The sequence below is a fragment of the Carassius auratus genome, chromosome 43 (genome assembly GCF_003368295.1).
Source record: "Carassius auratus strain Wakin chromosome 43, ASM336829v1, whole genome shotgun sequence".
NCBI classification, from domain to species: domain Eukaryota; kingdom Metazoa; phylum Chordata; class Actinopteri; order Cypriniformes; family Cyprinidae; genus Carassius; species Carassius auratus.
The window spans coordinates 974,999-1,047,087 of NC_039285.1; the positions used below are offsets into that span (position 1 = coordinate 974,999).

A 72,089-nucleotide genomic window follows, 5' to 3' on the forward strand; every position below is an offset into this window, starting at 1 on the left:
TTACAAGCGGTTAGCAGAGAATATTAAGCCCCGAAGTGCATTCTGGGATACACTACAACATTCACACGCATAATGATGTTATGAAATTCATCTTGCTCTCTTTTAACTACTGAGGACGGTTGTTTTGCATGAATCTTGATTTATATTTGATGTATATTTTGTTCTGTTTTTAATCAATGTGACTGCAATACTTTTTATGTCTTGAAATGTTAAATCAACTAAATAAATACAGGCGTCACGTGACCTGGACGTTGACTGCATTCCTGGATCAAGTTATTCCTAAAAAAAAAAAAAAAAGACACATAGTTTTTTCTTTATACCCAAAAACTAATCATATAGGGATGAAGAAATCAAATGTTAAAAACCTGTACAGAAGGACCACTGGGCTGTGTGAAAGCTTATTTCCACCAAAATAATCTCGCAAAGGTGACTTTTATTTTGTCGGAAGTCTGATATTTCGCTTTTTTTTTTTTGCCACTGAGATAAATAGACAAAGTTAATGTAAATTTGCCACTGAGATAAATAGACAAAGTTAATGTAAAAAAATAAAATAAAATAATAAAAATAATAAAATAATGTAAAAAAATTCAAATTCAACATAAAAAAAAAAAAAAAAAAAAAAAAAAAAATCACAATTACCTTTCTAATTGTATTATTCCATTAGTTCCATTACTGGGAACGTATCACATTGTTCCTGGATTCTGGAAAACGTTTTTAAAGCATTAGACACAGTCACAAAAACAAAAACAAGAAATATAAAACTGGGACCAAGAATCTGCACAAGGCTTTTAATCCAGTTCAAACAGAAGAAGAGCTGCAGCAAACATAAAAGATCAGAGCTGGAACAGAGAAGAATCAAAGTCCTGAGAACAGACAGAAAGCACATCGATATGGCCTTCAAACCTCATCTGGACCGGACAGAGATGAGAGTACATCACAATCACACAGACCCGTTAAATCAAGCGTTCCTAAAACAGCATCGCGGTGACCTTTGACCTGTGAGGCTGAGGTCATCCGGTCTTTGGTTTCTAGCTGAGCAGCAGCTGAAGGCAGTTTGATTCGGTTAAGGTGAGCAGGTTTGGCCACCTGATTGTACAAACGCAACAGTTCACGTTTGGTTTTGCCAAAGACACAAAGAGAACGCAAAGTCCAGCTCGAGGGATTCACGTCCAGCATTCCGGATTCTGCGCAGGAACGGGAACGTCGTCATGGCAGCTTGAGGTATGTAGTGTAAATCTCACAGCAGAGTCTGAGGTACTTCACCACTGAGTATGCATTTATATCATCTTAACAATAACGAGAGTTCACTTAAAAACATCACAGTACTTCCTGAGAGAGACGCCTTCCTGCTGCGGAAGGCAAACATGAGACACACACATCAGGCCCGGAGCGTCAGTGTGGATGGAGGAGGATGTGCTTCTGGAATGATTTGATGCTTACGCTGAGAACTTCATCACACCTTTCATGGGTGAATCTCACGAAACCTCGAAAATAACCCAAAGTCAGAAATCTTATTTTGCATTCAGAAAATGATTCTGATTTAGGCCTATCAAGATGTTTTGACTATTTTTTTATATTATATGCATATATATATATGTATATATATATATATATATATATATATATGCATATATATATATATATATATATATATATATATATATATATATATATATATATATATATATATATATATGAAAAGAGATATGTATAAAAATTGCATTTATAGATTATAAAATTTATGTGCATTAAATTTGGTTGCATATATTAAAATAGAAAAAAATTTAATGTAAAATATGTATGCAAATATGTGCGCACATATATATATATATATATATATATATATATATATATATATATATATATATATGTATGTATATAATAAAAAATTGTAATTAAAAAAAATTATATATGGGCATTGAAAATTGATTAATCATAACCAAAATAATAATAATAAAAAATTATATATGTATATATATATATATATATATATATATATATAATAATGTGTGTGTGTGTGTGTGTGTGTGTGTGTTTATGCATGTATGTACATATTTCTTATATATACACATATGTAAACACAAACTTTTATTTTGGATGTGATTAATCATTTGACAGCCCTAATATATATATATATATAATGCTAAATTTCTTATTTCCTATAAATTCTTTTGATTTTCATGCGATCATGAGATTAACTTTGATATTCAATAATTCAAATACAAAAAAAAAGAAATAAAACATGTATGCAAATATGTGCATATACATTTATATATTAAGAAATAATAATAATATATATATTTTTTTCATGAGATTCACCCACGTTTAAAGCCTGCACTGAGATCCAGCTGAAATAATTAGTCTGAGCAGATCCCAGAGAAGAGACTTCCAGCTGATTTCTGAGGTATATGACATCATCAAACGAACGCGCTTCCGAACAGCAGATTTATTCCCATGAACCTGACAGCGAGGTCCCGTCCTAAAACCCCGCCAGCGTTTCTGACCCTGACGCACTGAAACCAATTCTACAAAACAAATTCAACTCATTCAGAGAAAGCCTAAACTACAGATCCTGAGGTAAAAGACATCCCTGTAACGTTCCCCCACTGAATGTTTGATATATGAATGTAAAACCTTGAGTGAAAAAGATCATTCAGGAAAAATAAAATAGGAAAACAGATCAAAACACACTCTAAATAAAAATATTCAAGTTCTGTAAAACCTGCCCGTCTTTGGCTGAAGGTTCTGATTGTATTTAGCGTTTTCTAAAAGACGCTGGACATCGTTCATGAAACACGAGGATCTTCTGCATGAATCCCATCTTCTGTTACTGTTGCGTTGAATTGATTGTGACTTTTACATAAGACTGTCTCGTGATTCGTGAATGAGGTCCAGCCACGTTACTTTTGCACATGTTTCCATGTGTGTGCATGTGCGAAACTGCAAATACACGACCGGTCAAGAGTTTGAGACTCTTCATGTTTTAAAGAAGTCTCTTCTGCTCATCAAGGCTGCAATTATTTGATCAAAAATACAGAAAAATACAGTAATCTTGCAAAATGTTATTACAATATAAAATAATGGGTTCTATTTGAATATCCTTTAAAATGTAATTTATTTCTGTGATGCTCCGCTGTATTTTCAGCATCATTACTCCAGCCTTCAGTGTCACATGATCTTCAGAAATCAGAATAATATGATGATTTATTATTACAGAAATAAAATATTTACTGACTCCAAACTTTTGAACAGTAGTGAATATTGTTAGAAAATATTTAGATTTTAAATAAATGCTCTTCTTTTTAACTTTTTATTCATCAAAGAATCCTGAGTATCACAGGTTGCAAAAAAATATTAAGCATCAAAACTGTAATAAATCATAATTTTTCATGATTTCTGAAGATCATGTGACACTGAAGACTGGAGGAATGATGCTGGAAACACAGATGCACATCACAGAAATACATTTGATTTTAATGTATATTAAAATAGAAACACATTATTTTACATCATACATTTCTCCTGTAGCTTTGATGAGCAGAAACATCAGAAATCGTTCTGATCCCAAACTTTTGACCGGTCGTGTGTGTCTGCAAACATGATGTGGACAGGAGAAAATGAGGTACTGGTTGTGCAACGGTTTGACTTTCAGCAATCAGTGACTGGAGAGCCAACCGGCAGACGGGTTATGGGGAGCCCCGCCCCTTGGAGGAGGAGGAAGAGGCGGGGCTTTGGCTGGGGGCGGAGCTAGAGAAGGTGAAGCTGGGTCCTGCTGGAGGAGCGTGAGACACATTCACACTCGCAGACTTCTGAGCCAACAGAGTTCCTGCGATAAAACACAAATGAGATTAAAACTCCTACAATTCACTCTCAACCCCAGGGATTCCCACACTTCTCATCAACACTTTCAACATAACTTCTTTTCTTATAGCATTTCAATATTTTAGCAACACATTCACGTTTACGATTCAAATAAACATTAACTGAAAAATATGAACTGTTTTATTTCAACCAGATGCCAAAGTAACATTTGACAACTTGATGTACTAAAATAATATAAATTATATATATGTTAGCCCTATATATTTTAATCATTGAGTATATACGTGTATATAAACATACATGTAAATATAACATTAATATTTATAAATTACATGTATATAGAAATATATGTAATTATTATATAAATATTTATTTATGATTATTATTTATATATAATATATATTATATAAATACATACACACACACACACATATATGCAATACTTCTTATTTTCTATACATTTTCTTTAGATTTTCATGTGATCATGAGATTGACTTTTATATTAAATTATTAGAATATAAAATATTTATGCATTACAAATTTATATATACATATGAAACTTGATATACTTTGACTTGATGGACTAAAATAATACAAACTAAAACTGGAATAAAAATTTATAAATACAATGTAGACACATATATATATATATATATATATATATATATATATATATATATATATATATATATATATATATATATAAAAAGACAAAAACACACAACAAAATAACTAAAACATTAACTAAAATTAAAATGAAAAATACAAAAACAAAACCTTATTTAACATAGTAAAAAAACAATGGTCTCTGAATGATACTAAAATAACACTGGTTTTAAGAACCAAATAAAACTGAATAATGATCTTAACAATAATGACAATGAAAAAGAAAGAAATGTACTGTAAAATAATAGCCTTTAAACATTTCAAATGCTTGAGCTTTTATTTTGGCGGAATACTGCTACAGCTCTGCTAACATCTGTCCACAAAAATGTCGAACCCCCATCTGGGAAACCCTGCTCTACGCAATGCATTCTGGGATTTGTTTAGTAAGCGATACCTGAGTAGACGATGCCGTTGACTTCCACCGACACGCTGACACTCGCCGCTCCGCTGGAGGAAATACTCACGGCCAGATCCTGCTTCTCATCTACACACACAAACACTCATTAGAAAACAGAGGGTTCCGGTCCTTGACTCTGATTGGCTGAGACACGTTCAGAGCTGCTGTACATTACAAAGTAACAAAGTAACATACAGCTTTGTTTACATTTGTGTGTTGCTCGGCAACCACTCTGTTACAACCACAACTGTTTCTGAGGAGCTACATTGTTTGGTGGAAGAATACTGTTTTTATTCATATCTTTACACTTTATTGGCTCTGTTTTATTTTGTGAAACCGTACTATGTATATGGAATAACCGTTTTTTTTTAACCCCGTGAAGAAGTGGTTTACAGTGGATTTATAACATCTCGTGCCTAACAATGCCCCATAGCGGTTATAAATTCACTGTAAACCACGGCTTCACAGGGATTACTGCTTTATTAACACACACACACACACACACACACACACACGTCTGTCTGTCGCACTGACCCCTGGCCGGAGCTCCGGGACGCAGGTTGACGGGGATCTGCGAGGCCATGGCGAGCAGGTTGTGCTGGAAGGCCTGCTGCATGAGTCTCTGCTGCTCCTCGGCCAGACGCAGCATCTTTCTCTCCGGTGCCTCCGTCTCCAGCTTCTCTCGGAGCTGCTCCAGTGTCGCGGCCCGCGCCAGACCCGCCATCTGCTGCTGCCCCATCACCATCGCCACGGAGGACGAGCGGCCCGCCAGCAGAGACGAGACCGCATCGTCTGCAGGAGAGAGAAAGAGAGAAAGAGAAAAAGAGAGAACGCATCGGATCAGAAACACACACCTGTGTACGTGCACAACATTAGATTCTGCATCAGTGCAACTAGGTGTAAAAGTGAATTAATGCAATCAACACAACACAAGTGTCAATTTAGTATCATTGACATACTGTTATTTTGTTTTTAGTTCTAGTTTTAGCCATTTTGATGTTCGATTTTTTTAAAATGTTTAAAATAAATTTTGTCTATATATTTATTTCAGCTAGTTGCAAAAGCAACAGTTTACATTAAAATGTATTTAGTTTCACTTGATGAAGATTTATTAAAGAAACTAAAACTGGAATAAAGTTTAATAAGTATAATATAGACATAAAAAAACTAAGATTGTAATAAAAAAAAAATTCTAAATATAAATAAAAACTCAAATAGTATCTCGATGATACTAAGAAACAAAATAAAAAAATACTGGTTTAAGAACCAAATAAAATATAATTTTTAATATTATTAAATAAGTTTTAATTTTCATTAAAATTATTGTTTTAGTATATTTTTTTTGTTTTTATTTTATTTTATTACTTAAAAAATTATATAGTTTTAACTATGTGTATATTTGTATAAATGTTTATTTATTAGTTATAGTTCATTTAGTTTGAGTTATTTTAGTGAAATAAACAAAATTAGAAATTTTGCCACAACAATTATCTTGAACAAAATAAGTTTGTGTTTTTAAAATTTTTCTTCAGTGACGGTTTATTTTACCTTAAGTAACAAAAATGTTTTTGTTGTTTATATGTGCTATTAGTTTTAGTTGGAATTAAAAATAATAAACCTGTTTTTATTTTCTTTAGCATACTGCTGTTTAAAAATGGCAATAAACCACTCGAGGTTGTGATTTTCTACACAATATCCATCAGTTAACACAATATAAAAACTATCTCAACCAAAACAGTGCAGATAATGACTGTGTGTGAGCGAAATTAATAATAAGAACAGTAAAAAAGAGAAGTTATTCTTTCTGAAACAGCCCTTTTGCACATGGCACGTTTAGGTTGAAACGCTGCGATAATCAGCAAGTGGAGAAACACACAAAACTTCTGGTTAATGTGTGTGTGAGACTATAAAAAAAGAGAACTAGTGTAAATGTCTGAAGATGCAGTTCATGTCAGAGTCAACAGGAGGCGCTGCAACACAACAAATACACCACACTGAAAGATTCAGGACATTCTGTTTCTATTATCAAGCACTAAAACAGCATGAACTCCAGCATGTGTCCAGTCTCTGCACGGACCTACACACTCTTTAAAAACAATAACTATAAGTCCTGTAGCTTTAAGCAGGCCTGTCATGATTATTACTTAATAACTGTCTGATCGTGGTTATTTGATCTCACTGCAATTATTCAAGATAGCTGTGCAGTTTAAACTTCAGTTATGTTTTGTTCATGCTTCTGCCAGTTTGTGATGATAACACATTTTTAACTATATATATATTTTTGCATCACTCACCCAGTCCCTTCTTCAGAGATGGCCCTGGGGACACCTGCAGTCCGTTCAGGGCCCCCATGGCTCCCAGTGCTGACAGATGCATCTTGGGCGGGGTCAGGAGGTGAGGGGCGGAGCCGGGGGAGGGGCTAAAGCGGAACAGGCTGTTGCTGTAACTGGGTCGACGGCCTTCACGCCGGTTGCTGTCGATGGCGGCCTGCAGCTCGCTGGGAGAACTCAACGCCTTCCGCTCGCACTCGTACGGATACAGATACTTCATATACCTGAGACAGAGAAACAACACCAAACACATGAGCACAACCTAATAAAATCTAGGGATTTTATTCACATTTTGTTTAGCAAAAACTTGGAGGACAATACATTTAAATTTAGTGCGGTCGCTCCAGGCAATCTTTCATTATTCACAACAAATTAATCACAACAAAGTGCAGTGCTTCTTGGAACATGATGTATGATTTACATAAACACTGTTGTTTATGCATCAAATGAATGTAAACAGTTGGGATAAAGTTAGATGTGCATCAATGTATTGGATTCATTATTTCAGTCTTAAAGTGACAGCAGCCTAATTTCTTCCATCGTGTTGACCCTCTAACTCTAGCACTCTCTATTCTAATTCTATTCTTTAAAAAACACTTATCCCTTTTAGACTTGCACTCTATTCAATTCCTGCTTGTTTTCTTAAGAAAAAAAACTTTCTAACCTTTTATTATTCTATCTGTTTTCTTATCATTTATTATACAATTTACAAAAGCAAAAAAAAAAAACTTTAACACTAGCTTGCTCTATTCTATCGATTTTCTTTTTATTTATTATATTATTTAAAAGCCCTTGCTATCTGTACTGCGTTTAAACTAACTGAGACTAAGTTGTTTGGATAAAAGTGTGTGCTAAATGAGTAAATGTAATGTAATGTAATAATTCTTTTTTAATAATAATAATTTAATAAAAGGCCAAAAATTATGTTAAATACTGCCATGAAATCAGCCATTTTGAAAGCAAAAATGAATAAATAAATAAAAAAATAAAAACAATTGGTAAACAAACAAACAAATAAATAATATCAGAATTTGGTTTAGAATTTATAAAAATAGCAGCTATATATATATATATATATATATATATATATATATATTATGTTAATAACTGCCACAAAATCAGACATATTGCAAAAAAATAAAATAAAATATAATAGTAATGATAAACAAATAAATAAAGTATATAAAATATATAAGCAAAGTATATAAAAGTATATAAAATGCAATGTATACCTACAGTTGCATAATATTGTAAATGTAGTAATCATAATTATATAAAAAATAATTATAAAAAATAAAAATAAAATCACCAAAATTCTGAAAATTACCGGCCCAAATTCATCAATTTTTTACTGGGGAAAAACCCTTGTGGGATTGATGTGTTGTACTGCACACTTATTACCAGCTGAAAGCATCATAAATTTAGTTGCAACTCAATCCAGGCACAGAGAGAGTTCCTGCATCCACCCCCACACTGAAGCCATCCAAATCAAATCAGCAGATCAATAAATCAATAAATCTTTCACCTCAAGCTAATTAGTGGGAGGCAGAATGTGATGTGAAGAGACGAGAAACAGCAAAGAGAGATCTGTTTAGGAGCGCCTCAAAGATATAAACCATCTATATCTAGTGTTTTCTGTTTTTGATGTGGGCCGTGTGTGTCGTACTGTGTGCGGAGTGTGAATGCGGCGCTGGTGATGGACGTGGGCAGGTTGAGACCCTTGGTGATCTCTCTCCAGATCTTCTTGTTGATGACCTCCACCAGTCCGCCCTTCTCCGTCACCAGCTTGTACAGCATGTACAGATCCAGAACCTGCTTCGCCATGATGGGGATCCTGTTCACCGGAGTCCCTGCACACACACCAACACAACCATCAAATACACCAAAACCATTCAGAAGACAATAAATCACTCGTGGCCGTATAATACAGTGATTTTACTGCCTCACATCACGCCTAACACAGCTTAACTGTGGTTAAATCGCTGTAACGCATGACTGCATTCATAAATCAGTGCCAAGAGGAACATAACAAAAGACACCCAACCCATGAAGAATAAATCACAATAATCCTAATAAACACTCCTCTGTGGGGTCACACAGTTCACTGTGGGATGTGTGTGGTGGCCTAGCAACATAACTATCAATGATCAATGAACAGCATGTTAATATAGAACTCAACTAATGTGTGTGTGTGTGTGTGTGTACAGGCTCATCCAATCAGATGACAGAATCTGAAACATCTGATTATAATTATATATTCTATAAAGTAAACAGTAGATTAGAAATTACTTTTTTATTGACATGGAAATATGTTTTGATAGACATTGTTTATTCACTGTTGTTGCATCTAAATTTTTTATTCAAATATAAATGACATATTAAAATTGTATACATGGAAAATGAATGAAAAAAAGTAAAATTTTACTTTGCAAAAAATATGCACTAAATTTAAATGTGAAGTTTCTTTTTTTGTGCTATATATATTTTATTTCAATATTTACCAGTGTTATTTTAGTTTCTTTTTCTTTTCTTTTTTTCATTATGTACCTGTACCCTTTATGAATATTTTGTGATAGTTTTTTTTGTTTTTTATTTAGCTTTAATTTATTCTTCCTTTAGGTTTAATTAAATTTGAGTTTTTATTTATTAACAGTTAATAATATTACTTCATCAGGCTATTTTAGTTAGTTTAAGTTAATGATAACAAGCCTTATATATATATATATATATATATATATATATATATATATATATACATACACACACACATACACATTTTTATACATCAGTTAAAAAAATCTTAAATATTTACTCTTAAACATTGTTTTTCAATGATTTTTCTTAAACAACAAACAATAATAAAGATAAAAGAATATCGACAACATTAAGCAAAAAATAGGAGCTTTTTTCAATTATGTTTAAAAAACAAAACAAAACAAAAAAAAAAACAGTAAAACATCAAAACCCCATGTTTAATTTTTACTCCACAAACGTATTGAAATGCTTTTGCCAGATGTTTTGTTTGTATAGAGGTGAGAGTTCGAGTCGCCCACCGCAGCACTTCAAAAGACACAGGTGGGCTACAGACGGAAAAATACATATTAGCCTGCTTTACGCAAACAAGCTTAACCTGGATAACAGATCCAACCCGCCCCAGACTTTTGATAGCCATGCATTATTCTTGTCAACAGCTTATCTTCAGGTCAGGGGCGGGTGGAGACGTTTGCTGTAGAGTTAAACTCCCACATGTAAAGTACACAGCGGCTCCCTCTGATCGTCCTCTGAAATAAAACCCATTTATGAATCTATAGTAAAACCGCCTGATGTGATGCCTTCAGACACAAAAGCACAGCTGAACAGGGTAAAAATGTTAACTAAAAGATTTCACAATACCTTCCCTAGTTAATTAATCACAGGACATAAGGATAATTGTTTTTTATTACAAGTTTTTTAAAATGTTTTGATTAAATATGCCAATTACGCATTATCTCACATGTATTAATTTTAATCCAAACATTGGATAAATCCAGGTTCAAAACTCTTTGATTGTCTTGACATATTAGACTTAAAGGTTTTTATAGAGGGGATTTTGGATTTCTCTTTTAAACATTGAAGAAATCAGAAAATACTCTCAGCAAACATAAATAAACATATTTTCACTATGTTTTTAGGAATAAAATTAGGAATAAAATCAGTGTGAATGATATATGAACAAACCCCTCAGTAGAAACCTTCTGAATATAGAGAGGAACAAAACTGTAAGTTTTGGTGTTTGTAACTGTTACTAAAGTGGAGAAACAAACTCACAGCCTTTAAATAAATGCATTTTCACCACGTTTTTAGGATTAAAATGTTGTAAAAATAAGTGTGAGTGATATTAAAACAAACCCCTCAGTAAAAACCTTCAGAATATAGAGAGGAATAAATCTCTAAGTTTTGGTGTATGTGAGTGCTGCTGATTTGGAGAAAAAACTCAAAATAGGCTTACAAATAGGCTTTAAAAATACGTATAGTTAATTAAGATGCAATTAGATAAAAGTGCAATAATAAAACCAGGCATGAACAAACCTTCCAGTGCAAACCTTCAAAATATAGAGAGGCACAAAACCCTAAGTTTTGCTTTATGTAAGAAAACATTTAAAGGTATGAATTGCTTTTTTTTTTTTAAATCAACAGACGTGAATAGATAATGTGAAATAGATGCTCTCTTTTCACTAGTCTGAAAAAAACATAAAATAAAACATTATGGAAGCAGAATAGACCAAAATCTCAAAATTAATAAGTGCCTGATTATCACAGAAGGGCAGAAACACAAGTAAGACACACAAACTTTGGTGTGATTCTTATCAACAGGGTCCTGGAGAAACAATTCACATGACGGCTTTACGATCTCTCCCTACAAAGCAAAACATAAAACAGAAATGCAAGAATGTGCAATGAAAAACAGTCAAAGTTTAAAGGTCGTGTGACGCGCCCCGACACGCACACATGACAACAAAAGGCTTCAGATGCCTGTGAATGTTTGAAACTCAGTATTATGGGAGAACATGCGTGTCTTTAGAGCAGCCGGTATATTTCAGAGCACAGTTTATCATCTGGTCCAGAAACATCTCTGCAGTTCACCGATGCCTCTGACCACCAACACAACATCAAACAATTAGTACAATCGCAAGGGTCAAAGGTCAGCCTTAGGTTATTGATGCCTGAATTAAAACGCTGGTCAGCAGGAAGCCAGGCTTTTATAGGTCCACGCGCACACAGAGACTAGAGAATGGACGACAGACAATAGAAACAACCCTGAATGATTAATACTGACTGCAGCTTCATCACACATGATAACCGTACGCTAGTACTAGCTACAACACAACAGCTGAGGAGAATTAGCGGGATGCTAAATATAAACACTGCCATTCGTTTAGGACCTGTGAGATTTTTTTTATGTTTTTTTTTTTTTGAAGAAATCTCTTCTGTTCAGCAATGCTGCATTTATTTGATAAAAAATACTGTACAATTTTAAAATATATTTTTACAATTTAATATAGCTGTTTCTATTGAGAATATCTGTTAAAAATATAATTTATTCCAGTGATAAAAGCTGAATTTTCAGCATCTTATTCCAATCTTCAGTGTCCCATGATCCTTCAGAAATAATTGTAATATGCAGATTTCACAATATTACTGTTTTTATTGTATCTCTCTCTCTCTCTCTCTCTTAAATTATATAATATACTATTGTTCTCTCTCTATGTATATCAGATCATAAGTTAGATTGAGTCTGCTTCTAAACGAAGCTCTCTGTTGCTGGTTAGTTAACCCTCTCAGACAGTAACTAAATAAACAGGGTACATTCACAGTTGCTGAGGCCTGTAGTTCAGTGTGGCGCCACTGTTAGCTGAGAGCCGCGTTCTGATTGGCCCCAGGCTGACCCTCCCATTATGCCTTGCTGGGTTGATTTTCCCAGTGGGACAGGCCCATCAGGAGCGGAGTGATTAATGGCAGGCAGGGTCAGAGGTCACGCTGGTGGGAAGTGCTGCGGTTGAGGCCCCAGAAGGCCCCTCCCACGTCTCGTACTTCTGTTTGCACATGAAGAGCATCAGGAGAACGCCAGAAAACACAAGCTGAAGGACATCACTGAACAATATAACATCTGTCAACACAAGTCTACTGCTTTTCACGAACAACTATCATCAGGGGTGAGATGTTGGACTGTCTGAAAATACATGAGAAAGCAACCTTAAGGTGAATACAGGTATAAATTGGGCCACTTTTCTTTCTTTTATTAACCCTATTTAAATAAATAATGGTAGTGTTCTGACCCACTCTACTACAGTCATTAAGTTGTAGCTTTTTAAGAAGAAATTTGAAAAAAAAAAAAAAAAAAAAAAAAAAATAATATATATATATATATATATATATATATATATATATATATATATATATATATATATATATATTTATAAACTATTTTTTTAGACAAATATATATATATATATATACATTTTTTTTTTTTTTTTTGTTGAAAAGAATTGGAACACACACACACACACACTCAACACACTTACACACACACACAAACAAGCATTTGGCAGATACTTTTATCAAAAGAAACATGCATTTTTTTTTAAATGAATGGAACCAATATATTCTATAAATATGGATCTATAATAAATTCTATATACATACAATATTAAAAAATAATATATACACTTAGCAGATACTTTTATCAAAAGTGACTTACAGTGCATTCAGATTACATTTTTGTTTTACCTAACCTGTGTTCCCTGGGATTCGAACCCAGAACCTTTTGTGTTGCTAACTCAATGCCCTACCACTGAGCCACAGGAACTACACAAGATACACAATTATCTTTAGATATAAAACTCCCTCTTCATTCAGTAACCCAGACAAAAACAGGAAGGTGAAGAGCCCTTGAGCTCCTCCACTCAATCAATACTCTGACATTCAGATATCCACATTAAATATGGCTGATTTCACATGACGGACGTGTGTGAATAATTCAGAGGCAGAGAGTGACAGGCTTGTTTTATTTTTAATGCCAGGTCAGGGACATAACAGGCAACGCTCAATGACTGCAGGGAATCTGCTTTATTTAGTTTGTATCGTGCCACATGACAGATTTATTCAGAGCCAAGACGAGTGTGTGTGTGATCCAGCAGCAGGACAAACCTACAGTACTGTGTGTTTACATCTGACGAGAACAGAGAACACACACATTACTGCAGGAACATGCACGGATATTATAATACGTGTTCGTGCCAGAAACTAACTTGATCTATCCAAATCGAGTTGCAAACACGTTTCATGTTGACCGTGATGAGGAACATCCCGAAACCCTCAAAAAGAAACAAACCTGATCATGCCTCTTCCTCTGTGCAATATAATAACACACTCGATGGAAAACTACGTTGAAACATTTCCATACGCGCACAAAAACATGTCATACATGACAGAGAGAAAAACGAAAATCACAAGCAAATCCTGCCAGAAAAAACATTTCCATTTTCTGCATCAAATGAGTCGCATTTGTTTAGAAGAACTGAAGGAGCCGTCACTTTATTATCAGCCTCGCATCTTACTGTCTGTTAATAACGTCTGGGTCAGAAACGAGCATGAAACATCTGAACTAACCGCTGTAGATGAGAGACCAGAGACTGCCGAGTTATTAAGATTAATGCTGATTCACTATGATTTCACTAGACAGAAACATGATTTGAGGAATCATTCATCATGTCTAGAGCGAAAATGATTCAGAACTAATTATATATAGGGTTATTAGTCAATTAAAACCATTAAAAATGCTACTGTAAATAAAATAACCTGTAAATGAAATATAATTTTAAACTGAACCAGTTACACATGAAACCAAATTTATTAAAAAAATAAAATAAAATAAATAAATAAAAATATATATATATTTGTAACTTTGAATAATATACACTTTAATTGAAATAAAATAAAACAGATTTTTAGACTGTACCAGAGTTATTATTTAATTAAAACCACACATAAATAAATAACTTTAAATAAAATAAACTTTAAATGAAATAAATGTATATTTTAAAATAAATTAATTATAGACAAAACCAGGGTTATTAGTTAATTAAAACAACAAAATTACTATAAATAAATTAATATTGACATACATTTTAATTTAAATGAAATATAATTTAATTAATTAATTTATCTGTAATTATTTAATCTATTTAAAATTTTCATTTTCATATAGTTTAACTTTATAGGCTAAAATAACTAAAACTAATACAGATTTTTTTTAAATAAATAATAATAAAAAAAGATATCAAAATAGGAAAACTCAAACAAAATATAATTTAAAAAAATTATCAAATTCACATATCTCAGTGACACACAAAAGAAGAACGTCTGAAAATCAATAGTGTCTAAACTAGACTGGATGCAACTCTCCACAAACACGTTTTTGAGACATCTTTCAGGATATCTTGGCTTGTGTTCCACAGAAGAATAAAGGCAGTAATGTGACTCCTGAAGACGGGTCACCTGCACAGATAAACCCAAGAGGAGAGCAGGACACTCAAAAGACTCGACGGCGCGAAAAGTGAGACACCGATTTAAGTGTAACTAGAGTCAGTGTGATCCTCCGGGGAAGCAGAAGAGATCGGGATCTGATCAACACCTCACTGAAACACGAGAGGAACGAGAGAAATACAGATTATTCTGGAGCAGAAACACTGATGCTTTCACATCCTGATGAAGAGAGGAGATGCTCAGGGGTCACAGAGGTCACACACACACACTGTCAGAGGTCAAATAAAGAGAGCGACCCCCAGCGTAATCAATGAGTTAGATGAAGCCATCAGCATCAGCTGCTCTTCGCTTCACACACTACAGATCCGAAGCTCAGGCTCGTTTATTTGATCAAAAATACTGTAAAAATCTGAAATATTATTCTAATGTAAAACAACTGTTTTCTGTGTGAATCTGTGTTAAAGTGTAATTTATTTCTGTGATGCTCTGCTGTATTTTCAGCATCAGTCTTCAGTGTCACATGATCTTCAGAAATCATGAAAATATGATGATTTACTGCTCAAGAAACATCTCTGATTATTATCAATGTTGAAAACAGTCGTGCTAAACAATATTTCTGCAGAAACTGTCATGCATTTTATTTTTCAGGATTCACAGATGAACGTTCAGAAGAACAGCATTTATTAGAAATAGAAATCTACTGTAACACACAGTATAAAATGTCTTTAATGTGATCAATTGATCGATTTAATACAGTCTTGATGAATAAACGTATTACACTTTGAACAGAAGTTTATATGCGTTCAATTTCTATTGCGTTTTGTAAAGGATATGAAAATAATCCAGTCTAACTAGTTTGTGAATCATTATTAGTGACTCATGTGTCTATTATACTGGAGTGTAAAATTTGGCAGTTACTCACATATATATAATGCATAATAAAATTATTTCAATATATTAATTATGCACCTTATAATATACTCATGAATAATTGCAGCCACAGTTACAATAGATTATAATACTCAAGTATAATGCATTAAAACATGACAAACAAACCTTCAAATATTATAATGCATTTTAACCTTGTTTGCAATTATTTAAGAAAAGACATAATGCATTACAGTGTACATTATGAATACTTTATGATGCATTATACATAAAGCCTTTAAACTGTTACCTATGTAATGTGTGCTACATATTAACAAACAACAAAGTGCTACATTTTTCCTCTTTCTCTAGGATTTAGATCGGTCAAAACTAACTGGATAAGATTATTTCCAAAACGGTTAAAGCAACTGGAAAATGTGAGATTAATCACAACTAGCAGCGTGAAAGTGTGAAGAAGGAGATTAAACAGGAAGTGCTGAAGGACAAAGACAGGAAGAGGGCATTTATATAGAAATGATAGATGCCTTTCAGCTTCACCATATCATTTAAAACCCATCCCGGAGCGAAAACACATTCACACACAAAACCTCATCTTATAATCAAAGATAAATATATGGATGCTAACAATAAACGCCTTTGGTTCAGGACGGACGGATTAAGAAGCAGATGGGATGTCGGACCCCGCCCTGCTTCGGTCTCGGAGAAATCACTCGTTTCTGCACGACTGCTGTTTTTCTATTTCACTCATCCACAGACGTTTCTTTCTGGTGTTCATCTCTGCCTCGGCTCGATCAGACGTGTAGTTGTGCGTTTCAGAGGTTCATAAATCACGCTATGAGACGCTGGGCCTCTAATCCAGCCTCGCAAACCCACTTTATCAAGTTTCAGAGGCCCCCGAGGCCCCGAATGCAGCTCCAAACACAGGAAGAACCAGCCGATAAATCAAAACAACATCTTATTTCAGCACAGCGTCCTGTGAGGTGCTTCTGGACATCATCTGCTAGAGAGACACTAACATGTTCAGTCCAAGCTGCTTGACTTGCTTTCTTCTCCAGAACACAAAAAAAAAACTAGATAAAAAAGTTTGTCAAGACAAACTTTAAATTGGCTTGAGAAAGCCTAGCGTGAAATTTTTAAGCAGTTGTTGCCTGACTACAGAGTTTAGAACAAGTTTAAAAGTTAAAAAAGTTTTAAGTTCGATGGCAAGTTACAAGCATGTCACTAGCATGTTTTTAGAATGATTAGTGTGTCACTAGCATTTTCCTAGCATGATTAACAAGTGACTATCATTTCGCTAGCATGATTAGCAAGTGACTAGCATGTCGCTAGTGTGTTTTTGGCATGATTAGCATGTTAATAGCATTTATCTCGCATGATAAGTAAATGATTAGCATGTCACTAGCATTATTAACAATACTAGCATGTCATTAGTGTAATTAGAAAGTGACTAGCATGTTCCTAGCATGACTAGCAAGTGACTAGCACGTCACTAACATGATTACCAAGTTAATAACATGTAGCTAGCATGTTTCTAGCATGATTAGCAGGTTACTGGCATGTTACTAACATGTTTGTAGCATAATTGGCAGGTGACTAGCATGTTGCTAGCATTATTACTAATTTGTTAGCATGTCGCTTACATGTTTCTAGCATTATTAGCATGATCAGCAAGTGATTAGCATGTTACTAGCATGATTAGCAAGTGGCTAGCATGTCGCTAAAATGATTACTCAGTTACTAGCATGTAGCTAGCATGTAAAAGAAATGATTAGAAATTAACACTCCCAAAAAAAAAAAAAAAGTCCAAAATTAGGAAAGATTCAAAAGAAATTTAATATTGAAATATATACTGAATCAAAATTTGCGAAATGCTGAGATCAATTCTAAATATCATCAAAATTAGGAAAAAATTGTGGGATAAATACTGAATATCAGCAAACAGGAAAATACAGGAAAATTGTCAACATTTTTAAAATATAAAAATATATACTGAATACCATCAAAATTAGGAAATTTTTGAGAAATACTGAATAGTCCTTTTTAAATTTTTTACAAAATATTAAAATATATACTGAATATCATCTAAATAAGGAAAAATTGTGGGATTAATACTGAATATTGTGGAAAAACATTGAAATATGGAATATATTTAAATATTAGAAAAAAATAGTATAAATAGTTAATATAGTCCAAATTTATGCTAATATTGAATATTGAAATGTATTCTGAACACTCAAAATTGGGAAAATTATTCAAATATATTTGGAGTATTATCAAAATTGCTCTAAAAAAAACATTTCAATTTATGCATTTAGCAGACGCTTTTATCCAAGAGCAAGACTTGGTTCAGTGCATCGGTTATTGATTGGCTGTTGAGATGTGGGCGTGGCTCTCAAGTGTATGCAGATGAGCGTTAACTGTGGGGGCGGAGCTTAAGAGCACTAATCCATCAGAGAAATCCTGCACATGTCACCACAGAGACCCAGTTATGATGTTTTGATTAAACATTACAAAGTCAAAAAAATGATGTTGAACTGTTCATGAGATGATCTATAACATGCATTTAGAAAACAGATAATGGCATGATCTGACGAAGATTATACGAGGATTCCTGCACCTGTGACCCCAGACGTCAAACCACAACTGGTGCTCAACATCTGCATGACCTCCTTAACATCTCACGCTCGGATGCGTTCCACAGAAGCGCTCGTGCTATCAGACTGGACGGCACAGAAAGAGCTGATGGGAAAAACCACTCTGTTAAACGGCTCTGAAAAGCTCCAGCCGCTGCGTGCCATCAAACTGCAGCAGCATGTGGCTTTCCTGAAGCTCCTCGATACGGGGCCTCAAACACGGGCCCCTGACGCTCTGTTAAAAACAGCTGCTGAATCTCACACACACACACACACACACACACACACACACACACACACACACACACACACACACACACACAGAGTTCCCTGTATTTAAGCACGCAACACGGAAGTGAGATTCTGCGGTTTTGCTTCCTTTCCGTCTCACAGAGAGACGCTTGACGAGACGTGATCTTCAGCTCTGGAGACACAGCAGGACTTTCCTCTTCTTTTCTACCTCTTTTATAAACTAGGATCGGCTTAAGAAGCACTAATGCAAAAGTGTCACCAAGGCTGCATTTGTTTGATCAAAAATACAGTAAAAACAGTGAAACATTATTCCAATTCCAAAGTGGATCTCTGTTCAAATATAACTCATTGCTCTGTATTTCCAGCATCAGTCTTCAGTGTCACATGATCTTCAGAAATCAGTATAATATGATGATTTACTGCTCGAGAAACATGAAGATTATTATCAATGTTGAACACAGTTGTGCTGACTAACATTTCTGAGGAAACAGTGGTGCATTTTATTTTTCAGGATTCACAGAAGAACAGCATTCATCTGAAACAGAAATCTTCTGTAACATTCTGTTACTTTTCATCAATTTAATGCGTCCTTGATGAACTAAAGTATGCATTTCTTAAAAATATAAATATTTTCTGGGGTCTGATCCTACTACATGATGATATAAACCACTGCTCTGTGTGTGTGTGTGTGTGTGTGTCTTGAAATATTTTGTGTCCCTCACATGTGTGAACTTGCAGTGGCCCCTGATGGGCCCCTCAACATTGAGCACAAATAAACACACATCCAGATCTTCAGGTTTCAGTCCAGACGTGAAGCATCAATCACACAGGCTTTACACTAACAAAACACACACATACATGCGTGCTCATGCTTGAGAACACACACACACACACACACGCACACACACACACACACACACACTGAATATGACGAGCTCAAATCATGTGGATTCAGAAGAATCTCTCTCACCTCGTTTCTGCATGAAGGTGAAAAGGTCGTCCAGGAACTCCTTCCTTTGCGGGTCGTTATCCAGCTCATATAACTATCAGACACAAACTCAGAATCAACATCTGCATACACACACATCTGAAATTAATCATCCCAGAATCAATTAAAACACACTGGTGTAGGATTTACTTTGATACAATCTTCAATAATCGCTAGTAAATGCCACAAGTAGCGAATTAATTAAATGTGACATTCTTAAGTAGAAAGAATGAAATAGTATTTGCAAAACATGCTCCAACAATATTTTTTTAAGTGTAAAATACAATAAAAAAAATGATATACTACGTACATTAATATAATACTGCACCTAAATGAATGAATGAAATTGGTCCATTTATACACAACAAAACAAACATTTGGTCTAGGATTTACTAACTTTTTTGCAGAAAATGCTAGTACATTTCACAAATAATTGCAAAAAAGTGATAGTAGTAAATTAAATGACTCACCTTGGCGAAATCTCTGGATGCTTCCCCTCTTCCACGAGCAACATCCACATCATCTGACCAGGAAACACCGCCGTTCTGTACACACACACACACACACACACGCAGGAAACTGTAAATAAGGTTGTGTCTTCCTCCCCTTATGTCCTCTGACCTCCAACACACACACACACACACACACACACACACACTTTATCTCAGAGATATGAGATGCTCATAGATCAGTACTGATGTGTGAGGCCTGAAACGCACTTAGTATGTACATGAAAACACATCAAACCTGTTTCTGTCACACACTACAGAAGGCTGCATATGCAACACACAGGGATGCGTCCATCATTAAAGAGAGCAAAGGATTATGGGAGAATCGTGTATGTGTGTCTGATAAAAGCAATTCTAGCTGCACTAAATGAAACTGCGCGAATAATGACTGTTTCCAAACAGGTTTCCAAACACTCTCACTGTCCTGCAGCAGCTTTAAAGGCATTATTGGGTTTAATTAATGTAAAACTAGAATTTTGTCAGCTTTATAGGCTATTTCATAGCTTTGTTATTCAGAAAACAATGTATATGCAATAAATATAAAATGTTTTTGTATATTCATGATAGTAACTATAAAATAACGACTTGAGTAAAGCTGTTTTACAGCTGAAATTGAATTAGTTTCAGAACTGATTAATTTTATAACATTAACAATACTGAAAATAATCTCATGATCCAAACCAAAACTAAAACTGAGACTAAAACATAATAATAATAAAAAAATCCATTTTATTTCTTTATTTTATGTCTAGTTTAAAGTAAAGTAAAATTAACCAGGAAAAAAATAATAAAACTTTAAAAGACATAAAATGGCAAAAACACAACAAAACTAAAATAAAAACAGAAAATACAAAAATAAAGATTAAAAGAAAGAAATAATTCAAAAGAGTATATCAACATTATAAAACAAATATAACATTGGTTGGTGCTCATTGATTTTCTGACAGATGAAGGACAGTTTGATCTCTTCTTCACTATAATTTAAAATGATCAATCATTAAACTAAAAAAATAAATCAGTATGCTGATATCATAAATAAAACCAATGAATGCTCTGAATCTACAACACATGCTCTTGCACTGCGTGTATTTTCTCTGCAGTCTCCTAAAAATGCACGCCGATCCTTGTTTTCTCCCTGATGGCTGTATTGTTTCTCATGTCTGTCTAAGTCTGTTAGCAGGTTTACAGTAAGTGGTGGGTTAATCACGTTACCGCAGGGCGTGAGAGGATCGCTGACAGCTAAATAAGAGTCAAAAATAACTCTGATCTCTGATGCTCGGACTCAGTTCACTGGGTCACAGAGAGACGGGCTCCTCGGAGATCACAAACCAGACACAGGCAACCAAACAAAAGAAACCACACGTCTGCTTCAGACCGGTTCAGTGTCTCAAATATCAGGTGAATCTCTGAAATCCAGACAAACTCGCTCTGCACACATAAATACAGTCTCTGTGTACATATTACGGTCATCATCTGTGACGTGCTGAGCTCACAGATTTACACACATAACCTGACTGAACTATCAAAAATACATGAAAACTAACAGATCTGAAAAATAATAATTATTTATTTGCAATAGCAGGTAAAGTTTGGGACACGTGGACTATCTCTGTATTAAAGTGATATTAGTTTACTCTAATACATTTCATAAGAAGGAGAATTTAAATATGTCTGTATATAAACAGAAGCAGAAACATGTTCAAACATTTCACTGCAAGTGAATATCTGAAAACATTGGAACTGACACAAGATCAACTTCTTGCAATTCAAACGTCATGGGTTCAATTCCCAGGAAATGCATGAACTGATTTTAAAAAATGCCTTGAATGCATGGCAAGTTGCTTTGGATCAAGGCACCTGCCAAATGCTTTAAAGTGAATGTAAATGTAGAAGTTCTGAGTTATAAAGTGAATGCAGGTTTAAAGTAGTTTTGGGAGTTTATCGGAGCATGTGTGGCTCTGGAAAGCCCCGTGTCGGGTGATAATGTCTTGTTCTGCTCTCTCAGCACGACTCTTTAAAGCCGTCAATCTCTAATCCTCATCAAATAATTGGGTCTTTTCATTCCACCCGTGGAGCTGCACAGATGATCCGCAGAGAGCAGGGAAAGGCGGGTTTACACAATAGCGGCTGTACGAGAGCTCAGAGCCACAGTAAATCACTCAGTCGCTCTAATCTTACTCAAAGTGTGTAACCTGAGGAGAGTTTTAAACAAGAGCATCAACAGAACGACTCCAGGAGCCAAAACAAACAGCCTTGATTTAGCCCACAAACACACCTCAACCAGATCAACAAATTACTCAACTAGGGATGTGCCGATCTGATATTCAAATTGGGTATTGGCTCCAATACTGGTAAATGCTTCGTGGTGCACTTTTTTTTTCAATCAGTTGTTGCCTTTTTAAAAAAAGCTATACATTTCAAAGAAATTTATTTTAATTTATAGTATATACTTATATATAAACAGATTCAATAATGTTTTAATGAATGGATTTTATAATAATACCAATTTTACCCCATTTTCTCTAAATGTTTGGATTTCTAAAATTATTATGCAATGATTTCTTTAGAATCACTTTTGCTGCGGAAATTATTCACTAACCTAGTTTATGATAATTTTTTGTCACAGATTAAGAATATGCATAGGCCTATACTTTTCAAAATTTATAGTTTCTTTTATTTTTAATGAAGCAGTATGTATATAGTAAATTGTGAATGAATAATTATCAGTTCCTCACACCGAAATATATCAATTCTACATTTATTTAAACGGGGGGCCAATACTGAACCCTAGCTATCGGAATCGTTATCAGAGGCAAAAAAGGCGGATTGTGGCATCCCTATACTCAACCAGATCAACAAACAACTCAACCAGATCAACAAACTACTCAACCAGATCAACAAACTACTCAACCAGATCAACAAACAACTCAACCAGATCAACAAACAACTCAACCAGATCAACAAACAACTCAACCAGATCAACAAACAACTCAACCAGATCAACAAACAACTCAACCAGATCAACAAACAACTCAACCAGATCAACAAACAACTCAACCAGATCAACAAACTACTCAACCAGATCAGCAAACTACTCAACCAGATCAGCAAACAACTCGACCAGATCAACAAACAACTCAACCAGATCAACAAACAACTCAACCAGATCAACAAACAACTCAACCAGATCAACAAAAAACTCAACCAGATCAACAAACAACTCAACCAGATCAACAAACAACTCAACCAGATCAACAAACAACTCAACCAGATCAACAAACTACTCAACCAGATCAGCAAACTACTCAACCAGATCAGCAAACAACTCAACCAGATCAACAAACAACTAAACCACATCAACAAACTACTCAACCAGATCAACAAACAACTCAACCAGATCAACAAACTAGTCAACCAGATCAACAAACAACTCAACCAGATCAACAAACTACTCAACCAGATCATCAAACAAATAAACCACATCAACAAACAACTCAACCAGATCAGCAAACTACTCAACCAGATCAACAAACTACTCAACCAGATCAACAAACAACTCAACCAGATCAACAAACAACTCAACCAGATCAACAAACAACTCAACCAGATCAGCAAACAACTCAACCAGATCAACAAACAACTAAACCACAAACAACTCAACCAGATCAACAAACAACTAAACCACATCAACAAACAACTCAACGAGATCAGCAAACTACTCAACCAGATCAACAAACAACTCAACCAGATCAACAAACAACTCAACCAGATCAACAAACAACTCAACCAGTTCAACAAACAACTCAACCACATCAGCAAACAACTCAACCAGATCAACAAACAACTAAACCACATCAACAAACAACTCAACCAGATCAGCAAACTACTCAACCAGATCAACAAACTACTCAACCAGATCAACAAACAACTCAACCAGATCAACAAACTACTCAACCACATCAACAAACTACTCAACCAGATCAGCAAACTACTCAACCAGATCAACAAACTACTCAACCAGATCAACAAACAACTAAACCACATCAACAAACAACTCAACCAGATCAGCAAACTACTCAACCAGATCAACAAACAACTAAACCACATAAACAAACTACTCAACCAGATCAACAAAACTACTCAACCAGATCAACAAACAACTCAACCAGATCAGCAAACTACTCAACCAGATCAACAAACAACTCAACCAGATCAGCAAACTACTCAACCAGATCAACAAACTACTCAACCAGATCAACAAACAACTAAACCACATCAACAAACAACTCAACCAGATCAGCAAACTACTCAACCAGATCAGCAAACAACTCAACCAGATCAGCAAACAACTCAACCAGATCAACAAACAACTCAACCAGATCAACAAACAACTCAACCAGATCAACAAACAACTCAACCAGATCATCAAACAAATAAACCACATCAACAAACTACTCAACCAGATCAACAAACAACTCAACCAGATCAACAAAAAACTCAACCAGATCAACAAACAACTCAACCAGATCAACAAATAACTCAACCAGATCAACAAACAACTAAACCACATCAACAAACTACTCAACCAGATCAACAAACAACTCAACCAGATCAACAAACAACTCAACCAGATCATCAAACAAATAAACCACATCAACAAACAACTCAACCAGATCAGCAAACTACTCAACCAGATCAACAAACTACTCAACCAGATCAACAAACAACTCAACCAGATCAACAAACAACTCAACCAGATCAACAAACAACTCAACCAGATCAGCAAACAACTCAACCAGATCAACAAACAACTAAACCACAAACAACTCAACCAGATCAACAAACAACTAAACCACATCAACAAACAACTCAACCAGATCAGCAAACTACTCAACCAGATCAACAAACAACTCAACCAGACCAACAAACAACTCAACCAGATCAACAAACAACTCAACCAGATCAACAAACAACTCAACCAGATCAACAAAAAACTCAACCAGATCAACAAACAACTCAACCAGATCAACAAATAACTCAACCAGATCAACAAACAACTCAACCACATCAACAAACTACTCAACCAGATCAACAAACAACTCAACCAGATCAACAAAAAACTCAACCAGATCAACAAACAACTCAACCAGATCAACAAACTACTCAACCAGATCAACAAACAACTCAACCAGATCAACAAACTACTCAACCAGATCAACAAACAGAACTCAACCAGATCAGCAAACAACTCAACCAGATCAACAAACTACTCAACCAGACCAACAAACAACTCAACCAGATCAACAAACAACTCAACCAGATCAACAAACTACTCAACCACATCAACAAACAACTCAACCAGATCAACAAACAGAACTCAACCAGACCAACAAACAACTCAACCAGACCAACAAACAACTCAACCAGATCAACAAACAACTCAACCAGATCAACAAACAGAACTCAACCAGATCAACAAACAACTAAACCACATCAACAAACAACTCAACCAGATCAACAAACTACTCAACCAGACCAACAAACAACTCAACCAGATCAACAAACTACTCAACCAGATCAACAAACTATGAAACTATGAAAAAACCATGATCAATGTAGCTCTGAAATTAAAATTAACCACAGCCTCCAACAAAAAGTCTACGCAATACCTAACCTTTATTCTTAATCACTGTTATAATGTAAGTTATTGAACTAATCTTCATTTTAATGGTATTCCATGGGCAAAAAAAGTGTCAGCAGAAGAATGTTTAACTTAAAAACATAATTAGGTCAAGTAAAGTTTTAAGTGTGAAAGGTTAATGAGTGTAGGCTACATGACTTTACAAACATTTGACATATTCAATAAATATAATTCAGTGTCTATTTCAATAGTCTAATGCTCTGTTTACATAATTAAAAAATGTTCTCTTATCCAATATACATTTTGTAATTAGTGTAATGAAATAAACATTGGACTTCTATTCAGAAGCCAACGACAAGAAGCCAGAGATTCCAGCACCACTGAGAGATGAAGAGGAGATGGCAAGGGAAAAGAATCACTGTTACTTTGACATATATCTCGCACTAACCTTTTATTCCATTCAGTAAACAGCTCCATTTTCTCAATTTCACTTATTTAGCCCCGGGAAACAAGACTAAATATTGTACATATTTTGTCTTAAATAGAAAATGCATCATGATTTAAGAATTTTGAGATATTTGTACTTGAAATAAGCCAAGAATCTCAGCAATTAAAGCTATTTTTGCAGCGTGAACGAATGAATGAGGTATTTAAACATTGCCTGCACTTTAAAAAGGATGGAGGAGACCGAAAAAAACTGTGGGTTTACTGAAGAAAACCTGCTCACTGAGTTAGTTACGGTTATTTACAGAGAGGTTTAGTTTCATCTTTTACTGGAACCAAAAACCCTGAGTTTCCCATTTCTGGTGTTAACAAACTCTGAGTTTCTAACGAAACCCGCTTTCTGGAATACATCCCAGATCAACAAACTCAACTCAGCAATCACCTTTTGTTCAGCAGATCGTCTTTACCGGCAAAACACATTCCACAAACCCTCCCCTACTGACAGACACACACACACACACACACACACACACACACACACACACACACACACACACACACACACACACACGTACTGTCCGCATTATTATGACTAATACTGATGAATAAACAGCATCTAAGGTATGTGTGTGAGCGCTTCGTACAGTACTGTGCGTCAGTGAAATTAATGTAAAAAAGTGAAAGTGAAATAACGCATCACTCATTCATACATAACCGCAGAAATTCATTTCAAGAGAACCAAAAAAACATATATTTCTCATGTGGTAAAGATGCAGCTGTAGGCGGTGGAACAGGGTCCTGAAGAAGAGTCAAACATGAGAGCTGCTGAAGTGAAACACCCAAGACAACTCACTTTCTCTTAAGATGCTCATTCAGAAGTTTCATCGACATCAGCCGTGATGATTACATGATTACACGTCTCTCTAAACGGCCCTCCGGGGGAACCACAGGTTTGTCTGTGTTCATTGTTCTCCTGAATTTGCATCAGTGCATCTCCCGTCTCTCCTGAGGTCTCGTGGAACGCTCAACATGAGCCCATCATGCAAATAACGCCTGACTCAATGCAACCAGCACATCCCAAAAAGCCTGATCCGATGCGCCGACGCAGAAAAATAACACGGAGTTAAATATTAAAGCTGAATTAAGCAAACCCTTTTTAGTATGGACTAGATTTAAAATAGAACTGTGGAATTGGTGCTTCTGCGAAAAAAGAAGGCATATATATACACTGACTAATATTTAGGCTTCATAACAGGCCTTAAACAGGGTTTGATGAGGGTTAAGCCTATTTTAGGACTCTTTGAAGACCAAGTAAAGAAAGGAAACACAGTTGGTCAGTTTATTCTCACAATGAGTTGTATTTACAACACTTAAAGTTTGGAAATATACAACTTCCGGCAGATCTACAACTGGAAATAACTATATATATATATATATATCAATTTAGGGGAGTTTAGATATTTATATTGGAGAACAAAAATACAGAGGAAGATACTTTGCCATCCATACATTTTTTTTTCAAGAGAATTTAAGATTTTCAACATGATTCCAAATTTTTTTAAGGTCTTAAATGTTGGAAGGGCTTTTTAAGAAACCCTGGAAAAACAAAACCAAACATTAAATCCATTAAGAAACCTACAACAGAACAGAGAAAGAATCCCCGTGCATGTCTTTTAGGTTCAGAGGAAGTGTGCACTTCGGAGGCAGATTGGAACGCAGCCCGTTTTCTGTCCAGCTGCCAAAATCTGACGAATGTGTTTCACAAAAACAGACACGCTTTTGTCCCACTGCCGTGAATGAGCCACTAACCACTGCTTCCTAATCCCATCTAATACTGCTCTTACAGAGTTCAATCAAAGCTGAATACCAATAAGACAACAGTAAAAACGGTTTCCACTAAGCGAGCGAGAGCCGGCCGGATTTGATTTTCTAAATGAATCTAATTTGACAAAGAGATCACACCAACCCAACCCCGAAATCAAATAAGCTAAACACAATTGATAAAGCAAATGAGAGTATAAAGCAAATGAGAGAGCAAATGAGAGACTGGACTCATTTCCATCCAGGGAAACAGGACAAGCCCCATATTTGCATCACTCGTACTGAAACGTGATCTATTTGTGGCCAGCTGTCTGCGGCTGCCACCGAGCCTTCGGTTATTTCTGGTGAGGAGACTGTTGATTTCACGACGCAAACGGGACGCTCCTTCGCTTCAGGTAAATCAACACAAGACCAACGACACCAGAAGAGGTTTTTCCTGATTGTGTCTGTCTGAAATCTGTCAAACTTTCACTTTTGAAGACTGGAGCCAAGAAACACCCAAGGGCTTTATATTCCTGGGAAACTACTGTACAGCAAATTAACTTCATAAAAAGACTTCATATAGAGATTTTGCTATTATAGATCCATTTACATGGCGATTCCAGGAATAAATATACTTTAGATTCACTACAAAAGTTCTCCAATAAAGTAAAAGACTTTCCCCAGACTTTACAGTAAAAGAAAGAGAAAAAAACACTTTGTGAATCATAAAATATTGTAATGTTGTGATTAATACATATGACTTAAAATGCATTTTAATTTCAATATATTTTATTTAATTTTTAATATATGTATACTTTTTAATATTCATCAACGTTAGTGTAATATATATATATATATATATATATATATATATATATACACACACACATACATTTTAATGCTTTTTAAAATATATCATTTAAATATATATATAATTATTTTTGATTTATTAAATTATAATTGAAAATGAATATGCTTTTTTATTTATTCACTAAGTCTTTTTTATTAAAATTAATTTTATTTTTAATATATTTATAATTTTTAATATTCATATATATATATATATATATATATATATATATATATATATATATATATATATATTCATATATATATATATATATATATATATATATATATTAAATTATATATTTTTAAAAACATATTAATATATATATATATTTATATATATATATATATATATATATATATATATATATATATATATATATATATATATATATATAGACACACATATAACAAAATATATTGAAAAAATATTAATAAATAATTATATTTTTCTACATTTATATGATTTTTGTATATAACATTGCAAATAAATGTTCCGTGATTTCTTGGCTTAATGTTCTTCCATCACTACTTTGAACTGAAGAAGAATGAAAATCACTATTTGTGTCAGTTAAGTCGATCTCAAGTGAATTAATTTGATTGAACTCCGAGTCTATTGAGCGACAGCTTTCATGACATCTGCTGCACTGTCCCGACAAAACCTTGAGCAAACATATGCAGAATAAGAGCGATCGCATGATTGGACTTTAAAGCTCTTCTACTGGAGTGCGTCACATATGCATCGCTCTTATTTGCCTGTTAAATTGTTGTTCAAATCTCAACATTCAAACATCAACCCATGCATGTTCAACAATGAGGACAAGAGAGACCACCGACACACGGAGAAACCTGCAGATCCTGATCCAGACCCAGACTGAAACAACACTCGCTAAACCATCAAACACACAGCAGACCACGACAGGTCCTTCTGCTCTCAACTTCACAAGATCTCAGTCTTCCTCTCCATTCAGACTTCAGACAAATACAACTAGCTTTCATGAGAAATGAGATCAGACATCTCACATACAAGCTCACTGAGAAAGTATTACTGAGAAATACTAGCAACATCTTGCAGTTCTGATTGTTATACTGTAAACTTGCAATTCTGAGAAGAAATTGTGAGATAGAAAGTTGCAAATGCAAGAAAATGGAGACAAAAAGTGCCTTTTTTTTAAATCAGTGGCAGAAAAAGTCATATAATATATAAATATAAGATATAAAGTTGTGAAAAATAATCTGAATTATGGATTTATGGCTTGCAATGCTGATTTATTTTATCAGAATATAAGAGAAAAGATAAAAATAATAATAATAATAAAAAAATATCTAGTTTAATGTCTTACAATTCTGACTTTTTTTCTCAGAATCTCAGAACTCAGACTTTGCTTTCTGCTTTCTCTGAAAAAAAAGATAAAAAAAAGAAGATAAGATAAAAAGTTGCAATTACGTTCTTTTTATATAAGCTTGCATAAGAGCTAGGAAACGTTTCTGATGATTCAAACCTCTGTTATTCCAGGGAATAACTCACTGAATTACGAGCACGAGATCTGAAATCGCATCTCAAATCTGACGGACGAACACATGAAGTTTTTTTAGTGCCAGCGCCGGTACAACCAAATCAAGAGCAAATGACGCGCATTAGATATGCAATCAAGGCTTTGTGTGTATTTTATCATTGTCACGCTGGCTTCAGAGTAATCAAGTGAAGCATTTCATGGAAATCTTGGCTGTTGTGCTTCACGTACGATATGCAAAACAACCTAAATCTGATCCTTCAGCAGATCCACGACTCACAAAATCAGAAATCATCCCACATAATCAACTGTGTGTTGTGTAAAGTGCTGGCTGTTTGCTATTAATATGAATTTTAATTGAAAATATCATACGGGAAAACAGCTATTTAAGTGTTTTGGCATAAAAAGTTAACCATTTAGATGTTTTTGGCATGATGAGGATGCACATTCTCATTAAAGATTCTGCTTTGAAACAATGGGTGTTGTTAAAGGAAGTATAAACATTGACTACTTCATATTTGCAATTAACATCAATTTCAATTTAGGGAATCTAATCATTGCAAATATCATACAGGATAACAAGCATAAAAAAGGTATAATGTGATTAAAAAAAGCTGTTTTGAAAATGTATTTCAAGGTTTTTTTAATCACTCGAATCACTGGAAATATCAGTTTTAATGCTTTGGTATTGGCAGAAAAAAATCAAAAGCTGCTTTAATGCAATGTGTATTGTCAAAAGCATTATATAAGTAAATATAAATTGTTTATATAATATTATAATTGATTTAATGAATCAAATTACTGAATATACCATACAGGGAAATATGCATCTAATTTAATGCATTGGAATAAAAAAAAAAAACTGCTTTGAAACCATGTGTAAGGAAGTGTTATATTATAGACTATGTGTTTGAGTTAAAATCATCTTAATGCTGGATTTGTTTCAGATTTTAACTGATGGACTGGAGTGCTGTGGATTATTGGGATGTTTTTATCAGCTCTCATTCTGACGGCACCCATTCACTAGAGACACTGATGCAATGCATCAAAAAGTGTACTGTTCCTTTAAGGCCAGTATCTGTATTGCTCCTAATAGAGAGCTGAATATCAGCCGTTTGTGCAGGTGCTGGTGTGTTTCACACGTGCAAACCACATTTTCTTCAGAAAACTCTAGATTAGAAACAATCTAGTTCATGATCTTCTTCTTCATATTCGAGTCGGCACAAGGCCTTGTGGGAAACAGAAGTCTGCGAGAGGTCAAGCTGAGGTCACAGGCAGGTTTCTGTGTAATTCTGTGTCTCCTCACGCTTTGATCGACAGAAGAACACAATCAAATCAACTCGTTTACATCAGTATGATGTTGTAGCGGCTTCTGAATCTCTGGTTTCTCAGGAGCAGAATGTAATAGAGTTCTGAGAAAAAAGAAAAAAAAGCCACTAAAATCAAGATAAGAGTGCACAATTGAACTAAATCTATTACGGCTGAGGCGATTAAAGAGAACTATCGAAATTAATATTGAAAGTGTTTATAGCAGCTTTACATTTAGATTTCTTTTCACCTATTACAACCAATCACAGTGAGCTTGTGAATGCAGAGCAATCAGAGGCGTCTAGATTAGTCAACACAGGAAATGTATTTTTGAATACATAAACTGTAAAAATATTAATAAATGGTTCTTAGATAGAATAGACTTTCTGTTCCCCGAAGACAGATATTTTAGCAAACCCTAACCTGTCATGAGTTCATTATTTTATAATCTACATACTTACATGATGTATTTGTCGAATAAGCATTAAATATGGAATTCAAAGTAAAAGTCATGTCAGGTGCAGCTTCTGCAGCGTAAAGAGTAAAGCTGAATTAATACAAGTCTACAGTATTCTGCTTGACTGAAGCAACAGTTAAGTAAAATAAAAGACAACATTGTATATGAAGGTCATTATAAATGATGCAGTTGGACATCAGATATTGGCTTTTATTGATTCTCCTGGGAATCCGTCATGTTTGAGGACTTCACTCTGTGATTCCGATCGGAATGTTTCACTTCCAGACCCTCCCCCACATTCAGGAACGCTATTCCTGGACCTGAGGAATCTTCAGCACGGGACTGTGAGAGAGGCGACAGACACACCCTTAACACGCACACACACACACACACACACACACACTCACACACACACACGCACCCACACACACACCCTAAACACGCACACACACACACACACACACACACTCTCTCACACACACACACACACACACACACACACACACACACACACACACGCACACACACACACACACTCTCACACACACACTCACACACACACACTCTCACACACACACACACACACACTCACACACACACACACTCTCTCACACACACACACACACTCTCTCACACACACACACACACCCACACACACACCACGGCTCAGCGCTGTGAGACAGGAGGAGCAGACGGAGCAGAACGTGTCGTGTTGAACAGATTAAAGAGCTTTAACTACAGTTTCTGCTCAGTTCTGCTGTGTTCAGACTTGTAAACATCTCAAACTGTTTCTGCAGTGTGTCACATCTGACCAACTACACACAACGCTCTCATCATCGCTGACCGAACAGAAGCAGCAGAATCCACAATATATTCATGTCCCGTTTTCTATTCTTAACTCATTACTTGATAAGACCGTCAAAATAATAACAATTATTATTTTTTGCATTAAAGATAGCATTTTCTTTATTTGCAAGTTACTCACAAACCACTAAAATTAATTTTCTCTTTTTTACTTATTATTTAAGAAGACTTAAAATTAGAGATCTAAAAGGACAGGATATAAAAGGATATAAAAATAGCCTTTTTGTATTCCTAAATCGCTCTCAGACTATATCCATTTACACCTTTTATTTGTCTTTCTTTGACAAGACTGACAGAAGATTACGGTGTTCCTACATAACTGGATTAGAACCAGCTCTTCGTGTGTGTGAACTGCTATCTGCACGGGGACCAGCTCAAGTGTCAGTAGTGTACTATTGTTGTAATGATCGTGCCCTTTGTTCCACGTGCAGTGCACTAGTGATCAAGTGAACGTCTCCAGTCCTGCACAAACACAGGATTTCATGTAATGATGCAAACCTTAGGCCCTCATTAGATCAACCCACACAAACAACCCACAATCCCTCAGCACTACGCCATTAAACCGAGCAAACACCGTCTGGCGACAGGAAAAGATTGCACGGACACTATTGGACGAGAGCTGACCTGGGTGATGACATCATCACTGAATCATCAGCTCTGTTACGGTCTTTCTGCATCATTGTTCCTGTCAGACTCTGTAAAGCTGCTCTGACACGATCAGTATTAACGTCTTTGACTCGTGTGTATATATATATATAGTTTGAGTGTTGGGTCACTGGGCATCTGCAAGGTATCCGTCCAGAACGCCTGATGGACAGCGACGCTGAATAAATAATAGATCAGCTTTTAACTGCAGTGTGTGTGTGTGTGTGTGTGTGTGAGACACAAATGGAAATGACCCACTGAAAATAATGAGGGGAATATCAGTTCATCTGAACATATCAAACCTTTAAAAACAACAGCAAAGCGTTAAAAACAAAACATTAACTAAAACCATAAAAAAATATATTTCTGTAACTGTAAATAAAATAGTAATAATTTATATTGAATTACATAAATATATTAAAATTATTCAAAAAATTAAATATAATAAACTGAAATAAAATAAAACATAAATTGAAAAAAAAATGCAATAAACTGGAATAAAATAAAATAGTTTTATTGCATTTTTTTTCTCAGTTTCGTTTCATTTTATTTGAAGTACTCAAAAATGCTAAATAAATCAAAAATTAAAAAAATTATACACATATTCAAATTTATACAAATTACAAAAACACACCACAAAATACTAAAACTAACTGAATCTCAAGTGAAATATACTAATAAATTCTAATTAAAAATATTAATGGAAATGAAAATCAATGATGTCTTTTTAATTCTTTAGATATTGTCTAAAAAAATCATGCATCATCTTACCAACATGAAAAACATTTTAGATTTTTTCTGTAGATATTATTTAGTGAAGGTCAGCTTACTAGCAGTCTCATAATTAATATTAACTCTTAAAATGATATTATAATAATGATATAATGTTGGTAATGGTAAATAAGATTTATGATGTTTTGAAGAATGTTGGGAACCACTGACGTTCATAGTTTGGACTAAAAACATTGAGACATTTCCTTAAAATATCTACTTATTTATTCATCTGCTTTAGTCATACAGGTTTTTAATAAGTTAAAAAGAAGAGCTTTCCAATGAATCCCATCTATGATGATATTTGATTCTAGAGATTATTAGAAAAATGAACAGTATTTTACATAAAAATAAAGAAATAAACAGAGTGCATTCCCTATTCAAGTTTGCAAACCCGTAAAAGATCTAAAATACAGTATATGTATATCTTTTATTTATAAAATAATTAATATTTATTTCAATACAATTTCAGATTTTTTTTTAAAGGAAATTAATACATTGTATTAATTTTATTCATCAAGGCTGCATTGAATTGATCAAAAGTGACATTTATAAAGTTACAAATAAAAGTTTCAAATAAATGCTGTTCTTCTGAACTTTCTATTCATCTGTGAATCCTGAAAAAGTATGATTCAAATAAACAAAAATAAAATGCATCACAGTTTCCACAAAAAAATGTGCAGCACAACTGTGTTCAACACTGATAATGATCAGAAATGTTTCGTAAATCAGCATTTTTTCATGATTTCTGAAGATCATGTGACACTGAAGACTGGAGGAATGATGCTGAAAATACAGCGGAGCATCACAGAAATAAATTACACTTTAACACAGATTCACACAGAAAACAGATGATTTACATTAGAATAATATTTCATATTTTTTTACTGTATTTTTGATCAATTAAATGCAGCCTCTGTGAGCAGATGAGACTGCTCTGTTTTACACACTGTGTGAACACCAGATGATTAGGTCTGTAGTCTTCTGATCGATCAGTCGAGCATCTGAACGTGACACAACGTCCGGTCCGATGGCTTCAGGAAGGAATTTACAGCAGCAACTTACAGAGACAGGTCTCTCAAGCTCCCCCCGAAACCATGCAACCTGAAACCAGCGGCCGTGAAGAGGTGTCATTATATACTGCTGGCCACACGAAACGACAGAGACGGACGCGTCTCACTCCCTTCCCCCCGGCCACTTCCCTCTTCCTGGTTTCATCATGACACTCGGATCAGGATTAGGGAACGATCACAAACATTTACATTTACATTTACATTTACATTTATTCATTTAGCTGACGCTTTTATCCAAAGCGACTTACAGTTGCTATATATGTCAGAGGTCGCACGCCTCTGGAGCAACTAGGGGTTAAGTGTCTTGCTCAGGGACACATTGGTGTCTCACAGTGGATTCGAACCCGGGTCTCCCACACCACAGACGTGTGTCTTATCCACTGCACAAACACGCTTTATCCTTCCGATCAGAATCAGTAACATCTGGATTTTCCATAGTTGATGTGTGGCAATCAAAGAATCGTTGCCGTTTCAAATTGCTTTTAGTCATAATTAGGTTTTATGGGTTTATTTTGCATGCATTTTGTAAATTGTTGAGTGCATGTGAATCTGACCAGACAATATCACTAATTTAGTTTAGTTCGTTTCTGCCATAGAATCCAAAAATAAATGAAAATGCAACTGCAACAAATTCAGCCTTTTTTCATGCAATTCTGAGAACGGTGAGATACAAACTCAAAATTCAGAAAAAAAGTCAGAATTGCAATATATGAACTCATGCAAGAAAAAAAAAGAATTTGCAAAGAAAAAATAGAATTGCACGATATCAACTCAAAATTCAGAAAAAAGTCAGATTTTATCTCAGAATTTCGATACAAACTCTGTTAAATTAGAGAAAAAAGAATTGCAAAAAAATTTTCAGAATCGTGATAAAAGAAATCAGCGTTGCAAGATATAAACTCAAAATTAAAAAAAAAGTCTAAATCGTGAAATATAAACTTGAAAAAAGAATTGCAACTAAAAAGTCCGAGACAAAATCAAAATCTTGAGAAAAAAGAATTGCAAGAAAAAAGTCAGATTTGTGAGATTTAAAATCAGAAGTGCAATACAAACTCAATTTAGAGAGAAAAGAATTTGTGAGATATATAATCTAAATTGCAAGAATTGTAAGATATACAAATGATAGACAGCATCTAAAACATCAGTAACACACCCTATTTGCATTTAAGGTACGAAAAATCTTCTCATATTACTCAAGAATTTTCGAAGCAAGAAATACGCAATCACACAGACTCCTGAAAACAAACCCCCACTGCATTCACTGACCATTTCATTCAGAGCCCTCCATTTATTTCTCACCATCATTTGTCTTATTATACAAATATTGCAGTTATCTCAAATAATTGCAATCATATTAAATACCCACGATCAGACAATTAATCATCAGTGCATGTTAATCTAGAGAAAGGAACAGAAGTCAGCTGTTCATGACGATATTAAATGCACTCGCACACTAGAAAAACGTTTGATGGATAAGGCATCAGATGCATTGTGGGACTGTATGGAAATGTCAGAATGCATTGCATTAGGAGTTGCATGTCAGATGATGACTTTCTCAAACAGAATCAATAAACGTCCATCACACAGCTACTGTAACACGTGCACAAACACTTCCACGCTTCAGCCCACAGATACGGGCCGGACGTCTCTTCACACGGCCTGGACGCCGGCCAAACAGACTCAGTGTTTGACAGGAGAGCAAGAGAGCAGATGTTTCTCCAGCTCAAACACACACACACACACACACACAGCTCCTAAACCTGACGCTCACACAAACTAATGAAGAAGCCACAGATATCAACAGAACAACCACAGTTCCTTCAAGATCCAAACTACTCAAGACGTCTGTGTGAAGTTGGAAAAGTTACAATGCAAAATCAACCGAAGTGTTTGATTTACTACTAATAACAGATGTATTTAACGAATATGCAAACGCTTCACAATCTCTTTAATTCACTGTAATTCTGACGCATTGTAAAAAGATGTTGATGTTCTTAGGTATTTATATCCTTCGTCAATACAGATCCCTTTACATATTCTTCAATTAAGATACTTTTACTTTCAAATGAAGTGAGTTTAGATATTTTTTCTTGTTTTAAGGTTAAACTCAACTTCATTTCGGTAGTTTTTAAGAAACCAGGTTTGAGAAGCAAAATGACTTAAAATATGAAGTCTGGTTTTCTGAAACAAAGAAGCAAACAAAAAGTCGAGATATGAAGTGAGTTAACATTTAAAACAAGGAAAATATCAGAAAAACACACTTTTTCTACTTCGAATTAAGTAGATTCGTTTTCTGACCCCGTTGACCGATATTTTCTCGTTTTAAACAAACTCACTTCAAATTCATAGGTTTCCTTTTTCTAGTTTTCTTCAAAAAACAAAGCTTGAGATGCAAAACGACTATAGATATTAAGTTAATTTATTACATTTTTCTTAAAATGATCTGCTAATGAGTTCAAAAAAATAATCTCCCCCTTATCAAGTTTATTTTTCTTTTAAGAATTCACATAAAAAAAGTATATGGAAATGAAGTGAGATCTGCTAACGAGTTAAGTCTATTTCTCTATTTATATATATTTATCAGTAATACTTCTTCTCAAGTTAATGTGTCTTGATGTAAGATGTTTTATTTCTAAAGGAAACGCTGAAAACAGTAAGTGAAGTAGTGCATGAGCTCTTACTGCTTTAAAGGGATCCTCGTAGCTCCAGTCCGCTTGAGCGTTAGGAGAAGACGCCGAGGGTCGCCCGATGGGTGACAGATCGTCCTCAGGCTCCAGTTTGACCCTGACGGCGGGTGACGGAGCTCTCTGTGCGTCTGCGGTGGCCCCGGGGCCCGAGAAGCTCCCGAAGGGCCGACGAACGGCTGCCTGCTGCAGCGCCAGCGTCTGCTTCCTGAGGAACTCCAAGCCGCTGGCTTCATCCTCGCTGCCTTCATCACCTTCCATCATCCCATCATCATCATCCTCGTCGGAGTCCCGGCCGTGTTCCTCCTCGTCCTCGTGGTCTGAGTCCAAACTGCTTTGATTCGAGGCAAGGGATGGATGTGCGGCTCCGGACGTGCCGAGGCTCTTGCTCATGAAGCCGGCTCCTGAGGCCCGAGCGGCGGCTAGAACGGCCTGCTGAGCGGCGAGCTGCTGCGTGTACATGATGTGAGCTTCACGCAGCCGGCGCTCCTTGTGCTCCATCTCCAGACGCACTTGCTGCTGCCGCTGGAGCTGCTCCATCATCTGCTCCAGCTTCAGTCCTGCGGAGCCGCTGTGGGGGAACACACCTGACAAACCTGCCTCCTGAGACACAGAACAGACGTCAGGTTACAGCACGACCCTGCAGAGCTACAGACGTGCAAACATAGACATATGACCGCTGAGGTTAACATTAAAGAGGTTTGCTGAAATGTGTATTCGAGTTTTGAGTTTTGTAGCAGTGAATGGGTGCCGTCAGAATGAGAGCTGATAAAAACATCACAATAATCCACAGTCCATCAGTGAACATCTGGAGAAGACAAAACCTGAAACACATCCAGCATTAAGATGATTTTAACTCAAACACATAGAGTCTATAATCCAGAATAACACTTCCTCCAGTGAAAAAGTGCATCTGCTGTTGTCTCTCACATCAGAATCCAGTTTAGATCTGTTTAAACGCTGCTTGATCTGTGCAGATTTCTCTCCTGATTCAGACCAGAACACTTGTTCACTGGAGGAAGTGTTATTATGGATTATAGACTCTATGTGTTTGAGTTAAAATCATCTTAATGCTGGATGTGTTTCATCTTTTGTCTTCTCCAGATGTTCACTGATGGACTGGAGTGCTGTGGATTATTGTGATGTTTTTATCAGACTCTCATTCTGACGGCACCCATTCACTGCAGAGCATCCATTGATGACACACTGATGCAGTGCTACATTTCTACAAACCTGATGAAGAAACAAACTCATTCTGATCTTGAGAATGAGGATATTTCCAGCTAATATTAATTTGTGGTAAACTATTCCTTTAATGCAGAAACAACTGATCGTTTTTGAAGAGCATCAAGTAGTTGATTGGTGTTTTAATGCATGGACCGCTTCCTTGGCTATTTTCATGTCAAGTGACAAGTTGAGGTATTATATATAAATAAAAATCAATATAAAATCCTGGGTAAGGTTTTAAAGTTCACTTTGGATAAAAACTGTAAAGTGCATTCAGGTTGTGCTCTGTTAAACATTTCTCTGAATGTGTTTGCTGAGAAATACAATTTCCTAAACCAGGGCAATTTGAAATGTTTTGGCAACATGATAAGGATGTGTGCAGAACCGTCACACAACCCTTCAGTCACTGCATCCAGCGTTCACTGATCATGCTCATGCATTTGTGTTTGGCAAACAGAAATATTTGACTGTTGTTGCAAATTCTGCTGATTTCACCGACTCAACATTAAGCATAAAATAAATGGACAATTTCAAAACATAAACCTGGCCAGTATCTGATTAAATACTTGAAATCATGTCAGAAACCATGCAATTAGCTTCGGAATTAACCCTTTCAGTTCTCTTTTCTTAAAAACATATCGGGATTGAACAGTGAAAGCAGATAAAAATCATTTGCAACATCCAGTAAACCTGAGTACAGTTTAATATCAAAGTTTGTTTTCTGCGGTACGTGACAATCTAACGCTGAACTCAGATCTGTTTTTAAATCCACAAGTTCAGCAGGACAGACGAGTTAAATAACTCTCCGTAGCTTATAACCACACAGATAGTGAGATTTGTGATTCGATGGCTCAGATGCAGTGTTACTAGAGTGGAACATGTCAGGGATGAGATATAATATAACATGAGTGAAAACAGCTGAACGATCAAAGCTGAGGACACTAATGAAAGCTGCATGTTTGTGCATTTAGATGCATCTGGCACTGTGTGTGTGTGTGTGCACTGTAAAAAGTTTAACTATTATTTACTCAATTTTTTTGGTGAAACATTTTTACACTCAAAAAAATTGAGTAAATTTTAAAGCTGTGAAATCAATGAAATATACTGTTTAAATTGAGTAATTGTCAGTAAAAAAATTAAGTAAATCTGAGTAACTGAATTACTTTATATGAGAAATAAAATTAATTGGATATAATCAAAATTATAAAACACCACAACTGTAATTCTATGTAAAATAAACAAAAAATATTGAGTAGATATAATTGAAATATTGGATGAAATTTTACCAAAAAAAATGTGCTACGTTTACTACATGTAAAAGTGAATTTAACTTAATATTGGACTATAAATTATCAAAATGCTGCATTCACTTTTTTTTTTTTTTTTTTTACACCATTTACCCTTTATAATTATTATAATAAAACCAAATAAAGAAAGAAACACATTTTTTATTGAAAATTTATTTGTCAATTAAACATAAGACAAAGTCTAAAATCAACCTTTGAAACATTGTATCCATTTTAATATTCCAGTAGATTGCAAAAATTAAAAACTGTAAAGTAGCCATAAGGGAAATGATTAAACCTTATGAAACATTTCATCCATCTTAGTATTCAAGTAGATTACATGTAAAATACAATAGCCGTAAGAGAAATGACATCTTTGTTCCTGGTGAATACCAGCCATTTGCAGTCACACTCAACATTAAACCATAAAAAAATATAAAAGCAACACTTACATCAATATTAAAGGGATAGTTCACCCAAAAAGATGATGTTGTCATAATGTACTCGCCCCCCCGGGTTGTCCCAAATCTGTACGAATTTCTTTCTTCTGTTGAACACAAAATATATTTTAATGAATGTTGGTTAACAGATAGTTGAAAGTTGCCATTGACTTCCATAATAGGAAAAAAAAAAAAAAAAAAAGTATACTATGCAAAGTCAATGGCAACCTTTAAATGCGTTAACCAACACTCTTTAATACTTGGCTGAATGTCACGTCACTTCACTTAAAATATCTTTTGTGTTCAACAGAAGAAAGAAACTCGTACAGGTTTGGGACAAATTGAGGGAGAGTAAATTATGACAACATCATCTTTTGGGGTGAACTATGTCTTCAACAGAATTAATCCGATAACAAAAACACTTCCATCAGGAATACCCATTCTGTGGGATGATCATGAACCACTACTGTGCAAGAAGATAATTTTTTAACCTCTGAACATTAACAGAGTTTTGGAGGATCCAGCTCAAGAAACAGTTTTTGGAACAACTCAAGTGAGTACAGGGTCCTTCTCAAAATATTAGCATATTGTGATGAAGTTCATTATTTTCTGTAATGTAATGATAAAAATTTAACTTTCATATATTCTATATTCATTGCACACCAACTGAAATATTTCAGGTTTTTATTGTTTTAATACTGATGATTTTGGCATACAGCTCATGAAAACCCAAAATTCCTATCTCAAAAAATTAGCATATCATGAAAAGGTTCTCTAAACAAGCTATTAACCTAATCATCTGAATCAACTAATTAACTCTAAACACCTGCAAAAGATTCCTGAGGCTTTTAAAAACTCCCAGCCTGGTTCATTACTCAAAATCGCAATCATGGGTAAGACTGCCAACCTGAGAAGGCCATCATTGACACCCTCAAGCGAGAGGGTAAGACACAGAAAGAAATTTCTGAACGAATAGGCTGTTCCCAGAGTGCTGTATCAAGGCACCTCAGTGGGAAGTCTGTGGGAAGGAAAAAGTGTGGCAAAAAACGCTTCACAACGAGAAGAGGTGACCGGACCCTGAGGAAGATTGTGGACTGAGTCTGGAGTAGAAACATCCAGAGCCACCGTGCACAGGCGTGTGCAGGAAATGGGCTACAGAGAAGCAGCACTGGACTGTTGCTCAGTGGTCCAAAGTACTTTTTTCGGATGAAAACAAATTTTGCATGTCATTCGGAAATCAACGTGCCAGTGTCTGGAGGAAGACTGGGGAGAAGGAAATGCCAAAATGCCTGAAGTCCAGTATCAAGTACCCACAGTCAGTGATGCTGGTGTTGGTCCACTGTGTTTTATCAAGGGCAGGGGTCAATGCAGCTAGTTATCAGGAGATTTGGGAGCACTTCATGTTTCCATCTGTTGAAAAGCTTTATGGAGATGAAGATTTCACTTTTCAGCACGACCTGGCACCTGCTCACACTGGTAAATGGTTTACTGACCATGGTATTACTGTGCTCAATTGGCCTACCAACTCTCCTGACCTGAACCCCATAGAGAATCTGTGGGATATTGTGAAGAGAAAGTTAAGAGACGCAAGACAAAACACTCTGGATGAGCTTAAGTCCGCTATCGAAGCATCCTCCATAACACCTCAGCAGTGCCACAGGCTGATTGCCTCCATGCCACGCCGCATTGAAGCAGTCATTTCTGCAAAAGGATTCCCCACCAAGTATTGAGTGCATAACTGAACAATTATTTGAAGGTTGACTTTTTTGTATTAAAAACACTTTTATTGGTCAGATGAAATAAGCTATTTTTTTGAGATAGGAATTTATGGTTTTCATGAGCTGTATGCCAAAAGCATCAGTATTTAAACAATAAAAGACCTGAAATATTTCAGTTGGTGTGCAATGAATCTAAAATATATGAAAGTTTAATTTTTATCATTACATTATGGAAAATAATGAACTTTATCACAATATGCTAATTTTTGGAGAAGGACCTGTATTTGTGGGTCTTTGGATATCTCAAATCCAATGTGACTCCTGAAAGATGGCAGCAGGCTCTGCTGAGATTCCCAAGATTACGTCGCTGACTGCCCCATTATTGTTCCGAAGGATGTAGATTTTTATGACCTCCTCTGCCAACTCTGCGTGTACGAAGACGGGTAGATCAGCTGAACCCTACAGGCAAATTTTAAAGATAACTGGTTAGAGCTAACATTCAAAACTGAATGTTACAAGAAAGTGACAAATACACAAAACAAATAGCACCTGAAGAAGCAAACATTCTGTTGGACCATATGATAGGTAAAATCTCAAACAAAGTTTACTAGGGGGAGGAGTTGCAAAAATTAACAGCATTCTTCTTAACAAGAGGACAGGTTAATTTTCTACATAGGGACATTTATTTTTAACAATAAACCTAAAAGAAAAACGAAAAGAGACCAACTGCGAGCTTCTATGCTGTAAATCAATGCTATAGGCTTTTATTGAGGTCTGCATTATTTCAACCAATTTCTTTATAAACATGTTTAATATTTAAGTAAAATGACTAATGGTTTTGAAACAAAAAAGCTTGTTTAATTGCACTACTTGAAAAAAATATGCATTGCATTAATCCTCACACTCAACCCTTAACCCTCTAAATAATTCTGTGGCTTAGTAAATATTACAGTAATATTTAACTTTATTAACTTAATAAAATCTCTGAATATAGTTCACTTGATTATACAAAAGATGGCTTTCCTGTAGCTCAAACAGTAGAGCGTCGGCGCTAGCAAAAATTTATTAAATTGTAAATGTGTACCTTGAAATGCAATGTAAGTTACTTTGGCTAAAAGTGTCTGCCAAATGCATAAATGTAAACATATTAACGGACTAATAATACAACAGTTTATTTTATCTAAAATGTACAGTTATATTTTATTTTTTCCACTAAAACAATTTAGTATTAGACTAACAAATTGTTTATTTATAATACACATAATATATTTGTGAAATTTCTATCAATTTATTTAAGGATGGAAAATTCAACTGATCTGTTTCAGGGAACAAAAATATTACAAATAATTTCAAATCAAAATGAATATATTTAAACACACTCTTAAGAAATTTAGTAAGTTTACTCAATTAAAACAATGTACCCCTCCCCCAGCCTCCGCTGTCCTTCAATACCCACCAGGTCTGGATTTGTTACATTAAAAAGCTTACGGTTTTCAAACTTTTGACCGATATTGTATGTGATCTAGGTTTCAGTGCACTAGAATGATTTTACAATGGAGCAGGTCTTAAACTGTCCGACTCCCTATAGTGGGAGCTGATTAAAACGCACCAGTCTATGTTATGTCCACGCCATTTTAAATACTTTTGCATGGCGTATTTGTAGTGGTGATTTAAGAGCTCATACTTGAGTTCGTGTAGTAATTATGATGTTTTACAACAACGTGACAGCTTTTGTCATTTGAAAGTTCATAAATGAAGTGTTCCCTTTTGACAAGCCACTGACCCCAAAGGGGAACCTGTACAAAATCGTTTTCCATTGGGCATGTATAGTTATAGTTGCTTGACCACAGTACACTTATCGTTATACTTTCAAATGGCGGTTGAAATAAACGGTGATCCAAATAGTACGAACGTTAACCCACTCCAAAAAAAAAAAAAAAAAACTAACATACATATGGCTGCCCCACTAACTAACTTCGAAAACTACACTGTTATGTACACGTACACACGGTCAATGTTTAATCAACTTTTGAAAACATTTTTGCAAATATACATCGTTATAAAATGACTACTTACAGGAAATTCGAGTAATGCTGTTCACGTCGTTGCTGAGAAAAGGAATCCTTCAGTGACAGGTGCCTCTTGCTTGAGCCGCGAAACTTGTTAAACTTCTTAAGATAACGCAAAATACAAACACAATTGTTAGGAAATCCTTAATAATTAACTTCTGAATTAAACATTACAAACATAATTAGTATTAGCTGGCTAAATTACATAACGTACCACGATTATGAGAGGAGTGCGGGTCTTGCCGTTGCTGAGGAAAGCCGTCCTTCAGGTGACTTCGATTAAGCTACGAAACTTGTTGAATATGATGTAAAATACAAAGACAATTGTTAGAAAATGCTTAATAATTATTAACTTTTTAATAAAGTGTTACAAACGTAAGTAGGATTAGCTGACTAACCTTACTTACCAGGAGCTGTGAGGTGTATGGCCAGTCGACGTCGCTGCTGAGGAAAGCAGATTTTTTTTTTTCCTGCGGAGCTGCACACGTGATCACTTTAGCCGCGAAATTTACTCAATTTATTTAAACTGTCATTTATTAAGCTGGAACTTTATTTAGGAAAATTGGTTGGAAATACTTAATAATTTTAGTTTCTAAAACAGATCAGTACAAGTAAATAATTATCAAATATTTCTATTAGAATTCACCAGAAATATTGACGGTATATTAAAAATATAATTAGTTAGTTAAATACTTATTTATTTTCATTACATAAACTTAAATAATATATGTAAATTTTATAGAAATTATTTGTTGGATTTTTAATTATTCTTTTTAATCTGACCCACTCAAAATATCACTTAAATGATTTCAAAAGATTTTATTAAGTTAATATAGCTCTTTATTTTTGTGAAATTTACTAAGCCACTGAATTATTTTTTACAGTGTGTGCGTGTGTGTGTGTGTGTGTGTGTGTGTCCAAATCACCAGCATTGTGGGTCGCCGAGATAAAAACAGCTTCATAAAAAGACTAAATAATGAACCTCTCAACATGACAGAAGGTTTAAAGGTTGGGAACACGGACTATAATGAACATATCTCTCTTTTCCCCCAAATCTAAATTATTTCAATATTATTATTATTATAACACCCGTCTCTTATATACACATAAGAAATGCATGTAAAACGATAAAGACACTTTAAACGAATTAACTCATACATTCTCTCAGTAAATGAACCTTAAAACCTGAAATTATGAATTATAAATTCACTGTAACAATGATTTATCGAAGGTGTACATTAATGGACTTTCAGTCTTTCGATTTAAAAATGTAACATTTAATCCAGTGTAACATCAGCGGTTTCTTTGTAACTATTTGTGGATTCTCCGACAGCATTCGTTGAGTGGAAACTGTTTCTGAAAGCTCCTAATGTATTTCTCGGAGCAGTTGAATGTAAAGCCACAGAAGCGATGTCTCTCGGTACCGACTGTCCGGTGTGTCGCGGTGTTTGATTGACAGCTCAACACTTCAGCGTTATTAATAACATTATGAACATTTAGACTAAGTTGCACCGACTCACCATCTGTGTTTTGCCGCTGCCGCTGTTATCCACCATCGCTCCGCTCCGCTCGTCTCTTTCTGCTCGGTAACTCTCGGTAAACTGTGCACGCGCAGCGGCGGCGCTTTCCGTTCCTCCGGCGAGCGCGTGGCGATCCGGTGCTCCGTTTCAGACGAGCAGAACCGCGATCACAGACCTCCGAGCAGCCCGGCGTTCAGCGCTCAACTCCCTGCAGCTCCCTTCCGCTCCGCTCGCGTCACTCTGGCGTGACCTCCCCTCGACGCGACGCGACGCGCACCCCCACCCCGCGAGCGCGACAGACCTGTCAATCACACGCACACTGACCGAACACTGCCTGTGCGTTTGAAACTCATTTCATTTAATAAAATACTACAATTTAATAAATAGTCTAAGGATGACAGCAATTTATACACATACATAGAAAATGACTAAAAATAAATAAATAAATACAATCGTAATGCCAGAAAATTAATTAGAAAATGACCAGATCTAATGTCCAAATAGTTCGGTCAGTGCGTTTGGTATTCAGAAAATAATATTAAGTTACTAAAAATAATAAAAAAAAAAAAAAAAAAAAAAAAAAAAATATATATATATATATATATATATATATATATATATATATATATATATATATATATATATATATATATATATATATTTTTTTTTTTAAGTATATATATATATATATATATATATATATTTTAAGTATATATATATATATATATATATATATATATATATATATATATATATATATATATATATATATTAGTATAGTATATATATATAGTATATATATATATATATGTATTAGTATAGTATATATATAGTATATATATATATATATATATATATATATATATATATATATATATATATATGTATTAGTATAGTATATATATAGTATATATATATATATATATATATATATATATATATATATATATATTATACTGAAAAAAAAAAAAAAATTATATATATATATATATATATTTTTTTAAGTATATATATATATATATATATATATATATATATATATATTAGTATAGTATATATATATATATGTATTAGTATAGTATATATATAGTATATATAGTATATATATATATATATATATATATATATATATATATATTATACTGATTTAAAGAAAAGTTTAGAAAATGACAATATCCAATGTCAATATAATTATGTCAGTGGGTTTAGTATTCAGAAAATTCTATTTTATTACTAAAATAACAGAAATATACTAATGAGGACAGAAATAACTCACAGATGAATTTATATAATTAATTAAAATAATTCTGTCATGAAGCGGTCTGCTGAAATGCCCCATACAGTGCGTTTGGTATTCAGAGAAATACATTAAATGAATCAAATAAATACATATATAAGTATTCTAATGATGATAAAGCAATGCACAAATATTTAGAAAATCAATAGATGAAATCTAATGGCATAAAGGAGTCTGCTTAAACGCTCTTATAATAAACAAACATAATTAAAACACCTCATTCTCAAATATTCATTGCTCAAAACTGAATCAACTGTCTATATACAGAACATTTCTCAAGTATTTTCTAACGAAGTTTCCAGATAAAAGAGACTTTAATGATGGATTTTACGGTTTGATTTAATGAAGAACATGTATGCCTTGGGTTTTAGCTCGTGAAGGCTTCATGATGCATGTTTATTAATGCTCAAAAGTCATGATTTCTAATGCATGAATCAAACTCAGGCTCATGGAGACAGCAGCGCCCTCTGGTGCTCGTGCACAGCTTCACATCTTATATTTACCATTCAATGATGTATTTGGTAAAGATTGGACACCTGACACACATCAACGAGAGAAAGTTTAACTGTTTCATTTAATGTCACAAAACATTGTTAAATACAAATAATATATTTCTTTGCAACAAAATAAGAGGCAATAACATTATCGCATTATAAAATCAGTAACTGATTTCTTGTGTCTACAAAGTGAAGAAATAAAGTGTTAAGTTGCATAGTGTTAAAGACACCTGATTAAATCTCACTCTCACACACACTTTAGTCACAAACACCAGCCACATATTTATAAGACTCGAGCAAATGCATATTTAAGGGGAGATAAAAATATTCTTGATTATGCAATTTTAAATACAGAATAACACGTCATATATTGACTAAAGTAACATCAACACTTCATCTCAGTAACAAAATGTGCTGCTGTTGGAGAGAAACAGAAGATCAGAGAGATCTCGTAAAGCTTTAGTGCATCCAAAAGCATACAGAGAAAATATGGTTAAAAAAAATTAATAAACACTTTTTGAAAGAGTCTTGAACATCCATAGTGGAGTAACACACACACACACACACACACACACACACACACACACACACACACACACACACACACACACACACACACGTATGTAAAGTAGTGTCAGGTTTCTCAATTTCAGTAATGCTTCACTTCCCCAAATGCTGAGAGCTGGAGCATTATGGGTATTCTGCGTGTTTCAGATCCCACTTTCACCTTCACTTCCTTTTCTGAGAGTTTTGAAATCATCAGCCGCTGTCTGGAGGGAAATGATGATTAGAAAACAAATACCTGCATGATGAGTAAATAACTGAGCATTTAAATGTGATTGTGTTCATCCATTACAGCGAAGAGAAGGAGATCTTTAAAAGAGACAGAGGCTATGGAAGCCTGTTCCAGCAAGGGAATAAAAAAAATTAAAATTAAAATGATAATGGAAACTATTTGTCTCGCAATTCATACTTCTTCCTCACGGTATAAAGAGATAAGATAGAAACATGTAATTCTGAGAAGAAAAAAAATCTAAATTGTGAGCTGGACAAAAAAAATGTGTTACCACATTTCTCATGTATATATTATATTTCTATTTTTTTTTAATAACTGATAAAGAATCATAAACTAAATCACCGTCAGAGCTCCTTCAACATGCAAAGAAAGTTACAGCAATAAAAATAATTAAAAAAAATAAATTATAATTTTTTTGTGTGTGTTTGTGGTGGAAACAAAAAACTGAATTGCAAGATATAAACAATTCCAAGTTTACATCTCGCAATTCTGTTTTTGTGAAACTTTTTTTTTTTATTGTGATGATTTAATCTTAAAAATATGATTTTTTTCTCAGAATTACAAGTTTAAATCTCATAATTCAAACCTATTTTTTTTTTTACTTTTTTTCTACGAATTATCACAATTCATTAAAAAAAGATTATATATATATACATACACACACACACACACTGTAATTGCACCTTTTTTCTAACAATCACATGTTAATATCTGACAATTATGACTTTAAAAAAAAAAATTAATTAAGGTTTATATCTTGCAAAAGTCCAAATTATGAGAAAAAAAGTTTCAATTATCTTTTTACTTTTCCATCGTGTGACAGAAACATACTTCCATAAGTTACAGCAATGAGACTTTGAGGCTAAACCAAGTTAAGAAAGATAATGTTACTACAGGTGTTGTAATGGTACTTAGATCGGTCTAATTTTGAAATCTAGCTCCTAATATATTTATTCTGACTTTGGGCTGATTTGTGAGCGCAGGGAGGATGCAGTGAATCCCAGACTGATCTCTGGAGCACACGCAGCTCACAGCTGCAAGCGTTTGGGGGTTCGGCTGAGACGTGTGATGGGAGTAAAAACCCAGTCTGTGGTCCAGTCCTCACTGCAGACAGCAGGACACAGCATCAGAGCAGCAGCAGACGGACGAGCTCAGGGCTTTCGGGGGAATCAGGTCCAGATCCTCATCATCAGGGATCTCATCCAGGTGATATCCGTCCTTCAGCAGCTGCCTGCTCAGCTCTGGATGCACCTGCGGATCCAATTCATGATTTGATTTCATTGTTTAAACAAAATCAGATTTCAGATCAATTATAAATTAAATGGGTCCTTTTTATTATTGCTCTGACAAAATGCTACAAAATATAACTGTGCTAATATACTAATATAGCACTTCAAATAAACAAATAAGGCTTTGTGTGTGTTCTTTCTATCTAGAATTAGAGGCAACCACTGCATTTTGATCATGTTTCAAACTAAAATTCTGCATAGATGCGACATGAGCATCTTTGAATCTAAATTAGATTGTATAATTTCAAGATCTTGGAGCAAAAACAGAATGGTTTGAATTCAGTTTTGTGAAACTATACATCCAAAATATCTTTATGAGATGCAGATTCACTCTCTGCCAGCAGGTGGAGCTTAAAGCGTTTCCTTGGTTACCGCTGTAAACAAAGCACTTGTGAACACTGCAGCAGGTGGAGCTTAGAGCGTTTCCTTGGTTACCGCTGTAAACAAAGCACTTGTGAACACTGCAGCAGGTGGAGCTTAGAGCGTTTCCTTGGTTACCGCTGTAAACAAAGCACTTGTGAACACTGCAGCAGGTGGAGCTTAAAGCGTTTCCTTGGTTACCGCTGTAAACAAAGCACTTGTGAACACTGCAGCAGGTGGAGCTTAGAGCGTTTCCTTGGTTACCGCTGTAAACAAAGCACTTGTGAACACTGCAGCAGGTGGAGCTTAGAGCGTTTCCTTGGTTACCGCTGTAAACAAAGCACTTGTGAACACTGCAGCAGGTGGAGCTTAGAGCGTTTCCTTGGTTACCGCTGTAAACAAAACACTTGTGAACACTGCAGCAGGTGGAGCTTAAAGCGTTTCCTTGGTTACCGCTGTAAACAAAGCTCTTGTGAACACTGCAGCAGGTGGAGCTTAGAGCGTTTCCCTGGTTACCGCTGTAAACAAAGCACTTGTGAACACTGCAGCAGGTGGAGCTTAAAGCGTTTCCCTGGTTACCGCTGTAAACAAAGCAGCGCTGCACTTATGAACTTTAATATGCTTCATACAGAGAAAAAAATACCATCTAAACTTCACTAAAGATAGTAAGTTCCCTCAGACACACATTCATATAAACTCCTCCCACTGACTGAATCGTGATCTGTTTAGCATCTCAACCGATTTGATTCGTCACATATTTGAATCGACTGTGGTTAATCGTTCCCTTTCTAATATAAAGTATAAACTCACCTCAGCTGAGGAATATCCAGACGAACAGTCCAGCTCCGCATCACTGATGAAAGCAAACACAATCAATCAGCACACACTCCCTCTAATCAATCAGAACATGCTTCTGGTCAATATCAGGAGTTTCAGGCTTGTGTGGAGCTGCTTCTGATGTGTGACGCACCTGTCAGAGTCCAGCGAGACGAGCGAATCCTCTCCCGTCTGACTCAGAGCAGCGTAGCCCTTACTGAAGCTCACACTGCAGAGAGAAACACACTGAACAACAGCACGCCTGTGTGTGTGTGTGTGTGTGTGTGAGTGTGTGTGGCTGAAGGGGAATGAAGGAAGGCTTGATGAGTGTGAGCTGTGAAACACACTCGCTTTAATCAAACCAACTCAAGACTCGAGCTGTATCTGTTATAGTTTGTGTTAATATTTAGATTTCCTGTTTTCATCTGTTTTTAGTTGAAGTTTTAGTTATTTTGTTGCAGGGTCATTATAGTAAACATACTACAAACTATTTAAAAAGCACTTTCAGTACAGAAAAAAAAACTAAGTTAACTGAAATCAAATATTTAAGAATGTGAAGTTATTAAGCGAAACATTTCTAATTTCTATTTAGTTTTAACTTCAGTAAAAATAACCAAAAACTTAATAAACTAAATAAAATAATAATAATTATTAAATTATAGACATAAAAAAAAGAAAGGAAACACACAACAAAATCTCTTTAACTATAATGAAAATGAAACATAAAAATTAAAACAAATTAAAAATAACAATTAAAACGTTATATTATCAATGAAACTAATATATAATATATATATATATATATATATATATATATTATATATATATATATTATATATATATAATATATATATACACATATATCATATATAATATATATATATATTAAATCAGTGATACTAAAATAACACTTTTGTAATTTTTTAAATAATTTTTTTTCACATATTTTTTTGTACATCTATACACTTTAATTTTAACTAAACCAAAATGAGAAATGCACACTAAAAAATCCACTAAAAAAAAATGCATCCCTTAAATGCAATGCAAGTCACTTTGCATGGAAGCATCTGCCCAAATGCATGAATGTGAATATCTGTGTTTGCATGTAGTTAAGACTCATCCTCATCCTCACGTCTGTGCGTTTGTGTCGTGTCCTCCCTGAGCCCAATCCTCTCTTCTGCAGAGCTCGTCTGGCCGTGTCTCTGTGCTTCTCTGCAAACACAGTTTCTGTGTCAGTGCATGCAGCTTACGACGTGAGTTTAAAGCAGACGACTGATCCGAGCTCTCAGGACTTACGGAGCGTGGTGTGGAAACCAGGAGCCTTGAACATGAGATACGGTCCTCTCTTCTCCACCGCTGGCGGCTGGTCACTGATTTCAGCTCTCTGATGATTACACATTGGATTCACAGTGACAAATAAACACTAGATTTGAAATCATACGTTATTGCGGCAATGTAACAACTGCATCCTAACCTGCTTATACTGGCACACACACACACACAACATCTACAAGATGTTTTTTAAGTCACCAAGGCTGCATTTATTTGATCGAAAATACTGTAAACTTCTGAAATATTATTACAATGTAAAATATCTGTTTCATGTGACACTGAAAACTGGAGGAATGATGCTGAAATACAGCTGAGCATCACAGAAATAAATTAAATTTAACACAGATTCATACAGAAAACAGATATTTTACATCATAATAATATTTCCGAATTTTACAGTATTTTCGGATCAAATAAATGCAGCCTTGATGAGCAGAAGATTCTTTTTATTTTATTTTACTGTTCAAAAACTTTTTACTGGTAGTGTATTTGTAATGCATTTTATATTCTGTGCATAAACTATAAAAATTACATTATAATTAGAAATAACATGCATACTTTTGGTGCAAATTAGAAACTTATTTAGCTAATAAACTTCTGATTCTAAATTCATACCATATATCGTACTCGTGATCAGCATGAAGTCATTGCACATAAATGACATCAACTCACTGTTCAAACATAAGATTAGACTCAAAGACAGAAGGCAGCAGCTAATAAGAGTTCTCCTAGCTTTAGCGTTAGCCGTTTAATAACAGAATGAGCTAAACATGTCCGAAAATCACCTTCATCGCGGCTGAAGACAGAGGAGCTCGCTGCTCTCGACTCTCCGTCGCGTCGCTCATGTCAGGGTTTCAGAAAAGGGGTTTAAACGCCAAATCATTTCTTAAATCACACTCTGAGAGCTCATGCGAACAGAGTTTAAAAACACTGCTGTAAACAGAGATTCTTCTTCGCCTGACGTCACTTCCGCGGAGTCTGCGCGCTGCTGCCGCCCACAGGCGCTCCGGCGCCACTGCAGGCTTTATCACCAGTGACAGTCAGCGACCCAATGATTTGGGATCAGTAAGATTTTTTGTATGTTTTAAAGAAGTCGGTAATATTGTAAAATATTATTACCATTTAAAATATGGTTTTCTATTTTAATATAATTTAAACTGTAATTTATTTCTGTGACGTGGAGCTGTATTTTAGGCATCATTGCTCCAGTCTTCGGTTTCACATGATCTTCAGAAATCAGAATAATATGATGATTTACTGCTCAAGAAACATTTCTGATTATTATGAATGTTGAACACAGTTGCTGCGCGTGATACTTTTTTTCCCCAGGATTTTTTATTATTATTTATTATTTGTTTATTTATTTATTTATTATTATTAATTATCATTATTTTATGTTAGGTATTTTATGTAAATGCCTTGGAAAAAAGTATCTTCTAAATGAGTAAATATAAATATAATATAAAATATAATAAATATAAATATATATAATATATTTAATGAATAAAGTTAAAAAGAACAGCATTTATATAAAATATAAATCTTTTCTAATAATATACGTTTTTATTATCTATTTTTATTAATTTTAAACATCCTTGCTAAATAAAAGCATTCCTTATTTTAAATAAATGAATAAATAAATAAATAAATGCTGACCCCAAATTTTTTAACGGTAGTGTATATTTTAAAAATATTTTAATTCGTTTTCTATTAGTTTAACTCAGTGTACTTAAATACCTAGAACTAAAGCTGAAATAAAAATGTATAAAAACTATAGAAAAAAAAGTTTTTCATTTGAAATATATTTAAATGTAAGGTTTAGTTTTAGTTATCAGGTTTATTATATTTGTGTTTTGGCAAATGAATCAAGACTAAGGAAGTCTATGAAAAAAACGAACAAATACGTATCTGCAAATCGACTTATTCAAAGAAAGGGAAAAAAAGCTTGATTTAAGAATGTTTTTATATTTGTATTTGAAAAAAAATAGAGATGAAGATATTCCTTTTTATATTTTTTTATTGTCTTTTTATATATTTATTCATTTTTGCAATGCATGCAACATTTAATGCCATGCCTTTATGATTTTAAAACTTTCTGCTCTGATTTATTACATTTTTATTCCTTTATTTGTGTTAGGGCAAATAATGTCCCACAGAAACCCTGCACAATGAACATTTCTTGATGGTAATTTGATTCTGCTTAGACGTTTTTACCATTTAAAAGTTTGTTGATGAGTTTTGGGTGCAGCTATAAACCTCAGGTCTTTCAATAATTTTCACTTTTCAACATCACTTTCAATAAAACCACGTCCAACTCACAAAAACCCTGAAACACAAACAGACGAAGATCATTATATGGGCAAAAACAGATGCATCAAAAATATGCATCAAAAACGAGTGATGCATTTGTGCATTTAAGATTTAAAATGATGAGGAACCTGCTTTGAGGAGTAGCCTACTTATTTTTATATTATTTTATTTTTAATTTAAAAAACTAAAATAAACAAATTCATTCATTTATTCGAGAAAATCTCTTAATGTTATTTTCTTATTATGGTTTATGAAATTAACATAAGAAAGATGTGAATAATCTCTTAAATAAATAAATATAAATAATATATTACTGTAGTTTTAGAAGTATAAGAAGCGTGTTTTGCCTCCCTTTGTGTTTTCCTATTTAATTTTAGACTTGTGTGTTGTGTGCAGTTCTTCCAGCACTGGATGGCAGCAGGAACACGGGCACGCGCGGGAGCCTCGCGCAGTGATGTCATCAGCAGCAGGAACGAGCAGGACTGGAGTCAGAGCCAGTGCTTCAAGTGGGCCGGTGCGCACCGGTACTCAGTACCGCCACTTCCAAATATAGCAAATATACCGCCCCCCAGCTGTTTGCGCCCTAGGCAACCGCCTAGTTTGCCTATGCCTAAACGGCCCTGAGCGTACCACCACCTCTCCATGCGCCCAGAACCTGCTTCTAGCATACTGGTAGTTGATTTGGACATCTGTTTTAATAGAGGTTTTCATCCTTTGCCTGCGCTGCCGCTTTTCAGAGCGCCCTTCACAATACACGCTTCCTAATTCTTCCTAGTTAGGAGTATGGGTCGCGAATCATTTGAGTCAGTTCGGGAGTTCGTAGCGGGTTTGCGAATCATTTGAGTCATTTCGGGAGTTCAAAGCGGGTTCGCGAATCATTTGAGTCAGTTTGTGGATCGCGAATCATTTGAATCAGTTCGGGAGTTTGGAGTGGGATCGCGAATCATTTGAGTCAGTTCGGGAGTTCAAAGCGGTTTCGCGAATCATTTGAATCAGTTCGGGAGTTCAAAGCGGGTTCGCGAATCATTTGAGTCAGTTCGGGAGTTTAAAGCGGGTTCGCGAATCATTTGAGTCATTTCGGGAGTTCAAAGCGGGTTCGCGAATCATTTGAGTCAGTTTGTGGATCGCGAATCATCTGAATCAGTTCGGGAGTTTGGAGTGGGATCGCGAATCATTTGAGTCAGTTCGGGAGTTCAAAGCGGGTTCGCGAATCATTTGAATCAGATCGGGAGTTCAAAGCGGGTTCGCGAATCATTTGAGTCAGTTCGGGAGTTCAAAGCGGGTTCGCGAATCATTTGAATCAGATCGGGAGTTCAAAGCGGGTTCGCGAATCATTTGAGTCAGTTCGGGAGTTCAAAGCGGGTTCGCGAATCATTTGAGTCAGTTCGGGAGTTCAAAGCGGGTTCGCGAATCATTTGAGTCAGTTCGGGAGTTCAAAGCGGGTTCGCGAATCATTTGAGTCAGTTTGGGGATCGCGAATTATTTGAATCAGTTCGGGAGTTCGGAGCTGGTTCGCGAATCATCTGAGTCAGTTTGGAAGTTTGAATGCAGTAATGCAGTTGCTCTTTCTAAGGGTATTTTTTTCAAAATCCTTTTGCACATTTTATTTATGTTCAGTAGTTATTTCTAGCTCAAGCAAATCCACAAACTAATAAAAGGATTTATTAATTAGGTTGCCTGTTGACTGCTGTATATAAAAACCCTTCAATATAGTTGTCGTTACCTCAGGGGATGAGGGGAATCATCATCAAAAAAAAAAAAAAAAAAAGAAAATAATTTTTCTTAAGCTATAATAGAGTACAGGCACCTATTTGGGCCACTTAAAACACTGGTCAGAGCTGTCTGCTTACATTAGACTCCCGTCATAACACTCACTTTATTTCAGCAATCCTCCTGATAATTAAAAAATTATGGGTGATGAATATTAATAGGGAATTTGAAAGTGAAAGTGAAAGTGACATTCAGCCAAGTCTGGTGACCCATACTCAGAATTTGTGCTCTGCATTTAACCCATCCGAAATGCACACACACAGAGCAGTGAACACACACACACACACACACACACACTGTGAACACACACACCTGGAGCAGTGGGCAGCCATTTATGCTGCGGCGCCCGGGGAGCAGTTGGGGGTTCGATGCCTTGCTCAAGGGCACCTAAGTCGTGGTATTGAAGGTGGAGAGAGAACTGTTCATGCACTCCCCCCACCCACAATTCCTGCCGGCCCGAGACTAGAACTCACAACCCTTCGATTGGGAGTCCAACCCTCTAACCAGTAGGCCACGATGAATAGAATATATAAATATATAAATACTTATGGTTATTTTAGTTAGCTACAAGTAAAACTATATATATACACTATACACACACACACACACACACACACACACACACAAACACACACACACACACACACTGTTACGACCTGATTTTTCCTGCTGTGTGTGTGTGTGTACTTTCTCCTCCCTCTTACTCTATCTGGTTTCTGATAGGATGCCTACTGATTTGGTGTACGATCGCCATTGGTGGTGGAGACAAGGCGGGGACTTTAAAAAGGACGCTGCCAGCATTCAACGGGGAGCTCATTATTGGTTCGGACGCGGTTGGGTTGAGAGCTCCTGGATCCCTTCTCCGGCCGATGATCAAATTTGTCACTTTCGAGTAGCAAGTAAATGCTAGTGATCACGTTCTTGCCTTTTCAACCTTGTGTGTTTAGAACGTGGAGCAAAGGGGTGTCCTGCCGATTTGTTTTGGCTATCTGTTTGGGTTCTGTTTTGTGTTAGGAAGTTAGGGAAGTAAGATGTATTTTACTTTTATTATTTGAGGTTAGTTATTACTCTTTTCCTTTCTAGATTTGTTTTGTTTGTTATTTTGGCCTTTGGGACACCCTGGAGAGATGCTCTGTTTCACTTGTTAACTTTTAATAAATCTAATAACTTATACTGATTAACATCTTGTACCTGTTTGATTATCGACCGGAGTGACTCGTTCTTGTGATTCCATCACCACAACCCAGTCTTATTACGCCCTATTTAGAGTTTTCTACTACCCTTAGGCTCAGGGCGTAATACACACACACACACACACACACACACACACACACATATATATATTATATATATAAACTGATTTTAGTTTAGTTGACAAGGGAAAATACAACATTTTTAATTGCACTAAAATAACTCAAACTACACCCGAAATACAATTTAATAAAAACTACAGAGATATATTTATTTTTAAAAAATTATAATAATTACAAGAACTCTCAAATTTAGTAAAACTTGTCAATAAATTGTAATTAATAAAAAATAAAATAAAACAAATACTTATTATTTTTAACTAAAACTAAAACAATAACAAATACTTCAAATAAAATGCATGTCTTTATATAAGAAAAAATTGCAGATTTTTATTTAGTTTAACTTGTAATAAAATGTAGTAAAATAACAAACTAAAAGTGAAATAAAAACAAATAAAAACTATATAGATGTATTTAGAAAACAACTAATGTACGTGACAAAAGCACAACACAAAATACTAAAACATCAACTAATATTAAAACAAGAAAACAGAAAAATTAAAATGAATTAAGTGGTATTAAAATGTGCGCATGAAACCAAACCAGACTAATTTTGGCTTCATAATTTTTGATCTAAATATAATAACTTGCTCTGCCCCTGAAATGACTTTCAATCTTCATTCAGAGACACTTTCATTTCATTTTCATCACCTTCAGTTCATTGGCTGTAGGAAAAACACAGGTTTGTAAATGTTCATCAAAGCATCTGAACTTGTGCGAGATGATAAGATTCCTCAGACTCATCTACTCTCCTCACTGTGTTTTAGGTCATTAGTGCTTTTAAATATTCCTGCAATTATCTCTGATTTCCTCCTGTTTCCACTGTGTCCTGCCTCTCAGGCATTAATCAGAGCTTGTTTGATGTGTGTAATCCGCTAATATTGTTCAGTACGCAAACTCTGCCAGGCTTTTATTCAGCGGACATTATCGTGTCTCACAGCTTTGACTCCAGCACTGCAATTACACCCTCAACTGCTCCCATTAATTCAACATGCAGGAATCTCGCAGAGGAAAACGGCTCTCTCTGCATGAGCTGGCACACCATCCTGATCCACGTCCAGCTAATGTCTGGAGAAGATGAGAATGTGTTCACAAGCCAAACTGGTACGAGAACTGACTGTCTTGTCAATGAGTGCTGTGTTTTTCGCTATTTTTTTGGATGATGTCTGTAAAATTCTATTTAAAACTATCCTAGCTGATAGGAAACATTCTCAGAATGTTCTGGCAAGGTTCTCTGAAAGTTAGTAACATTTATAGAATGTTCGTTCAAAGTTCGTTCAAAATAATGTTCTCAAAACGCTATTTAGCTGGACATTCGTACAACATTTGAATTTTTAAATGTAACGACTTCTTTAAGAACGTTAAGGGAACATTCAAATGTAACACTCCCATAACGTTTGCAAAATGATACAAATGAATGTTTCCTTAAACTGTAACATGATCAAAGGAAAAATCTGGATGTTTAAGTACGAGGACATTCAGAAATAACATTTAATAACTTTATGTGAATGTAAGCAAAAGGGTTCTAAGAACATATTAAAGAAATAGGTCAGCCAAAAATGAATATTAGCTGGAAATGTGCTCCTCCTCAGGTCATCCGAGTTTGTTTCTTCGTCATATTTGGAGAAATGTTGCATTGCATCAGTGTCTCTAGTGAATGGGTGCCGTCAGAATGAGAGTCTGATAAAAACATCACAATAATCCACAGCACTCCAGTCCATCAGTGAACATCTGGAGAAGACAAAACCTGAAACACATCCAGCATTAAGATGATTTTAACTCAAACACATAGAGTCTATAATCCAGAATAACTCACTGATTTGTTCACATCTGTTTAAACGCTGCTTGATCTGTGCAGATTTCTCTCCTGATTCAGACCAGAACACTTTTTCACTGGAGGAAGTGTTATTATGGATTATAGACTCATCTTTTGGTTAGAAACAATATCTTGGATGACCTGCTGGTTAATACATTTTCAGTTTTTTTTTTACATTTTCAGGTGAACTATTGCTTTAATATCCTTGTCTGATTAAATGTTGATTGGTCAGTTTTCAGAGGCGGGGCTTCGAGGATCAATTGTTAGAGAAATTCACTGCAGTTCTCCCGTTCCATTTTATTTGCACTTACTATTATATAAAATGAAAGTGGTTTGCATAGTTTCCAGAACACCATTTTTGTGGACATTCACAGCTTTGCCGTCCATTTATTTCCTGTGAATGCACGATCAATCTTGGTGTAATTTTCCGACAGATCCGGTTTATGGTGGCTGAGGTCTGTCCGGCACGGAGAGAACGGGGCCTGCGGCGTTCCGGCACAGACTGGGAACATCAGCCCTAGTAAATATTCAATTTAAAGGATTCCCAGATAAGAGTGTCTGAAAAATGGAGGCAGCGGCCATTCTTCTAGATAAGAAAAGACAGCACCATCTGCAGGGAGAGAGATAGAGAACTCCCTACAACAACAACCACAGAAAGAGAGAGAGAGAGAGAGAGAGAGAGAGAGAGAGGGAGGGGATGCTCACAGAGAAAAGTGAGTTCTTACAGGTTCTAGAAATTCAAGAAAGAAATTTATTTTCACCTGAGAAAGGCTGTAGACAGTATTAAACTTGACAGGCCAGTTCACACATACAAAAAAAAAACCTCTTCCTTTTCCATCCAAATTTTTTCTGTAAAGAGGGGAAAAGTTCCTTCATATGTTTCCAAAGCAAAAATCAGTTCTTAATCAGTGTTTTTTGTCTTTTATGTCATATCTTTGTTTCCTATAAACATTGTAAAATATTACCTCTGTAAACTGCTACAGTTAACAGGTTATTTTACTTCTGAAACCTGTTACTTATAAAATCCTTACATTACTTCTGGACTGTTACTTGTAAAATAGTTACATTCTTAAAATGTTAATTTTGGAAATTGTTACTTTTAAAATCGTTACATTCTTAAGATGTTAGTTCTGTAAGCTTACTTTTAAAATCGTTACATTCTTAAGATGTTAGTTCTGTAAGCTTACTTTTAAAATCGTTACATTCTTAAAGGGATAGTTAACCCCAAAAATTAATATTCTGTTATTAATCACTCACCCTAATGTTATTCCAAAGATGTTTCTGATGAAATCCGAGTCTACATCTCATAGCTTCATAACATTACGGTTGAACCGCTGATGTCACAATGACTGTTTTAACAATGTCCTTACTTCCTCTTCCCCCTGAACGAGGGAGTTCCCTTGCTGCCTATGCAGGGTCAGAAAACTCGCGGAATTCTGGAAACTGTTACTTTTAAAATTGTTACATTCTAAAGACGTTACTTCTAGAAACTGTTACTTTTAAAATTGTTACATTCTAAAGACGTTACTTCTAGAAACTGTTTCTTTTAAAATTGTTACATTCTAAAGACGTTACTTCTAGAAACTGTTACTTTTAAAATTGTTACATTCTAAAGACGTTACTTCTAGAAACTGTTACTTTTAAAAATGGTTACATTTTTAAGACATTAAAACATTAATGATGATGAGTTCATTTTTTTGGGGTGAATTATTTCTTGAGGGCATTTTTCCAGAGGACACTTAAACTCAATTTGAGTTTATTTACAGTATATAGTGCTTTTCAAAATACATATCTACATTTACATTTAGTCATTTTGCGGACGCTTTTATTCAAAGCGACCTAAAATTGGGGGATACATAAAGCGTATTGATATTTATTTATTTATTTATTTTTTACGATGAAGTCAAGTAGTTTCGAAAGAGATGAGTTTTCAGCTGTTGCTTGAAAATGGTCAGGGATTCAGTACTCCGGATATGGGTGGGAAGATCATCCCACCAGCCGGGAATGGTGAATGAGAATGTTCTGGAAAGTGATTTTAAACCTCTCTGTGATAGTACCACAAGGCATTATAAAATGCAGATTTCAGTGTTATTCTGTTATGTCCATATGGCATTGATATACTGAACAGAAGTTTTGTATGTCGATCCAAGCAACATCAAGGTCATGGGTTTGATGCATGAACTGGTCAATCATGCATCTTCAGTGCTATGTTAATGTAAGTTGCTTTGACCAAATGCATCAGTGTAAATCTCTCTCTCTCACACTCTCTCCCTCTTTCTCTCTGCTCGTGTCCTGCTTCAATCCCATCTGCATTTCAGCACTGAAAAGGGAATTTCAAATGGTTGCCAGAGGCTTCAGGTCGATGTAGTATTTACTGTGCAGTACGTGTGTGTGTGTGTGTGTGTGCAGGTGAGATAAGACGCTCTCTGATAACACGCTCCTTCTGTGACCCTCCAGAGTTGGATGAATTTAGGTGGAGCTGTAGCTGGAATGACTCGGAGTGCGGTGCCCTGTGATCATTATTTAGTCAGCTAGAAAAATGGAGGATAATGATGTGCCAGTCAGTGATGGGAGGACTCGGGGGAGACTGACAAACACAAGGCTTTTCAAGGAAAAGTTCATCCCCAAAAACAACAACAACAACAAATCTTTCATGTTCCACTCACCATACATTTTTCTTCTTCTTTCAACTTTCACTTTCAGTTGCAAAAGTTAACAGTATTTGGCATCAATGATTGACAGGGTTATGCAAAAAAAAAAAAAAAAAACTCTAAACCTTAAGTCCTTTTCTTTCAAATATGTTAGTTTCAGATATTTAGAAAGCAGGACCAAACATTCAAAATCTGTGTTTTGCGAGAGAAAGTTAATCGCATGAGGTTGAGCAAACAATTACAGAATCCTGATTTTTGGCTGAACTTTAACTCCTCTGAAGACTCGAGAGGACGACATGAAGATTCAAATCAGCGAGCTGCTTTTTATCGTTCAGAAAGTCCATTTGCAGAGCCGATCAGAACAATTAGATTGCACAGGCTGTTTTGTGCACTCATATTAAAAGCACGTCTGAGACATTTTGATAAATTGAAAGCATTAAGTGGTTTTCAGCCCTCAGAGATTTTCATTACGATCAAGAGAAACGTCCTGAGGTTAGACAGAGAGAAACGCACAGACTCATGAACATCATAACACGCTCACAGTGATGAATGCTGCTGCTGGGAAACTGACAGAGACACAATCTGTGATCTCTTCTGGAGAAAACAGAGGATTGTGGTTTTGATGAAGTGAGTCTGTCAAGAGCACTCAGTGTGTGTGAGAGCTGTTCATCACACACACACTCGTCACCGAATTCTTCACTCACATGGACCTTTTGAGGAGAGATGTGAAAATACGGCATCTTTGAGCATTTCTACCTCAACATACTGTATTTTACGCCACATTTTTAAGGATCACATGAACACACGTCTTTGATTTTCTTCTGTAGCGCAACATTAAGAAAATCCATCGTTACTCAATATTACTTTTTTAATCCAGAAATATGATGCATCTCCATTAGAAAACTGAGAATTGATCGGAAAACTGACTGATGGCACCAAATGCATTTTATTTAATGAAGGATTCATGACATGGAAGTGGATGTACGTAATAAACAACAAAAATAATAATAAACGTACATAATTGCATTTGCTACAGTCATGCTTTTATGATACTTTTATGGTCTTTTTTGTCTTTTTTGAAGATGCATTGATTTGTATAAAAGTGCTGCCTGAAGATTACATTGCAAAGAAATCATTACTTATGTTTTTTCAGCACACATATCTAAACAATCTTAAATCAACTTTACTTCAGAAGCAAAATAACGAGATTTTAAGTCTCATTTTGTGAAGAATCAAGGAATTTTTGGTCAAACATTTAAGAATCATGTTAATTAATGTCTATGATTTTTGTTCTGTGGTGCAACAGAAATTGCACCATAATCTACCATTAGTTATTAATTATAAAATATGATGCATTTCCAACATAATATTGAGATTTTGTTTTGAACAGTTGACAAAAAATTTACATGCTGCAATTTATTTTATACACCTTTATTATAATAATAATTATCCTAACTAATTATATTTGGTTCCAATATTATTATGGTTCTTTTACAAGTTTGTGTGTGTGTGTGTGTTTTGTGTGTGTGTGTGTGTTTATACAGTTTTTATATAAAAGTGCTGTAAAAAATTAAATACATTACTCATGTTTTTCAGTACAAACACTGAAACGTTCTTAAAACAAAATACTTTTTTTCCGAGAAGGAAATTTACTTTTATTTTAATGAAAATAACAAGACAATCTCAGCCAAACAATATAATAAAGGTCCATGATTTTTTTCTGCGGTGCAACATTTAAATTCCATCAATTCTACATGACTTTGTCTTTTTTATTATTATAAAATATGATGCATTTCCATCAGAATATTGAGAGCTGACAGAAAAGTTGCTAGAAAATAAGCATTATTCTACATGCTGCAATTGATTTTATTTGACTGAAAGTGTAAAGCATAAGTCGATTTAATTTTGACTTTGAAAAAATAAGACTCCCATTTTTTAAAAAGGACCACAGACCTCTGAACGATGCTCTGCCTGTCTATTGCTTTTCTCCTCAAACATTCTGCCAGCATAGACTACATGTTTGCTTTTACAGAAGATTGTTCATCTCAGAGATGCAATCGAGCAGTATGATAGTGACGTTATGTAAGAGTCCGAGCAGAGATGTACAGGTTAGTTCAGTCTGCAGGTAGAAGCTTATCAAAGCTAATAAAACTAAATCAACCGTCCCTCGAATAAATCCCTCAAAAGACATTTATCAGGATCCCACACGCTGTGATACTGAATGTTTTGTCCGGATGAAAGCGCTTGAATTCATCAGAGGAAAGTTGCAGACGGTGGCACTTTCTGTGCGGTTAAAACCACAGAGAAAGCATGAGGAGCAAACGCTTCATTTGCACATAAACTGCACACCGGATCTCTGTCCGTTCTCTTTCGGCCGTGAGCTGCATGCTGCTGCGTTCGGTTCTACTGAGGTCATAAAATAATACAATGAAAACAGAAAAACACTCTTGTCTCAAACTGCATCTTAATAAATCAATGCAACTCCAGAAATCAACTCCATCTCACTTCCGTGTCCATCTGAGATGTTTGCATGCTTCTGGACCACCGAAGAAAAAACGGTTTTAGGTCAGAAAATTGCTTGTACATTGAAAACCACAGTAACACCAGCATTTTTAGTCATACATACAGAAACACTGAATGCATTAAATTCGACTTGCTATATATTTCAATAATGTTTATATTGTCTTATCAATGCATTTAGCAAATGTATGCATCTTTCCAAATGCATTCCAGTTTTTAGTCGGCTCATGCATTGCAGTGCATGTCTGATCATATTGAAGAGACTGAATTAAATGAGTGATGCTGCATGCTCAAAACCAGGAGCCAAACGCAAATCAAGACTGTGATGTGCATTTGTGCTCAGATTTCAGCTTTCAAAGCTGGTTTCGGTCGACTTTAACACACCCATAATCCTCAGAGACAGACTCTCTTCGCCTGAGGCTCAGTCTCAGCAGTCTGTGAAGCGTCTCCTCCGTTCTTCTCCTCCCACAAGCCGTTCTCCGGAGGCTGGTAGCCCGGTTCCTGAGGGTCCAGTGGGTCTTTGGAGAGCAGGATGCTGATGGAGGGAAGCGTCCGGTGGACGGTCACCTCCGAATCGCCTTCTTCTTGGCTCTCCCAGACCTCTCGCAGACCCTTGTACTGCAGCTTGGTCATCTGATGGAGGCCGCCGAGCTTTCTCTTCATGATCTCGGCACACGTGATGGTTTTGGTCACGGCTCGTCCGGACCCGGTGAACACTACCTGTCTCAGTCCGGTTTGACCGGCGTCCCGGGGGTCGCTCTGCATGCGTGCCATGGCGAAACCCATGAGATTGCGAATTTTGCTGCCCTCTTTAACCCTCATCTCGAGCACACCTGAGGGCAGGCCGGGGAACGGACACGTGCTTTCCTCTTCGATCCGACACACTTTCTTAAAGCCGCCTGCGTGAGTCTGTTTCAGCAAAGGCGAGGAGGCCGAGACGCTTGGAACGGACAGCCGGGCGTCCCGATCACCAATGAGCTCCATCACAAACTCTCACATCACATGCAACTGCACCGTATCATCCGCTTGAACCAGAAGAACACGGAAACGAAACTCATGACTTATAATAAACAGATCAAATAAACCCAAAAAACTCTTGTTTACAAGTTCCAGATATGCAAAGCTGAATGTGAATTACCCTCGTGTCCCCAAGCCCGGGAAACTTTTTCTCTCAGGTTTGAACTTCTGGAAATGAAGAGGCAATTCCTCCGAGGTGTTTTGGGTTTTGGACAGCACACTTACTGTACTTCTGTGGGACGATCCAGTTAAAGATCCAGCTCTTATCCTTGGTTTTCCAGACCTCGGCTCTGTCCCATTGTCCTGTGGACTCCTTCACCGGATTGCATCCTCCTCTCCTTCGCTGTCGTTTTCTGTTCCTCGTCTTCCTCCACGTGCCGGCGGAGCTGCAATCTCTCCGCACTTGTGCTGCCTCGTAAATGCTGGTGAAGGGATAAACGAGAGAGAGAGAGAGAGAGAGAGAAAGAGAGAGAGAGAGAGAGATAGGGTCAGCCTTCTTAAAGCAACAGTAATCTCAAATCCCAAATGAACAGTATTATTAAACAAACACGTCTTTTAGGATGGGAAATACTTTCTTCTGTTGAAAATGAGCGAATGAACTGTGTTAAATCACAAAAACACTCTCCTCCTAAAAAAACACCCACTGATGCACAATTTAGTTTCTGATCTAAATTTTAAAACATTGACATGAGGAACAAGATAGAAAAGATACATGCTTATTTTATCAAATAAAACATATGTAAAATATGTTATTATAAACATACTGTATGTAGAGAGACTGAATCAGTGAGTGAGTGAGAAGAAATAACATGCACAATAATATAAATAAATGTATATTTAATAGAACATTTATACAAATAATATGTTTAAAAATATAGTAAAAATCTTTTTTTTAATTAGAAGTGGCATCTTTTGTTAGTTGCTTTAAGTTTAAAACTCGATATACACGCATGATTTCAATATATTTTTATTAAATACAATTTCTATTATTGTGCATGTTATTGTTATTTCTCTCTTTCTCTAATTGATTTTATTAATATTAAATATTAATTATTTTGTGCATGTTATTTCGAAATAAATTGTTGAAAACGTGTAATTTGTAAATACTTGTAAGCGCACACACACACGCACACACACACACACACACACACACACAGACACACACACACACACACACACACACACACACACACACACACACACACACACACACACACACACACACACACACACAGACACACACAAACACACACACACACACACACACACACACACACTCACTCACTCACTCACAAACACATATTATGCTACATAAAGCATCTTTGGTGACAATTAAAGCACAGTTCTGTAACACAGATCCACTCAGGCTCAGAAACACACATCTCCAGCAGGTGAATGAAGGTGTGAATGAAGGTGTGAATCTAATTGAAAGCACCCTTCACAGGGCAGAGGAAAGTCAGGCTGTTAAATGTGCTGCGGTTGGCCTTTAGCCTTCGACATGCGTTTGGCTCTCACCATCTGCATAATGTGATGTTAATGGTCTTTATACAGCAGGAATTCATCGACATCTCTTCGCTCGAGGATAAAATGTAAAATGGATTTTTATCACCTGCACACACATGAGTTATTTGGCAACATCTATCCTTTTCTTCCTTTTTATCCCTTCATTTAATCCGTTTTTTAATTAACCTATGATCTTAAATGAGCTTAACTTGAGTTCTTACGTCTGTGCTTTCAGTTTTTATTCTGGTGTAAAGCACTTTGAATCACTAACGGCCATGACATTCACATTAATGCATTTTGCACATCGTTTTTTAAAAAGCCCTAATTATTACATACTAAGTCATGTGAGATTTAAAAACAAGTCTATATATATATATATATATATATATATATACAGGCCAAAAAGTGTATTTATAGAATAATTTTTATAAATTGTTTGATTTTATTGGATTTTAATTCTGATAATTATGACTTAGTGTGTCAATTTAGACTTTTAAAGTCATCATTGTATTTTTTCACGTCATAATTTTGACTATTGTAAATCATTATAATGACTAAGTATGCAATAATTTTGACTTTTATCTCATAATTACAACTTATCAAAACAAGATAATTTTTTTCTAACATTGTGTAAAGGGGCTTCCATAGACATTAGAATCACAGGATAATGATTCAGGTTTACTCATTAACACCACGACACTTCAGATGAGCTCAGCTCTGCTCACTTTGAGCAAAATTACAGTCCTGAAGTTCCACGGTTTCGCTTCCTTCCCCTGGGATTCCCGTGTGTTTCCTCTGAGCGCAGGCCAGCGATCCGTGATATTCAGCACTGAGTCATTTGGGTTTGTCAGTGCTCTGGTTAGCTGTGTGTGTGTGTGTGTGTGTGTGTGCTGTCTCTTCAGGAGAGACGACAGATCATTCACGCAGAACCAATGCACTGTCAGAACCAGAGCAGACAATCCTCCGAAGGAAAACAGGGACGGCTCCTCTGAGATAAACACAGGAGTGATTCCATTCAGCTCTTTGACTAATGACAACACTGAGAAAATCAGCAGTAAAACCAGGGTCAGAAACTTCAGCGCATGCACCCCGACCTCGGTTCAGACTCCTCAGTCTCTTCATCTTTAACAGGCCACACGTCACTTTCTGTCTCACCATTACTGATCATTGCAAGTTTCTTCCTCTCATCTCAAAATAACAATTTGCTTCTCGTTTTGGGTGTAAATCTGTTTTTAAATATGATAAGCTCTTCAGTACGTTGCCCACAGCAGGAGACGCTGCAACAAATGCCTCCACTTACACATTGTGTGTGTGTGTGTGTGTGTGAGAGAGAGAGAGTGTCTGTCAAGTCAAGTCAAGTCACCTTTATTTATATAGTGCTTTAAACAAAATACATTGCGTCAAAGCAGCTGAACAACATTTATTAGGAAAACAGTGTCTCAATAATGCAAAATGACAGTTAAAGGCAGTTCATCATTGAATTCAGTTATGTCATCTCTGTTCAGTTAAATAGTGTCTGTGCATTTATTTGCAATCAAGTCAATGATATCGCTGTAGATGAAGTGACCCCAACTAAGCAAGCCAGAGGCGACAGCGGCAAGGAACCGAAACTCCATCGGTGACAGAATGGAGAAAAAAACCTTGGGAGAAACCAGGCTCAGTTGGGGTCAGTTCTCCTCTGACCAGACGAAACCAGTAGTTCAATTCCAGACTGCAGCAAAGTCAGATTGTGCAGAAGAATCATCTGTTTCCTGTGGTCTTGTCCTGGTGCTCCTCTGAGACAAGGTCTTTACAGGGGATCTGTATCTGGGGCTCTAGTTGTCCTGGTCTCCGCTGTCTTTCAGGGATGTAGAGGTCCTTTCTAGGTGCTGATCCACCATCTGGTCTGGATACGTACTGGATCCGGGTGACTGCAGTGACCCTCTGATCTGGACACAGACTGGATCTGGTGGCTACGGTGACCTCGGAATAAGAGAGAAACAGACTAATATTAGCGTAGATGCCATTCTTCTAATGATGTAGCAAGTACATCGGGTGTTATGTGAAGTGTTTCCGGTTCCGGTTTACCTTATTAATGCAGCCTGAAAATCCTTTAATGGATTTGGATATTAAAAGCATATTAGTATGTTATGTGTATGCCAGGTTAAAGAGATGGGTCTTTAATCTAGATTTAAACTGCAAGAGTGTGTCTGCCTCCCGAACAATGTTAGGTAGGTTATTCCAGAGTTTAGGCGCCAAATAGGAAAAGGATCTGCCGCCCGCAGTTGATTTTGATATTCTAGGCATTATCAAATTGCCTGAGTTTTGAGAACGTAGCGGACGTAGAGGAGTATAATGTAAAAGGAGCTCATTCAAATACTGAGGTGCTAAACCATTCAGGGCTTTATAAGTAATAAGCAATATTTTAAAATCTATAGGATGTTTGATAGGGAGCCAGTGCAGTGTGGACAGGACCGGGCTAATATGGTCATACTTCCTGGTTCTAGTAAGAACTCTTGCTGCTGCATTTTGGACTAGCTGTAGTTTGTTTACCAAGCGTGCAGAACAACCACCCAATAAAGCATTACAATAATCTAACCTTGAGGTCATAAATGCATGGATTAACATTTCTGCATTTGATATGAGATCTCATTTGATATGAGATGGAAAAATGCAGTTTTACAAATGCTAGAAACGTGGCTTTCTAAGGAAAGATTACGATCAAATAGGACACCTAGGTTCCTAACTGATGGTGAAGAATTGACAGAGCAACCATCAAGTCTTAGACAGTGTTCTAGGTTATTACAAGTAGAGTTTTTAGGTCCTATAATTAACACCTCTGTTTTTTTCTGAATTTGCAGTAAGAAGTTACTTGTCATCCAGTTTTTTATATCGACTATGCATTCCATTAGTTTTTCAAATTGGTGTGTTTCACCGGGCCGCGAAGAAATATAGAGCTGAGAATCATCAGCATAACAGTGAAAGTTAACACCATGTTTCCTGATGATATCTCCAAAGGGTAACATATAAAGCGTGAAGAGTAGCGGCCCTAGTACTGAGCCTTGAGGTACTCCATACTGCACTTGTGATCGATATGATACATCTTCATTCACTGCTACGAACTGATGGAGGTCATATAAGTATGATTTAAACCATGCTAATGCACTTCCATTAATGCCAACAAAGTGATCAAGTCTATGAAAACAAGAATGTTGTGGTCAATTGTGTCAAAAGCAGCACTAAGATCCAATAAAACTAATAGAGAGATACATCCACGATCAGATGATAACAGCAGGTCATTTTGTGTGTGTGTGTGTGCGTGTGTGTGTGTGTATGAGAGAGAGAGAGAGAGAGAGAGAGAGAGAGAGAGAGAGAGATAATGTGTGTGTGTGTGTGTGTGTGTGTGAGGGGGTGAAATGATCGTTTGTCTGTTTAGGTGAAATTACCCTCATCATTCATAAGGAGATACACAGCTGCCTGTGGGCGAGAGAGAGAGAGAGAGAGAGAGAGAGAGAGAGTGATGATACTATTTGTGTTAAAAAGACAAAATAGAAAGTATGAGTACATAATAGACAGGGATGATAACAGAGAGAGCTGTAAACTGATAACACTGTATTCCTATAGCATCGTATAATGAAGTGCAGTGATTTCAGGATCATTCGACATTCTTAGATGTAACAGTTTAACCACTTTACCAATCCACTTCTGCACCTGTTCACACACATTCATGTGGTAAGAAATATTATATTTAGCAGAAATGTAATACCTAGAGAAGTACAGGTCAAATAATAGACATATTTAAGGAATAACTCAAATAAGCATTTTAAGAAAAAACACAAGCTTTGAGAACAAAATCTGAATTTAAAAACTGAATTAAGCTGGAAAATTACACTAACTTCACAATATCAACACTGTTAATGAACTGAACTAAATCAACAATAAACTGAACTGAATCAACACTGAACTGAACTGAATCAACATTGATGTGAACCGAATCATAATT

General features: G+C 35.6%; 3 protein-coding genes across 3 annotated transcripts; all 3 read right to left on the reverse strand.

Annotated features, from left to right (window-relative positions):
* Positions 1-3,413: 3,413 nt before the first annotated feature.
* Positions 3,414-47,083, reverse strand: LOC113061386 (AT-rich interactive domain-containing protein 3B-like). The gene is made up of 9 exons (XM_026230440.1): positions 46,824-47,083; positions 38,561-39,166; positions 20,472-20,546; positions 19,984-20,056; positions 8,882-9,065; positions 7,180-7,439; positions 5,420-5,677; positions 4,883-4,972; positions 3,414-3,826 (listed from the first exon to the last, which is right to left on the reverse strand). The coding sequence occupies exons 1-9, from the start codon at positions 46,857-46,859 to the stop codon at positions 3,687-3,689; spliced, it is 1,722 nt and encodes a 573-aa protein (XP_026086225.1). The 5' UTR covers positions 46,860-47,083; the 3' UTR covers positions 3,414-3,686.
* A 3,190-nt stretch (positions 47,084-50,273) lies between these two features.
* fam219b (family with sequence similarity 219 member B) lies at positions 50,274-54,207 on the reverse strand. The gene is made up of 6 exons (XM_026230254.1): positions 53,996-54,207; positions 53,175-53,262; positions 52,931-53,090; positions 52,033-52,107; positions 51,873-51,915; positions 50,274-50,664 (listed from the first exon to the last, which is right to left on the reverse strand). The coding sequence occupies exons 1-6, from the start codon at positions 54,053-54,055 to the stop codon at positions 50,515-50,517; spliced, it is 576 nt and encodes a 191-aa protein (XP_026086039.1). The 5' UTR covers positions 54,056-54,207; the 3' UTR covers positions 50,274-50,514.
* An 11,097-nt stretch (positions 54,208-65,304) lies between these two features.
* On the reverse strand, positions 65,305-67,020 carry LOC113061248 (ribonuclease P protein subunit p25-like protein). Its single transcript, XM_026230289.1, has one exon. It carries the CDS (start codon positions 66,569-66,571, stop codon positions 65,981-65,983), a length of 591 nt encoding a protein of 196 aa, XP_026086074.1. The 5' UTR covers positions 66,572-67,020; the 3' UTR covers positions 65,305-65,980.
* Positions 67,021-72,089: the final 5,069 nt, after the last annotated feature.

Bases quoted from the DNA above. Each gene is read 5' to 3' on its own strand.
- LOC113061386 (XM_026230440.1), bottom strand. From the start codon at position 46,859: ATGGTGGATAACAGCGGCAGCGGCAAAACACAGATG. The intron at 4,973-5,419 runs GTCAGTGCGACA...TTGTGTGTGTAG, and splicing joins TCCCGGAGCTCCGGCCAGGG to ATGAGAAGCAGGATCTGGCC. The intron at 3,827-4,882 runs GTATCGCTTACT...GTTTTATCGCAG, and splicing joins CAACGGCATCGTCTACTCAG to GAACTCTGTTGGCTCAGAAG.
- fam219b (XM_026230254.1), bottom strand. From the start codon at position 54,055: ATGAGCGACGCGACGGAGAGTCGAGAGCAGCGAGCTCCTCTGTCTTCA. The intron at 53,091-53,174 runs GTAAGTCCTGAG...CTGTGTTTGCAG, and splicing joins TGGTTTCCACACCACGCTCC to AGAAGCACAGAGACACGGCC. The intron at 51,916-52,032 runs GTGCGTCACACA...TGCTTTCATCAG, and splicing joins GTCTCGCTGGACTCTGACAG to TGATGCGGAGCTGGACTGTT.
- LOC113061248 (XM_026230289.1), bottom strand. From the start codon at position 66,571: ATGGAGCTCATTGGTGATCGGGACGCCCGGCTGTCCGTTCCAAGCGTC.